The following is a 60,948-nucleotide window of genomic DNA, read 5'->3' as shown; positions in this document are numbered from 1 at the left end:
TTATGTTCCATATATTGGTTTTACTTCCACTTCTGAGCTCCTAAAAGGGCTTTCAATATGCGCTCTTCAAGTCTGCAGTTTAAGCTTGTTTTCAAAAATATTGCACTAGCCATTAACACTGGAAAACATCACAGCAGAACTGAGCATGCGGCACGATTGGTCTGTAATCTGAAGTGAAGGTTAAAAACTTTTAATTTGAAGCTTTGCGAAATGAACATTTTTATACAAAGGTTTTTACATCAGATGGATTTGCACGAGAAGGTTGCTACTTTTGTTAAGGGTGCATCTGAACCAAGTCCCTTTAAGGCAAGTCATTTCACTCGGCGGCCATCTTTAAAACACCTCAGGGCATATATTTCAGTCATGCAAGTACAGTCAGCTACTATCTCTTTGAATGGGGAAACAACGTTCTCCAAAGCTGTTCAAGTTTATGATTAAATTTCATATTTGAAGTCACCAATAAAGTCTGACATGAACTGCATCATAAATGTTTTCTTACACTCAAATGGCGTTAAGCATATATTTCCGGTTGGTCAAACCAATGCGCATGTGCAGTCCCAAGTACGAGTCTCCAGTTTCTATGGGAAACCAGAGCTTCTAACGGCAGCTAAAGTGATTGAGTGACTTTACCAACTGCTAATTGGTTCATTTATTGCAGTTTCCTTCATTCATAGGCCGGATCCGAAATCCCATACTTTGAATAAGTAATTACTCCATGACCGCTAAAAAAGTATGTTCTATATGGTATGAATGTGTGTAGCTTTAAAATAATCTGGATGTACGACATTCACCATGTTGACATTATTAGTGACCAACCAGCGTCAGTTGCGTTGCTTCAATGCCAATCACAAATCTCATGGGATACATGGGATAATAAAGTGTCCATCGTATGCACACTTCAGAATCTCACTGGAAGAAGTAGGTCATCCGGGGACTTATCTCTTGGTCTTTTAGTACTGTGAATTTGCACATACTACTTTTGTCACATACTGTTTTTAACCTACTATATAGTAGGGAAGTATGCAATTTTGGATGCAGCCACAGTATTATGAGTGAACCATCTTTGTATATCTAGTCTTTGATCTGAACACCTCCCACAGAACAAATACTTGAAATAAATATTGCCTGTTCTATGTAAGTTGCTTGAATACACCCTTAAGCATATTTCGAAGAAATATATTTTTGCTTTCTTTGGGATTTCTAATAATCACATTCTGACACCAAAGGAGGTGACAACATATATGTCAACATAGCAAATGTTAACTTTTAAAGGGAATGTCTTTTTTTTTTATGTTCGAATACTTTCTCCTGTCCTGGTCAACAAGTCAATCCACCTTTGCACTGCATACAACAGACCAGAAGTCATTAATTTCCTATGGAGAGCCACACAGAGGTTGCATAATGAGCCAATTATCTGCGTATGCTGAATTTTCGAATCCAATGTGGAAAATAAAGGTAAGCAATTAGACCGTATGATGCATCAACCAGATGTGATGCATTCAATCCAATAGGCATTACAGAATGCTTTTTTCTTTACTGTTAATTGTTTGTGATAATGTACGGTTATTGATAAAGAAGGAAATCATTATTAATTTAATATTTATACTTTATTAAGGTTGTGTCCATATGTTTTATCCAAAAGTACAGGTGGTCATTTGTCCTACAGTAAATGCTTACTATTTGTATTCGATTATTCGTTCCACCACAGTTAAGGTAAAAGCTTGTGGAGATCCAAAAAGTGAATTGCTGCTTGAGTTGTATTCAAATGCTGTGTGCAGTGAAAAGACCGTTTAGGACATTCCAGTTGATTTCCCTGAAAAGTCTAATGCAGTTCCTGCATCACAATATGCCTATTTCTCTGCTAATAGTATGCGAGAGGTAGTACATTAAATTAGTATGCAAATTTGCAGTATTCATAAAAACTAATATCCGGATGACTTGCTACTTCTGCAGAGATTTTGAAGTGTGCATAGATAGACACTTTACTATTCAATGAGGCTATGGGAGAGGATCCGTAAAGGTGAGGAAGCCACACAACTTATGTCATACATGATCACATGACAATGCCAACATGCCGGATGTAGTATGTACTAATTGTATTTATACTACACGTACTATATAGAACAGGGCCGTGCCCGAAACCGCATACTCTCAGAGTTGGTACTTTTTAAATCTGCAGTCTGTAGTTCTTTCTCTTTTCCGCCATCTCTGTTCGAAATCTGCAGCGCGGATGAAACCAATGTTTTGAGGAGAATATGCGCCGGTGTGGATACTGTCATCCGGAATCACAGATTCTATTTTTTGGAAGTATGACCAACATAAGAATTTTCACCAGAAAATGCCATCTCAACAAGTAACATCCACTTTTGTTCTGACCAACTAAGGGGAAAAAAGCATTGCAGTAAATCGCGCTGATTAAATCTAACGATCGCTTATCATATCACGTCAAACCGTGCAAATTATACTTTGTTCTCAAATTGTTAATGTTAATGTTAACAACAGTATTGCGTGACTACATTTAATGTGTACATTTAATACCTGTAGTTCAGTTTCCATTTCTGTGTAGAAATTGCACAGAATTTCTAATTGTCATACCAACAAATTAATGTTCCTTAGAACATGTAATCAGATGCATATTTAAAACTGGATTATTCCCCTTCAAAACACGGTGTTCACGCCACCTTTCAAAAGCCCTTCCCATATGTATCCTTGTTTTCGCATGGACCCGGTTGCAGTCTCTTTTTTTCTGTAGCCACTCCGAAGTCCTAAGTCTTTTGCATTTTACAGCGGGTGAATCTCCAGTCGTCACTGGTGATTGTCGTTTGAACCTTTCTGGATCCGCCATCAAATTGAAAAGTTGAATTATATCAAGTGCTGTAAGAAAAAGGCTGTAAATCTCCACCTCCAACATCCTCACACACAATATAGCCTACTAGCCGAGACTCCTTCTTTATGTGTACAGACATGACGTAATGACGCAAAGACATGCTCGAATTTCCCGCGGAAATCCACCAGTACCACTGGTATTAAAAACGTTATTACAAGCGCACCGTTTTGAATCGAGCTAAGGCAAGTTTTTGCATAGTTTTGAACACTTGCTGGTTATCTACTTGCTCAAAAGTTTATTTCGGATAATTTTTAACCCCAAAAAGTTACGGACTGCAGCTTTAAATAATTACTTTGTGACCGTTAAAAAAGTAAGTTCTGTATAGTATGAATATGTTTAGCATGCATGTAATCCAGATGCACGTCCTGATTTTGCTCTGAGTTAATTAATGTTTTGTTCATCCTGGAACAACATTCCTGTCCGAAAATTTAACCCTAACCATATCCCTAACCGCTAAACCTAACCCTACCTATAAGTTATCCCTAAAATCAGAGGGAAATGATAGGTGAATAACACTGATGTAGAAGCACCTACCTAACCCTGGTTGTAAGCCTAAACTTGACATAAACTGTTAACTTGTACCTCAAATCTGATTTGTTGATTAAAATACTGTTCCAGAATTAGCAAAGATGTTGATCCAGAAACATGTTGCACTTGATGGAATCAGGTTCTGCGGTTAGATCCATCATGTTGTCATTGTCATGGGATCTACCAGTGTTAGTTGTCGCTTCACAAATCCTCTCCTGTGGCGCCATGGGTTAGTAAAGTGTTCATCCAACACATTCTCACTCCCACCTCGTCACACATTGACACTTGGTCACTTAACACACAGGATAGCTACCCCTTTAGAGTAATTTTTTTCAAAGCACAGGGTCCCCCTTTACTTTCAATGAGAAACCTTTAGCATCTTACACGGGCGCGTTGGGCATGGGAATGTTTTCTTCATGATGAACTTATATATCGGGTTATAATTTTGCCATTATGACATGTTGGAGTGTGATTCTCAATTTAATCAGCCAACATAATTTTATTAATTCCATTATTATTATTATATTCTTTTTTAGATAAGTTTGAATACGTAACCCAACCCCACCCCTAAACCTAACCCTTTGTGTATTATGTAATATAAAACACAGGATATAACAGGCAGATGACTACAGGCACTTTTTATTCAAAAAGTACAAATATTCCAAGTGTTCTGAGGCCAAAGGATTGATTTGTGTGAAGAAAAGACCCATAAGCGATCACCGTCTCCATCAGCCGTAGATCATGCACAGATTCAAAAATTCGGATGAAACGTTACGTCAGCTTTGATTGTAAAATGGCATTGGCTCTTGTATGTCTTGTGACCAATTGCGTCATGCTAAAGAGTCGGTGTATCTTTTGAATGAGATATGACTGCATTCATTCACGGAGCGGCGGGATCATTTCAGCGATTATAGCATTAAGATCCACTCTGTTCATTTCACATAAAGATATCGCATGGCTTCAGAACACTTGGAATGCAACGAGTCAATACTTGTATACTGTTTTCGGTCAGCTTTTGCAATTAATGGTCTGTGAATGTACTTTTATTTCATTGTTACATGTTTTATATTGTTTAGAGATGGGTAGGTTTAGGGTAGAAGCTGGGTTAGTTGCTCCAGAGAAAAGATAAAAGTAGTCTATAAATATTTATAAAATAATGTCTACTTTTACAAATGCAAAGAATCATGCGTCTTGATCCCTGTGCGTTAAAAAGTGACTCCGAGAAGTGGATAAAGTTCATCAAAGTTGTCCAAAGACAAGAAGGGGTATTGTTCAAAATTCATGTATAACTTTGATGAAAGGTTTTGATCCACTTTAAATGTTGACTACTGTACTTTTCAAATACTATTGTATAAATACTGTGAATTTGGACATTTTGGACATTTTGACTACTCTTATGTGAAGTATGTGATTTCAGATGCAGATTTTGCTTTGAAACCTATGGTAGTTTGGGGGCAGGGTTATCTATTATCTGACCAATGGCAGTCGGGGAGTGTCATTATTATAGGAGTGATTAAATTTTAGTTCAAAAATTACTGTAGCCTACATGCCTCACCTTTGAATATAAATTCCCAGTGGTTAAATACGATAGGCCTCAATCAATAAACACAAATGGAACACATTTTTCAAATAATTTGGAATGCATAAATACACATTACGTAAATGGTCGCATTGACTCTCGCACTGAGGTTTTATGAACGTTTTTACACAATTTGTTTTGTTTGTGTTGAGTCAATAAGATCCAATGTGTGCAAAGCATAAAGATGCTAAAGTATGAGTGTTACAGGCCTTCCACTATTGTCAAACCTTTTGAACCCAATGGCCTTAAGCTGTGAAAAGGTAATAGTAAGCTGACTTTGCTACTGCCACTACAGCTGTGTCGTAACAGACTCTTGTTCCCAGCTGGAGGAGCCTAAACTGTCACAGGGTCGCATCCAGCCATGGCACAGGTTATCACTGGAGGCCAAGAGCTGTGCGCTGGAGGAAGCACAGTGCAGCGGGGGCGGCCGGAGGAGGAGACTATCTCTGCCGTTTGCCCGTCGAGATGTGGTTTGCATTGGGTTATGTTCAGTCTCAGAGGGTCCCAATCCCAGCGTGTGCAGGTGCATCTCGCTCTGCGTTACCTTAGACAGCGCCTGAGGGTCGTGCCAAGATGTTTGCGGTACGCTGTCTGAGACGCTGTATGCAGACTGCTGAACTCCCGGGGTCTCAACATGCGGATCCGGGACGTGTCCATTCATGCGCGACATCAGCATTCCCAAACGCTGCAAAGAGTTTTTCTTGGAGCGTGAAAAGGTCCGCACAAATGCAGAGGGGTTGGATATGTTCTTCCTCAAGCCGTTGCTTTCCAGTCTTTCTCTGGCCGGTCCCGACATGGACCTAAACAGGGCCGATACGCTGAATTGGGACTCTCGGTTACTCCTGTAACATTGGGAAAAGGACGTAGATGCTTTGGATCTGGTTGACTCTCCCTCGTCCCCACATCGGTGTCCTCCGAGCCCGTCTCCCTCCTCATCCTCTTCTTCCTCAGGCTCAGCTGTTTCGTCCTGCTGAGTGGCATCACTACTGGAAGAGTATGTGCGGCGCGGGGGTTTACGGTTGCCCAGCAGGTCTAGAACCTCGTAGCGGAAACTGGAGATGTCCTGCTTCAGTTCCTGAATGCAGAGAAACAGAATTCAATTACCAGAGCTTAACCACATCACCTAATTACAGGAAATATTCCAACGTTACGAGATTTATATTCATAACTTCTCATGCTTAAGTCCTTATGGTTTTTCTTGTGGAGTTTAGGGATATGCCATGTCTGGAGTTTGTTACCTTCCATTATCAGTCTCTTCCCAAGTGTTTGAGGTTTAATATACAAGAGGAGATGGAAGATGGCATCACAGCCAACAAAATGGATGGAAATTTGGACTTGTCGTTCTTATTGACATATCATGCCTGGTTGTGATTACACTTCGCATTTAAAGTGAAAGCTACATAAGGAAATGAAAGGAAATCATTATTTAGACTATGAAATTCATATCAAGCTAAATAGATGTTCTAAAAGGTTTGGATGAGCCATGTTTGAACATATATTGTGATTGCGCATCAACTTAATTCTATATTTATAAGTTACTGTATTGTACTGTAAACTGTGTACAGTCAGGCTAATAAACCATTTTATTAATATTAATATATTAACAATATTAATGTTAATATAATTAACAATCACAATAATTGTATATAGAACATTGATGTCTTATCGTAATACAGCTAAATTTGCTGCTGTATTTTAAAAGCAAGTACGGCTTAATTATGACTTAATTCAAGGTTAATTACTTTTTAAGTATATAAACCGTTCATGTTCCTCCAGTTTTCAAAGACGAGGCTTAAATTAGTCCCAGATTAAAATTCATGTTTGAACTGTTTTAACTGAAAGTAAATCATAAAATATATCAGTGCCATTGTTTTGTCTCAAGATGCACATCAGTAATGTTTTTTTTTTCTAAGGCAGGTTTAAAAAAGCTACTTAAATACCCTAATTAAAACTAAGGCCAAATCCTGGCTTAATCTAAGCCCTGTTTGTGAAACCAGGCCCTTTTATAATAATGTCTACTTTACTAACAGCCTGGCAAAGTTATCTCATTATTATTGCCCATGCATAAAAGGGTTTACTTTTGTGATGCTGCCAGTAGCCTATGTTGATATTGTATGTTTCAGTGTCTATCCAAATGAACACAAAAACAAATGAGATCACAATGGCTTCTATAAAATTATATAAGTGTCTAAAAAGGGAATAAGATGACAAAAAAATCCCCACACCTTGAAGTTCTCCTCGGTCAGCCCTTCGTCTGTTTTGGCGCTGCGGATCATGGCTGCAACGTATCGCTTTACCAAGTTTCTGATCACCCCCTGAAAACAGCCAGAAACAGGACGAATGACACACACATTTCTCTTGACATGTTACCTTCTGATCTACAAACAACCATGTTTTCTTCTTCAAAATGATTGACAAGGACTTTCCGCATCCCCAAATGAGGTGATGATAATCTCGGATAGGGTGAGTGTGAGGGACCAAGCAATGAATGAGGGCCATAAAAAAATAAAATAAAAAAAACAGAAATCCAAATAATCAAATCAAATGTTTAGGCCTGTAAAAGAAGTCAACAAACAAAAAGTTAATATGAAATTAAACTAAAATTATATGAATACAGAAACCATTAAAAAATATACTAAAACAATGCAGGATGAAGGAAGGAAAAGCATTGTAGTAATGGATGTGGTATGTGCTCAACATTACCACTGCATCATGAACCATCACAGGAAGATAAGGTGATGGGCTTTTGATGTGATTGGCATGCGCATATTTTGAGATCGCAGTTTAATAATGGGTGAAAATCAGTTTTGGGCATATTCATGTGTGCATTAGCTGGAGGTGAAAATCTGGACGTGCATTCATTAGCATTGATTTGCATATCCAATAAAGAGTGAGCCAAAACAAGCTTACACACAATAACAAAAATTTACAAAATACTGCAGCTCTTGATTTTTGGGAGTAACATTTGTCTGTAGCAATTATATGCAACCTTACACTCACAAAATACACTGCTTAAAGGAATAGGTCACCCAAAAATGACAACTCTGTCATTATTTATTCATCCTCATGTTGTTCCAAGTACGCTTTAATTTTTCCACAGAATATAAAAGAAAAGATTTTGAGCAATCATCACACAGCTCTTGCTATTTCACGACACAGCTGTCAAGTTCAAAAATAAAAACAACATTTTGTCTTGTAAATTCATAATGGCACATCAACATTTTTTAGGTTTTTTTTTGGTGTTTTTGTCAATTTTGGAACTTGACACACAGTTTTCACACACTCACTCTTTCAATAATGGATGTTCATTACAGTGTCGCGACCTGCACCAGGGGTTGCTGGAGTCTGTCTGGCTGTGTATTAATACATTAGCAATATCCATCCAGTGGTTATTAAATAAGAAGGAGGACAGGATGTAATGTAATTAGAGCAAGAAACGAATATTGTCAAATTACAATTATCAGTATTTCTGCATACTAGCAAGCATATATTTTAAGCATGATCATGATCAACACCTTTTAAAATCTCAGATTTGTTTCTTTGCAAGCACCTAGAACTATTATTTATGAAAAGCATGCAAATTATATGACTTGAAAAGCTCTAATAAGTCATTAATATGCATGATGCTCATCGGCTAACGTTTGTTTTCTCATTTGAATAAATTGTTTGCATTTGTTAACATACAGTATTAACAGCATGGGTCGAATCTAACAGCATGCTGAAAAATGGATTTGTGACATGGATGCCAAAATGTTATGGGTACAGTCATTACCTGGTAGTGCTGGTTCTGGATGAGGTTATCGGCATGCCTTTCCTAAACCAGATAGAGCAAAAACAGATTTCAACAATAAATGTGTGACATTATACAGATGCAAAGGTCTGAACAATCATGAAATAATTCCAGTGTTGATATACATTGATTAACTATTATAGTTTTAGTTAATATGTTCAATTAGATTTTACTTTTATATTTTCTGTTTCACTTTGACTTTAAAGTTTTAGTAATTTTTTGATAATATATTTTTCTCATTTTATTTTATTTCAGTTAACATTAATTTTGTTACAAGTATAAATACATGTTTTTCCTGGTTTTACTTAATGACAATTCATCTTGAATAGTTTATAATAGTCCCTAAAATGAAAATAGTTACAATTCTGACTATTAAAGGTGGGGTATGTGATTTTCTTTTTTGACCATTTTTTCAAAATTACTTGAAATCCTATTCCTGACCCACTTGCTGGCTGTAAATTAGAAGCACTGAAATGAAAATTAAGCAATTTAATCATCTGTGGAACGGGCAGGACTCGAAAAACTCCAATCAATCATTTTCAAGACCGTCTAGAATCATTGGACAGAGAATGCGTCACTCAAACGGTCTTACCATGTCCCATAACCCTCCCCCCACCCCCCTCGCGCGCGTGTCCCGTTCGTGTGCATACTCAAAACTTCTGACCCAGTCACAGGAAGTGCAAGTTGCCCCGGTACAGAGAGAGAAGGAGAAGGTATAGTTGCTTCCGTTTGGAGAATGTCATACAAGACACCATCACAGAAAAGGAAATCTATTTTCGAGAGAGCAATTGCGAACAAAACGGCCGAAAGAGAAAGATCTAAAACAAGGGTCATTCTAGGCGATGCTTTTCAACGTTGGCGGCAAATGAAGGACCAGGAAGGACTACCAACAGATGCGGCTGTGGCATTTTTTCTGCTTGACAGGTGAGAAGCCGATTAACTTGTTGTATTTACTACTAATCAGGGAACTGTCTTTACTGACGATATGCGCACGAGAATTGTAGCTGTTCTAACGTTATAGCCCAGCCATATGTAGAACTAGCTAGCTAAACAACCTGTTTGGGGAGGAAGCTAATGTGAGCGATTGTATCTATGTACGGGCATCTGAGTTTTCGCTCGTGCTTGATTGCACGTCCATGTTTTTCGAATGGGTGGAGTCAGAGCCAGCGTTGCAGGAGAAGTAGGTAGGACCTTATGAGTTGTGTATTTTCAAAATCTGCCGGCCGTTTTGCAAATCACATACCCCACCTTTAAATAGTTCTTGTTGGATTTTGGCAGTTTATTAGAACTTATAATAAACATTTGAATGCCTTATTCTGCATGACCATATTGTACATCCCTTAATCCTTCCCAAAACCTAAACTTAACAGCTACCTTACTAACTATTAATAAACAGCAATTAGGAGTTTATTGAGGCAAAATTCATAGTTAATAACTAGTTAATAGTGAGAATTGGACCATAATCTAAAGTGTGACCGAAAATAGTTGTCATTTGTTCACCTGTTCCAAACCTGCATGACTTCCATCCATAGAACAAAAAAATGAAGTTTTGAAGTCATTTCAATGCAATGGCAATTAAAGTGGACTAGAGCTTTGACTTCAAAAAGGATGCAAAAATATCAAATAGCTATCATAAAAAGTGGTCCATGCATCTTTATCCAAAGTCTAAAACAATACAAAAATGTGTTGTTAGCTTTAGTTTGACAGCTCCCGTTCATTATAACTGTATAGACTTTATGTGTCAGAGAAACAAGCCTGCAGCCGTCTTTAGGATTTTGCCTTTGAACTTCCTTTTCTGCGGCAGCTCCGTATATTTCGATGGCATCGCTGTCGAAGAGTAATGAGCTGGTGAAGTGGATTTACTTATTGTACTGTAGTTAATGAAAGTTATCATGAGCTTTGTAATGTTTGAAGTGGATGTCATAAATGTCAGAAGACCAGGAAGATTTTAAAGCGAGAGGTTCATTCATAAATCCGTAAGATCTTACCGTCATGCTGTGGAAATACAAACCGGAAGACAGAACGCAACAAGTGCAGCGCTGAAAAGGGGCGGGGCTACATAAGGTCTATACCAGCACATTTTCTCTTATTCCACAGAAGAAAGAAACATTAGAGTGAGTAAATGACGGAATTTTTAACTATTCCTTGAAATTTTAGAAAAGCATTTTACACGCATATTCTCCACTTAAATGCCAGCTAAAAATGAACAAATAAATGATAGCAGCCTTACATGATGATTCCTAAACCCAAAACTGTGCGCTCCATGTGCTGTGTGTGGGAGAACGTGGGCGAGTGAGTTTGCAGAAACAGTAGAGTCCACCTCACAGAGGAGAGAAGTTCAATTGATCAAAAGATGTCAGTGGAATTGATATGGTTGAAGCGAGGTTGCCTAGCAACCAAAATCGGCATAGGGCAACTTGAGGCTGGATGTCAAATAGACAAGCCCTAGTAGGTTAAATCCAAACCTTATTTAATGGCAGGACATCCTTGAAACCATTTTAAGGATTTATGTAAGGGATAATGTACATCCAGCCGGTTGTTATGAAAGAATAAACCCGGACAGGGTGATCAGGATCCCGACGCGACGCGGATGTAGATTGGATGAACATTATCCCGCTTATTACATTATTACTTATTACTTGCCACATAAATAAATAATTAGACACGAAATATTGATCTGAGTCAAAATATAGAGTTTGGATTCCTTGTCACCTCAAACTTAGTTTGGGACACTTAATATTCAACAATATTATTGATTTGACTGCATTGACACTATTGGTTTAGAACTGAACTGAGCTGGACTTTGACATCACTGTTTTCTACAGAACCGCCATATAGATGAATTGAACTCATTTCATAATTGATGTACTTTACAGGGCATCATTGAATCCTATTAATTACTGTAAAACTGCTTTGAAGCAATCTGTATTGTATATAAGGCTACATAAATGAAGGTTCCTTGACTTGACTTGAATTGAAGAAATCATAACTCTCAGTAAGAACTCGTTCACACAGAACGCGTTTTTGCTTTGAAAAACACGAGACGCAGGCAGTGGAATGGGGAATGTCCCGATATGTGATTTTTAAAAGTTGAACTGATTTTAACTTGAGCACCGTGTTTTTAGAAAGCCGTGACATGCTCCAGACACTACAAAAGACACAAGACGCGAGCACAATGGTTATACACGTCCGTCTAGTGTGTTTACAAAATAGAAAAACAATGGAAAAGTAGCGTGTTGGAATAGAAAAACGCGTTCTGTGTGAATTGCCCCTAAGGCAACTGTAGTTCTCCGATTGTATTTTTGGCACAAGCCTCGCAACACTCAATATGACAGCCGTAGAAAAGGAAGTCCCACCTTAAAGAGTGCTCACATTTAGTGAAAATTCAAAGGCGAAATCTAGGCATTTTAAAAGGAATTGTGACGTCATGTAATAACTATGAATTGAGAATGGACAATGAACCTTTTTGCTAATGTGGCCTGTTGTATAGGCTACTCTAGAATGAGCAGGTACATGAAAAGTAGTTTTTTAAGTGATATTCACAAAAGAAGCACTATTTATGATAAATCTGTTATTGTCAGATTAAATTAATTTTTTGAAATATGTAAAAGCTAGGTAATTTAATGTTTTCAGTGGCAGAACATTTTCATTCCAAGACCATTTTCCTAAAACTCCACAAACAGCATGACCAGCTTTACTAATTACTAATCAGTTTGACTTTATTTCTGTTATACTGTAACAGAGTCCACTCTGGGCGAGTTAACACAAACAAATCTTGACAAAAGACAATGATAACATGAGGGCTACACACTTGAAAGCAATGAACAATGAACCAATGACCAAACAGAACAGAGAACCACATGACCAAAACAACCAATCAGAATATGATAAACAGGGGAAGCACATGGCAAGATCACATGAGGTAAAGGGAAAATCACATTACAAATAAGAACCGTGACTATGAAAACTACAAAGTACAAGACATAAAAACATAAACTTGAAACAAAACCACAAAAAAGACGTGACGCATACAAAACCACAAAAAAGACGTGACACATACATCTATGTCCTTATTGAGAATGAACATAGAATTAGATGTTGAGGGTTAGGTCACTATTATGATGATTAGTGTTTGCTTTAGTCGGGCTCTTGACCCTTGACTTTTTAACGTTAGTTTTTCTCTGGCTGCTGTAACTGTGTGTTTATAAGACACATTCGTTTTGATGAAAAAGCCAAGAGAAAACGTGATCAGGTAGTTTGACTAGTGGCCTTGTTCACTGATCTAATTCGGTGTCTAAACTTTGATCATATGGGTGATGTATAATTAATTTTATATTTTTGATTATTGTAGCCGTCTTTCTACAGAATAAGATTCAGCAGTGTTTTAAACAGATAATCTAAAGTCTTTTGAAAACACATTGTTCTCTAAACATCTTGAACTCATGTGTCTATTAGACTCACTTAGACATCATGAATGAATGAATCTAAACAACGGTGACATGCTTCATGCTGCAGTGCATTCTGGATGCATCATACAAAACTCATCCATGGCTCCCAGAATCCACTGCAGCATGAAGAATTCCCCATGTCACTAAAAACATTACTATAACAAAACAATTTCTAGCTGGACAGTCCCTTTTTCCACCATCCTCCAGGCTAAAACAATGAGTCTGATTGATTAGAAAATGAATAGCAGAACTTTCCTCAATAAACCACATGATCTGAGGTCAAATGAGTTTCCACAGCACAAACAAAATGTAATCCTCAGGGTTAAGAGTTAACAAAGCATGAGCGATAATGAATGATAGCAATGCTTGTATTCAGCACTACTTAGTGGTTCTTCAAAAATGTCTGTTTATAACGGCAATTGCTGTTTTTGTTTACTTTATTCAAGGGCTGTGTCACATTTACTGAGTGAAAGCTATAATGTACCACGCACGCTGCATTCAGAAAGAAAGCGCATAATGCATTACCGTGAACTCTCTGAGTTTTCCATGTTTACACTCATCCTCGTGCCTTGATTCTCCGTGTCCACACAGACGGCAGTGCAGCCACACACACAGGTACCACACAGACTTTGGACTAGGTATGATGTTGAAGGGTGGCGGTAACGTCCCTCCCTCATCAAAGTAGCTCATCCACAGCTTGGTACGAGCAAACTTCCACTCAATGTCTGCGTGATCCTACAGCAGAACAACAGACAGCCAGTTGGATGGAGGACAGTGCTGAAAGTGCCAGTTGGGATTGCGTCCCAGACTGGCTTTTGTTGTGATTGGATGATGTGCGTTTAACTCTGAATTGTGTTTACTTGAATAACAGTTCCCATTATGAGACACACACAGGCGGTGAAAATGGCTCTAAATGTAGCTGGTAAGCACATAACTAACATGCTGAAAAATGTATAAACATGAGCCCATCTGACTGTCACAAAACTGCTAAAATATGATGGTCTCTTAGTATCCTAAAGATACTAATGGATTTAATATTCATTAAATGTGTGAAAACACATATAGGGAATTCACAAGCAGAAACAAAACAGGAAATTATTGTGTCAAGGTCAAAAAGTATCTTAATATCAGATACTTTGACCTTTTTATGAGATAGATAGTTGTACTGGATTAAAAATGTCAAGTGGTGCAACTTTCCCCAAACGAGCTTTTTTATTAACAATTCATGATATTTATAAAAAATACTTTTTACCTTGAAAAATATATTATAATGTTTTAGTCATTATTTTTTTTAAATGTTTTATAAATGCTTACACTTTATTATAAGGTGTCTTTGTTGCAGTGTAATTACACAAATAAGTACTAAGTAATATTAATTAACTACATGTACTTACAGTTAAGGTTAGGGCTTGTTGCTTGTAATTATGCATAATGTACTGTTATTATTATGTAATGTGTAATTGTGTAACCTAAAAATAAAGTGTTGTGCAATAAACTTTGCAATGAACATGTTTAGTGCAATATATGTATTATTAATGCAATATTTATAAATATTTGATAAGATAACTGTTTACTTTTGTACTATATGTTTAATATTTGTGTCGTATGTAATATTGTTTTGGTTTGTTGTATAATTTTTCCGGCACCAAGGGAATCACTTGCGTTGTACATGAGTATAATAACAATAAAATGTTTTTAAAAACTGTATGAAACTACATGGATGCAAAGAATACTACATACTAAGAATACTAAGAGCTTGGCACATTTCCTCTGCTTAACACAAAAGAAGATATTTTGAAGAATGTTGGTAACCAAACAGTTGATGGGTACCATTGACTTCCATAGTATCTATTTTCCTACTATAGAAGTCAATGGGGTCGTTCAACTGTCTGGTAACCTTCATTTTTCATAATATCTCATTTTGTGTTCAGCAGAAGACAGAAATTCATACAGGGTTGAAACAACTTGAGGGTGAGTAAATGATGACAGAATTTTCATTTTTAAGTGACCTATTCCTTTAATTGCACCATACATATATATGTTAGTTTTATGAAAAAGATGCAACCTATCAAATATGGCACAGTGCTATTTTAGGACATTTATAGGTTAAACTGCATTGCAGTTAATAAATACAATACAAGTTGTTGTCCTGAAAAGTGTGAATAATAATTAATTATTAAAATGGGCATTTATTAAATCTGACTTCACATACAAGATCTCTACCAGTGCTCTAGATCTCTTTACTTTCAATTACTTTCCATACTTACTTTCAATCCCAAACCATTGATGTGAGAGCAATATAGACCCTTACATTATGGACAATAATTATCAGTATGTGCTGGCACTCACAGCGATGAGCTGGTAGGAGTTGTTCATCATAGCGATGAGCATGTTCAGTAGCACTACCAGTGAGATGACGTTGTAAGTGCCGAACATGGTTGCCCCTACAAACTCGGTGAACTCATGACGAGCCTTCACATTGGTAACGTACAGATTCAACAGCCCGAACACAGACCAGAAAAGAGACTGAAGAGTTTCAAACAGCCTGAAAAGTCAAAGAGAGAGAGGGAAATAGAGAAAGAAGCAAAGCAGAAATGGTCATTTCTCCAGATTCTCTCAAACACACACACACACTGAGTGAAGCAGAACTAAATTGGGCAACTCAACTGAAAGGGTGGCATTGATGCTCTTTCAAGTCATTTTCCTGCACTATTATCAACAGCCTGCAACTTACAGCAGTATAATAAATACTGCACATACTGTTTCTTCTTAAACATAGATGATAACTTTTTATTGTCCCATATTTATATGCAGAGACAAATCTAAGAAAGACATTTGATTTACCTGAAAAATATTTGAACAGTGTAAGTGAAGTGATCACATACTTGTCATTTGAATTTGTATTGAGGAGTAAACCGGATGTAGAACTGCAATTCAAAACTGAACATAAGGAATTTGAATGGCATGATAATTAAAAATAACTTTAACTACAAAGGCAAAGTTTCTCAATATAAACTTACTAAAGCTTTGTTTGAAAGTTTTAAAGAAAAGTTTAAAAAACATTTGAAAGACAGACAGACAGACAGACAGACACACACACACACACACACACACACACACACACACACACACACACACACACACACACACACACACACACACACACACACACACACACACACTCACACCCACACAGAGAGACACATAGAAAGACAGACACAGAGAGACACAGAAAGGCAGACAGACACACACAGAGAGAGAGGGAGAGACACAGACAGACAGAAAGACGGACAGACACAGACAGACAGAAAGACGGACAGACACAGACAGACAGACAGCCACAGAAAGACAGACAGACAGACACAAACAGACAGACAGACAGACAGACAGACAGACACAGACAGAAACAGACAGAAACAGACAGACAGGCACAGACAGACAGTCACAGACAGACAGACAGACACACACAGACAGACAGACAGACAGACACAGACAGACACAGACAGACAGAGATACACAGAAAGACAGACAGACACAGACAGACAGACAGACAGACAGACAGACAGACAGACACAGACAGATAGATAGATAGATAGATAGATAGATAGATAGATAGATAGATAGATAGATAGATAGATAGATAGATAGATAGATAGATAGATAGATAGATAGATAGATAGATGGATAGATATATTGATGGATTGATTGATAGATTGAAAGGATGCTTGTGGGAAAAAAAACAGCCAAGAAAAAGTGGATAGGATGTTTTCCTGACTGTTTTTCCTGAAGAAATCAAATATTTGCCCTCTCAAGAGTAGTTCTGAAATTTATTGTTCTCATTGAAATCTCTTCCCATTTCCTAACACATTATTACTGCACAGCCTTGAGCAAAAGATTCTCATCATTAGACAAGAGTTGATGGATGAAGCGCCGCTCTGTAATTTCGTCTTCGTCCTCTGAGATCAAATGATTCTTCAAGGCTCATGCTATGATGCAAAATCTCAGGAAGATCATAATCATTTCCACTCTCGTTTCCTTTCTCATTTCTTTCTCATTTTGACCTCTGCGGGAGGTCAGCATTAACCTGCATGTGGCATCTTGGCCACATTACTTTCATTGATCAAGCCAACCAATGCTTCCTTGTGGGTTTTATAATACGTGCATCACAGTTCATTTATTTCGATTATTATCAATGCTATGAGACCTCTGTTACTGCAAAGGCAAGCTCGACTGTTGAGCTGTGTCATTATCATCTAATATCTAATGCCTTAAACACAGAGGACAAACTCCTAGTTTACTGCTTACTAATAGTTAGAAAGGTGGTTGTTAAATTTAGGTATTGGGTGGGATTAAGGGATGTAGAATATAGTCATGCAGAATAAGGCATTAATATGTGTTTTATAAGTACTAATAAAGAGCAAGTATCCTAGTAATATGCGTGGTAATAAGCAACTAGTTAATAGCAAGAATTAATCCCTAAAATAAAGTGGTACTAAAAAATCTGAGCTGGTTTTAGTTGGATTAAGGTGGTCTCCCAGACTGACTAGATGACAAAAGTGGCCAAAACTCCTCTAAAACCAGTCAACAGACCAGTCTGCTTAGGCTCACACTGGGAGACCAACTAGACTTGCTAATCTTTACTAGAAGAAAAGTGCAGAATGCCACTCCAAATGCACATTGTTGGAGAGTACCAGTTTCTTGGAGCTAAAATCAAAGGAAGATAGGAGCGAATAGCTGAAATTTCCAAGTCACAAAATTATGGAACAGGAAAATTCTATTTATTTTTCCATAATTTTGTGACTTCTATGGAAATAGACTTTTATGGAAATATTCCACTAAGATTCTTCTAAAGACAAGCTTCCTCTTCTTCTATGTGATTCCTGAAATCTCACTAGATTATTGGTCCAGAAAGCCTTGTTCTTCTGTAACGTAGTATCATTTATCTTGTGCAACATTTTATATTGCTATAAAATATCAAAATATCAAAAAGTATCAAGGTGAGTTGTTTGTTAATAAAGCTCTCTCTCTCTCTCTCTCTCTCTCTATATATATATATATATATAGCTACCAAGATTTGAATTGTTCTAAAAAAACAGTTCTAGAAAATTCCAGAAAGTTCGCAACAGTTCTAAAAAACTCAACAGTTTTAGTTCCCAACAGTACTAGAGTTCAAGATTTAGGAAGTGCTAGTTTCTTATAAGCAGTAACGTTTGTTATAGGTTCCATTTTTTTTAACTTAGAGGAATTATGCCGTTTTTCACTGTTTTTAAGCAAAAGTTAATCGATTTATGATACAGGAAATCTTTTATTTGAAAAATAGTCAAAAAGTTTTAACCAATTTTTTTTTTGCGGCTGACATTATTGAAAGTTAAAAAGTTTCCCTTTCAGAGTATTTAAATGAATCATGCAAGGTTTGCGCTCGTCAATTTACCGGTATTTGCGCCATTACTCCCCCCCCCCCCCCCCCCCCTCCCCAAAATGCCTTAAACAGACGCTAATTTGCGCAGCACTAGGTAGATTGTGTTGGTTATTATGGAAACTATCTGTGTTCTTTAGTTTGCACGTCATCTGTAGGTCACAAGCAGAACTTTCCACTTCCATCAGAGTTTTTTTTTGCAATTGCACTCTTGCGCTAATTGGCCCTGTTTAGTAAATCTGGCACTTAGTGTCCGAAAGTATAGTAATACATCAGTTCATAACTATTTCCTAATTTTTAAAGTATGCTAAAGTGTACTTCATTTGCTCAAGGGGTAACCTGGACATTCTACTAAACAACTGCACAGTGCGTTTCACTCACGTGGAGAAGGCATTGTTCTGCTTCTCACAACGGATCCCTTTGCAGTGGTTGGGCTCTTCGGACGCCTTCGTCTCGTAGTAAAAGTAGAGCTGGTTGAGGCCGTTGGCGAAAGCCAGCAGCACCAGACAGTAGATGAAAAGGAACTTGAGGATGTCCAGCAGCATGCGGCCAAGAGAAATCTGCAGTGGGCCCAAGTGAGAGTTGGCGGTGAACAGAGAGATGAGACGCAGCGAGCTGAAGATGTTGGCGATGGCGAAGAGAGCCTCGGCAATGAGCGTAGGGTGCCACATCTCCCACTCCACACGAGGACGAGAGCTATTGTACTGATGGAGAGAGAACATATGTGAGATCAATAAAGACACTGTGGTGAAAACCATATTCCTTCAACAATCATTTCATTTTAAGTCCTGCTCAAACTCTGTACAGCCTGAAACAAACTATTTTCAAGTGGTCTTCCGTAAAGGTATCTACTACAGGACTGTAGCTTGCATAAAAATTATGGTATCAACCTTGAAGTAGGCCACCATTTTAAGAGATATGGTGGCCAAGTAGAGGGAGTTCATCGCAAAATCCATCAGGTTCCACCAGTCATGGATGTACTCTGTGAAACCTCCATCCCACATCTCTTTAATCTCTGCCCAGATGAAGCCTGCAAGGATAAAAAATTACAACAATTGCAAATCCGTACGAAAAAAAGTACAGTAAAAAAAAGTTGCAGTTTGCGTACAAAGAAAAATATAATTCTAAAGTGCAAAGTATGCAGAAAAATGAACTGAACTTGGAAAAGCCCCTTTGGATTGATTGATTGATTGATTTTTCTTTTTATATTTGATGTCTTTGGTGTCCACAGCCACACACAAATGAAACAAATAAATAATATTTAGAAACCTTAAAACGAAATTCTCACCCTTCCCCAGATTCTGCAACATTTCTTGCCCCTCGAATTAATTTTTATTTTTTATTAAAATTTTTACTAAAGACCAAACAAATACTTCTTGTAATGTAACGCGATGTATATAAAATTGGACGACGGGGTATACTTCAAGGAGACAGACTTTAATAACAAATACTCATGAAACAGGTTGAACTCAGTAGAAATACACGCATACAATGATGCTATCATTAACCTTTAAGATCCACACCAAGAAAAAAGTAATGGAAATTTTTTTTGTTTGCATTTCTTATCTCCTTATGTCGCTAGTAACCACACTCAATGTATTTTTTTTCAACACATCCCATAATTTTTTTAAATAACGGCCTCTACCAAATGGTTGAGTTGTCACTTAATGGTAAAAAATGGTACCGGAATTCATACACATACTTTGCCATACATAATTTATGATCAAAACCTTTTCTAATCTTGACAAAACACATTGTCAGAAAGGTCTGAGTCTCAAGGTTCCATATTTTGTGACAGAAGTGATATTTGGACAGAAATTATTAATTTGTTACAGCATAATGTAGTGATGGGCGATACTGCAAATTTCTGTATCGATCCGATACCAAGTAAATACAGGGCCAGTATCGCCGATATCGATACCGATACCGATACTTTTTCATTTTAAAAGCATGCATTTGAACTTGTATGCACTTACAGCAGTGTGTCATGATTTATGAGGTGAATGCATCATTAATATGCTAAATCTGAACACGTTTTCATGACTACTAGGCCTAAATATTTTGTGATCTGTGCTCTCAACTCCCCTTTAATTAGTCAGTGACTTTTACAAAACTACCCAAATTATAGTACTAGCCTACTGTTCAAAAGTTTGGGGTTTTTAAGTTTTTTATTTCTCTTAGTAAAAACTGTAATATTACAATTTAACAATTTAACATAGGCTATCTGTTTTCTATGCCATAGTAAACTGTAATTTATTCATGTGATCAAAGCTAAATTTTCGGCATCATTACTCCAGTCATGATGATAATTCATTTTAATATGCTGATTTGCTGCTCAGGAAACATTTCTTATTATTATCAATGTTGAAAACAGTTTCATATTTTGTTGGAAACCATGATACATTTTATGCAGAATTATTTGATGAACAAAGTTGAAAGAACAGCATTTATATGAAGTAGATTTTTTTTTACAGTGTAAAACCCTTGACTGTCACTTTTGATCAATTTAATGTATCGATCCTTGTTGAATAAAAATATTAATTTCATTAAAAAGATCTTACTGACGTCAACATTTTAAACCATTATGTACAGTTTTGGTTTGTTTATTGCGAAATAACTCCCGATTGTTTCTCTGTCGTCTAAGCAAGGCTTCGTTTCCCAAACGCACTGAGACAGAAGCACCAGCATCGAACGCTCTCTGTGATTGATTGGTTTCGTCTTGTATACAGATGACTAGGAGAAAAGGTTCTATCCTACACAATTACCCGCTAACATTCACTTATTTTTCCACTTAGAAGCTTATTTTACGCACTGAATTGCATGCTAAATTAATAAAAAATTACTGGTAAAAAAAACACACATTTGGATCGATATTTTTGTGTGAGGATCGATCCTTTTCGATACCACGTCAGTATCGAAGTATCGATACTTCAGGATCGATCCGCCCATCACTAGCATAATGCATACAATTAAATTCAATGGAATTTATGTCATTTTTGGTATTAACTTTACGCCTAAACAAAATCTCATGGGAACTTCAATTTTTGTGATATCAACTTCAAATTTGGAACACAACTTGGTTAGATATAAGCTTTGATTTCATAGTAAAATATATTTTGTAAAATATATATTTTATATAAAAGAAAAAAATATTAAGTACAGTATATTTGATTTAATGTAAATTTAAAACTTCCATAACTTATCCATACTTATATTTTTTTAATTGCTTTTACTTCAGCAATAATCTGCGGAGTGTTTTCTGTAAAGCAAGACCAAATTTAGGACTAAATTCCTAAGCATTCTTGAATTACAACCAAGTTTTAATAGTGCATTGTAATGTCCATCCTCAAAAAGGGGGGTGACAGTTAACTGTTATCTGCCAAATCAACCGTTTGGTTGAGCATGTTTTTGAAAAATTATTAAAAACATACTTAAGTTTTTTCATGGCACCAAGTAACATAATTTTGTAAATTTAGGGCTCTTATAGTATAATATGTAAAAAAAAATATGTTTCACATGGCTGGGGTCATTTATTTGTTTCTGACATCCATGTTAGAAGAAGTGTTGTTACAAGTGCTGTTGACTGACACTGTGGCATCTAGTGGATTTTTTTGGCATAACAATATTGTGTTCATATAGTGACTCAAAATGTGCTCAACCATTTGGTTGAGAAGTCAGTTAAAGGGTTTTAACGAGAACTGACAAACATTCAAACTAAGAATGTAACACTTTTTATGCGTTTTGGGCGTTCATTTACACGACAATGGCATTTTGGGTGCCTGAAAATGCAAAGTTTTGACAACGGGTTTCAAAGTTTCAAAACGCGAATGATGTCATGCACATGCGTATTACGTGTTCAGTCTATAGTGTTTCATTGTCATCTATTGGCCTGGCAGCAGAATACACGGTTTTTAGTCGTTTTTGCGGAGCCGTGTGAATGGGGATCGCTTTAACAATGTCTACGCTTAATATAATGCTTGAATGCGTAAGGCTGTACGCGGGAAAACTCAAAGGAAAAACGTCTCTGTTTTAAGCATATTGTTTTCGTGTAAACGTACCGTAAAGGGAGAACTGAAAGCTTATAAGCATGAACAAACAAAGGAAACTAATAAGTTGATTAACAAGACACAGGTGAATAAAATGAACAATTAAACAGATTGAGGAAAACTAGGTCACAGGGTGGAACACAGAAAATACAGTACACCTATGTATGTTACACTGCTAGGCTAAAATATATATTTTTCAATGTTTCACTGCCTAGTGCTTGGCTTCTTGTTCACAGAAAAAAAGCAAACTCCTTTCTAGCAGATTTCACCTGTCCTCCAGACTGCGGATAATTCCTTTCAAGCCTCCACTTGTGTCTACTTCTGGGCTTGTGTGTACTTTGAGAGAAAACCTCAAGCCATTATGATTGAGCCCTGCTGTAATCAGTTCTGAACTGGGGCTTCAGATATGATTTCCTTTGCTTATGTCTTGAGGTCAATAAATTATTATATCAATAATTCATGAGTATTCATTTACTTCATCAGAGCGATAAAACCATAGCCGTATCTATTTCCTGTGCAGTCGACCAGTTTTACTGCTTGAGGAATGAGCCAGCTAAATGAATGTTACAGATCATCGTTTCATCATTATTTGAGCTAAATGGATATTTGAGGCTACAATTTTACACTTTCCAGCATTACAGTGTCCACCCACTTTATTTTTCTTATTCATTTTATGCATAGACATTTACAAAAGTTCTAAGCCATAAAAAGACTTTGAAATGAAGTTTGAAAAAGGTACATAACCTTGCAATGTACCCGTGAAATGTAACTGTGCAAAAGAAGTACACTTTACCATATTTTAAAAAAAAAAGAGTACTTATTATGGAAGTTACATGTAAATACTTCAAAAGAATATAGGCCTACTTACGTGCAAACTGAATGTAATGTTTTTAGACACTTAATTGCATGTTATTTACATGTAGGAAGTACGTCTTTGTTACAAAAAAATGTCTACAAAAATTGTTAAAATGCTGAATGTGCTGACAAGAATTTATGGTAAATTAAAATACACTATTGTAAATTGTATACCATGTATTCAAATATATTTGTAATTACACATCTGTAAAGGTATAGTTGCAATTCAGTGCATTTAAAATATATACATTTTAAAAGTAAATACTGAATAACACTACAGTTAAAATTATAATCAGGTACTTTACATGTGCTTTAGTATGTTAGTCAAGACATCAAAATAAGTGTATTTCTATAAAGCACAACAAAAGTTGAAAAATAATGATTTAAAATGTTTAATTTGACATTATTGCGAAGTGCACTATTTAAAGGGTAACTAAACACTAAAACAACTTTTTTTAGTTAATGATCTGTAAGAATGGAGCTTCATAAATGCTGTTCATTGATTCCAGTAAATTTTTTGACATTTGGGTTTAAAGTGTTTTAATTCTACAATATGTGGTTTAAAAACGTCTGACTGCTGCCCTCTTCAGGTTGAACGGTGAATATTGGTATATTGGTGGTTGCGGTGGTTCGTGACGCAGCGGTTGTTGGTGACGTAGGCAGGTTCCATACAGACAGATGCGTCTCAGGTGCACGCCCCCCTCCGCTGGGCTCTGCCCACTTTTCCAGCATTTTTCAAATATTGCCAGTGGGTGGAGTCAGGCTCTGACCAGGGGTTTAGTTACCCTTAAAATAGTACTTAAGTTTGTAATAGCTGTAATCTCTGTAAGTACACTGTGGCATTTTATTTAATTAATATGGTATAAACTGTACAGTAAGGGTACAATACTGTACAATAAGTACAGTTTTTTCAAATATACTTTTAAGATTTGAAGTACACCAACCTACCAATCCATCCATCCATCCATCCCACTGTTGTTAAATGTACCCAAGGAACCTTACCTAGAACCCAGGGTAAGATCAACCACTCCACAATGGTGGGTGGAGGTCCCTGTACATGCAGATCCGTTTGCACAATATGCTGCGAGGCGAGGAGGAGGAGCAAGAGGAAGGTCAGGTAGGAGGCAGTGTGGCAGATGAACTTGATGAAAGGTTTCTTGATGAAGGTTCCCAGAGTGCTCTTTGGAGCCAGAAGGTATATGAGGGAGAAGATAGGGAAGAGCAGGCCAATGATGAAGCAAGTGACGAGCTTCACTGCCCAGTGACGACGTCTCCAACCCGGGAAACCATCGTACCAAAGTGTTGCCAGGAGCTGCTGGCAGTTGGGTTGAGCTACAAACTGTCAGAATATAATAATGGTTGAAGGATCTAATAAGCCTGTGAAAATTCATGACAAATACAGATAAAAATGCAATTCATGACCTGGCATAATATTTTTGATCGCTTGAGATTAATGCATACAAATTGTTGAAAAGATCAAATAGATGTTAAATTCATGCAGATTTTTTTGTACATATTCTTGGCTACTTGGTATATGATACTATGAAAGTATATGAAAAACAAATAATTTGTTTAAGAGTATATCTCGTGAAAACGGTCAAGAAATGTCTTGCAAAAAAATAATTTTTTGAAAAAATGAAAGTTACAATTAGGCCTATATATATTGTAATATTAATTTAATAAAAAATAAGTACATTTCCAACCAAATATAAAAAAATCTCTTAGATATTATTGGTTACACTTTATTTTAATGTGTCCTAGTTACAGTTTACATGTATTTACTATGATAACTATAAATTAGGCATAATTACATGCAACTAACCCTCAACCAAACCCTCATCCTACCCTAAACCTATAGTAAGTACATGTAGATAATTAATATTACTCAGTACTTAAATGTACAATTACACTGTTACAATTACACTGACAATTAGACACATTCAAATAAAGTGTAACCAAATGATTATATAAATGTAGGGAAAAAATATATTAGTACATTTGTAAAAATTCTATATCATAGTATTATTGTTTTGTTTTCTATATCGTTGGCTCTGTGATGCAATGTTTATGTTGCTCTATTGTAATTTGCTACTAAGTTTGGTATTGTTTTGAATATTGTTGCATCTGTGACAAAGTGCTCATGTCACTCTATTGCAAGTCGTTAATGGATAAAAGCATCTGCTAAATGCATAAATGTAAATTGATATACATTACACAACAGCATAAATGTTGAAGAGGTTTTAAAGCGGGTAAACATCAGTGAGGTTTAGCATTCACGTCATTACATAATACCTTTTTCTACAGGCGTTTGAGGGGAAATCAGTTATGAAATCAACCTGTCAGACTTTGAATAAGTATTCATTTTGTATTTAGTAAAATGTACATTATGCTTGTTACAAAGTCTATTTCCCTGGAGTTACCTGGTACAACCTGCTCAAAAGCCCAATGTTGATAATGAACAAGATAACCCTTGTGAGGTTTAAACCTACAACCTTTCATCTACACTCCACTATGCCACACCACCACAACTTTTCATGACTGCACACAATTTTACAGTTAATCGAAGGTTTATATTTTTGCAGTATAAAAATAAAAAATAAAATAAAATCACAAATGCTCCAAAAATGGCTCCCTTTTACACAATGCAGGAGTAAAATGATGTGCCTGTCCATAATAATTGTATAAATAATGCTTCTCAAATCACATTTTCTCTTGCTGCCTGGCCTACATTTCTCTGAAATGTTATTACGTCTTATGAAAGGAGTCCATTCTGCTGTGGGGTCCTATTAAACAGATAAATGATTCAAAATGCAACAGCACCTTGAACTGTCACCTCTCATGAAAGCATTTAGCAATTATGCCATCAGCATGAGAAAACAACTGTTCTTTGAAAGCCATTCATCTCGAGATAACATTTCTAGGGAAATACAAAAGTTCTGATTTAGATTCTGATTCTTTTGACTGTGCTGGTTCAGTTTAATATTTTTTATTTTATTTATTTTTTTAGTTTTATTTTTTTAATTTATCAAATGTATACATTCTTTTCAGCTTGACAAGAGGTGTATTGTTGATTAATAAAAATAAAAAAAAACTAGGATTTCCTCAAAATCTAAATGTTTCTGGAGGAGAATTTCACCACTGCATTTGATGCAGAGCCAAAATATAATACACTTATTAAGGCAACATGATATAGTGAAACTTTATTTTGATGCCTGAGGACAAGAAAATTGTTTACAGGTGTAGATACGTTTAACTGACATTAAAATCTATCAAAACATTGCTTTTATTTTAGATTTATATCATAAGCTGCTTTTAAAATGCCACACGGAATATGAGCTTGTGCTATGTCTAAACCAATAGCGACTTAGGCTACTTATGCAACCCGGTTCCCTGAGATGGGGAACGAGACACTGCGTCTGATAATGACACTATGGCGTGATCGGTGTCTGAATACGTGTAACACACCAAGCAACACATTGACGGCAGACCATGATGTCACAAGCAAAGTGCCCGTGATTATAAGAGGGTGCCTGCTAGGCATGTTGTAGTACTACTAGGTATGTCAACATTTTGACAAGCCTTTTAATAAGGAGTAGCTTATTAAAGGGAGTAATTAAACTATGACATTTGATCTACCATTACTTCCAATGGGAAGAATATAGCCTTAACTTCATCAGAAGGGAAAGCAAAACAATCTTGCTATTGCAACTTAACCCCTAGGGAAACCACAGGGGAGCTTCAGCTCTGGTTAATTACCCTAGGGTCATAGGGTAGAGTGCTCAACCCTACTTGAGAAAAGTTCTTCTTCAGGAACCACTAGGAGTCTTCATGCACTCATCTGATTTTAGTGCTACCATAACAAGAAGGGAGGCCACCAGGCAAACTGACTCTATACTTGCCAGGTTCTCCAAGCATGGATCAACTAGAGAATGCAGGATACCTAGCCATAGGGGAGCATAATGTCCTACTTCAAGACCCAACCATAGTTGGGAGAGAAAAAACAAAAGTAAGGAAATTTATAAATACAGAATACAATTATGTTCACCCTGCTCTACTCTAAGGGGCATCTTAAGATCAGCTTAAGAAAGATCAGCTAAATGCAAAGTACTAAAAACTATAGTAATTGGCTTCAGGCTACAAACTTCACTATTGCTGCTCCTCTAAGAGGGAGCCTAATCCTTACTCCTACTCAGGAAAGGAGGAAGAATAAGAGCAGGAAATAAAGCTTAGGTACTATTTCGAGACCCCAATATAACTGGAAGAGAGCAGCTGAACCCTGCCTTGAAATAAGGCACTCCACCAAATACCTGTTAAAGCTAGTGCTTTTTATGATATAACATGACAGATAACAAGAACCGAACTTCCTCTACTTATTAGTAGTGTCGAACCAGGGCCATAGTCGAGCACCCATCTAAAGGGTAGTGATATCCCTGCTTCAAGATCCAGAAATAGTGGGGGAGGGAGGTAAGCAAAACATTTGGAGTTCATGAGTTGCCCAGCATAGTTCCATTCACCCTCCTCTAACCTAAGGGGTACTTGAGCAGCCTAACACAGGGAGCAAGCAAGGTGCTAAAACCCACAGTATTAGCCCTTAAGACTCCTTCGATGTTGCTGCTCCTGCAAGGGGAAGCTCACATCCGTACTTATAAATAATAATGAAATTGCGCCATTAAGGAAGTTGTCAATCTTTAGTTCAGTCCAATGCACTGGATTGCTCATAAAATGGATATAAAATGAAGGCAGGGAATAATGCATTGTGACAGTGACTCTCATCTCCCAGGCTCTAACCCCAAGGGAGCTGCAGGGGAGCTCAGACCCCTACTTAAATACCCCAATGTCATTTGGGGAGAGCAGCTCATAGCGTGTCTAGAGTAAAGGTACTCTACTCAAAACCCACTATAGCTAGCGATTCAACTTCAGTAGAACTCCCATCCAAAGGGGAGCAATACCCCATACTTCACAACCCAACAATAGTTGGGGAGGGAGGTAAACGAAGCAGAGGGAGTATTGTATTAAGTACCCATCATAATTCATTCCACTTTGCTCTACTCTAGGGGGTACTTGAGCAGCTTTCCAAAGGGAGCATGCAAAATGCTAACTTTCTAACTTCAGCATTTCAGGCTACAACCTGCAGTGTCGCCACTCTTCCACTTCTCACCTAGTTCTGAAAAGGTACCATGGCAGAGCAGCTAAACAGTGAAGGGGTCATCTCATTTTGGCCAGTGCTTCAATGAGCTGCCGCATCAACAGATTTCTGCAAACACCTTCAGAATATGAAGGGAGGGCAACTGAAAGTGAGGGGGTCGCATCATCTCACCAAGATCAGCCCTTCTAAGATATCTCTCAACAGTTTCACCAGCTGAGCTAGAGGAAGCGCAGACTAAAAGTAAAGGGGTCCCTCATATATAGGGTGTAAGCAATAAGAAGGGTTCTATTTGAGAAGCAAGCAGAATCACTAGTTTGCTTTAATCTCAAACCTGAAGAGGACAACATAGCTGTATGTATTTCACTCTGTCTGCCTGACCCAACCTCAACGTAAGCTGGAGGGGGAGCCTAGAGCAAGAGAGATATGTTTCTTCTAACTCTGCTAATATTACTCATTCAGCCCTCACAAACCCCCAAAGGGATATATCTCCTGGAAGCTGCTGATTGAGACCTCACCTCTGTAGACATCTCTACGGTCACCTTACCAGCAGCTTGAAGAAGGCCAGAGAGTGAGAATTGAGCATAAAGGAGAAAGGTTTTCTCTTTCTCCCTATCACAGATGCCTCTCCGTTGCAACTATAGCAAACCTTTGAACAGCTGATTAAAATGAGTATAGGGTGGCTAGAGACCCGAGGTATGTAATAGTGCAAGTATTTTTTTTCTGTGCAAAAATAATTTAATCTCTGATGCTCAATAAATGAAATAAGTGCACATGTATTCCTCAAGGTGGCAATGTCTTATACACAATGATGACGTGATGTTTCACTCAATTACAGCAGGTACAAAAGAATAAACAAATATCATCAGCAAAACTTGAAATGGCTCAGCAATTTACTGAATGCAATCAAATATTAGTGTCACTGTCACATGATGGTGGATCTGGCGAAGAAGCTGTCAGCGATCAAAAGATTGATATATGAGCGAGATGCTGAATGTATTGTGGATGTGAGCTCTGACGATGACAGAGATTATGGTATAAAGCATCTGCTCAAATTGAAATCTGCCAAGTTCTAAAAGGTAACAAAATATACTTTAATCTATTTTTTTCTAATTGTTATTAAAATGTCAAGAGTGTTTTATACTATTGCAGCAGTTAAAGCCATCTGTGGATATGGATCCAAAGACACGAATATGTCTTAATGATTGGTGAAACATTCTCTCAGTCTTGAATGCTCACCTCTTTCTGGTGGTACTTGATGGCTAGCTTGAGCTTGGCCAGGTCTCTGCATTCACAGGGGTCCAGCTCCTCACTGTGGTCATCTCGATGATTGAGGATGGTCTCCAGCTCACGGGAGCTACGGGCCTGATCCAGCAGGTCTTTGGCGAAAAGTTTGCACTGCTGCGATAGCTCCTCGTACTCCTGCCGGAACTCATTCTCCACCTTACTGAGCTCCTTTAGCTCCCAGCCCAGCCTGAACGCTGTGAGGATGGGATCCTCGCTGGAAAGGGCGATGAGAGAGGGGCTAGCAAGAGTTTTGTAGATGTTCAGACGTGAACGGGAGTGCCGCAGGCTGTCCACTTCGGAGCTGGATACACATTCCACGCAATCACAGCGGATCTGGTGTGGCCGCGGTATGGTGACTTTTCGTTGAACTAGGAGCTTTATTATCTCATAGTTGTTAGTGTGGGCAGCCAACATGATTGGTGTGATATCAGGTGTAAACTCCGAAAACTGTGTGTCCATCATAAGAGAAGGAACCTTAAAGAGTGCAAACAAAGAGAGCAATAAATAATAGTAAAATTGCGCTATTAAGTAAGTTTTCAATCTTTAGGGCAACAGTTCAGTCCAATGCACTGTGCATAATATTAAAGATGACCTTGAACATTTAATTTTGTGAGTTTTCATAAACAGTCCTGCCCGATCCTTTAATAATCATTGCAAAGCTTGTCTTAAATTGTGACAGACCGATAAAACATTCTGAGGATTAGACTGAAATGATCAGAGACCTTATGGACCCTTGAACATGAGACAATACATTATAAGTCACCTATTGCACCATTGGCATTTATTAATCTGTTTAAAGGGGTGACCAGTTCTTATATCACAATATGAGCCATTTTATTTCATGATATCAATATATCACAATATATTGTGATATATTGTGATATCACAATATATTTACATCATTTACATCCCCCCCCATAATTTACATCATTTACATAATTAACATGTAAATATGGACAGGCCTGTTGATGAATCCATCCGTGAGATGTCACAACATTAAAGAAGAATAAGTTGTTTGTTTTGCTGCTTGGTTTCAATAAATACTATTTTTGGACAGGAGAGGAAGTTTTCCGTTCTTAAAGTTACATTCAGTTTTTATAGTACATCAAGTTTTTTAATCTCAAAAGATCAAGAAAAATTTGATTCCTTTGAGGCATTTCATGAGAATATGTAATTTTTTTAAAATGCTAAATAGTCTGTAAAGAATAACGCTAAAACTGTACTGAACATTCAGCCAGGGAGTGTCAACAACAAATCAACAAACAACAAAGCATACAGTAAAAAGGGCAGGACCTCTGCAATAGATCTGGGTATTAACACAGATTTCGCAAATCCATTTGATTCCGAATCACAAGTTCTTGATTAATTTGGACATACAGTATATCAGTCAATTTTTCTTAAGGAAAACATTCTCTCAACTAATTCTGTAAACTATTCAGGGAACCATGTTGGTACAGTACAATAAAGGTTAAATATATAATAGGCATAATCTTTGCTCAAATAAAATGTTATATTGCACATACAGTAAAGCAGGTTTTAGGCTATATAAACTATATAATCTTTTTAAAGATATAATTATGTTTCTTATTTTATATTTCAATTCGTTAGAAAAAATCGGCTCTGTGGAGTTTTTTTTTCTAGTTTACTAACTAGATTGAATGGCTCTCCTGAGGTAAATGTAATGTTACATGACATTTTGTTCACAAGCTGTTTTATTTAGTTCTTCTAACCTATCTGGGATGCCAGCCCGATCTCACGGCAATTCGTTCGAATTTTACGAGGTGGCTAATTCGTACGAATTCATACGACCTCACTCGTACGAATTAGTAGCCTACGTTTTGACGAGATGAAACTGATCAGGAATATAATTAATAAAGTGATGTTTAGTGGCAGAAGTGATTCTAACATATTTGTAACACAGAGTCGACTTTGAAGCCTTGGCTAAATGAAGTATACACGAGACTAGATAATGATCTGAGATGTCATCACTCTGCTGTAGAATTTCAACGGCATCAACATTGATTCCATGCGATAATATAGCAGAAGTAACAAAGAACAAAGTTAATCGTGATTATTAGATAGGAGGCGTGCAACAAATAATGTTTAGTAAAGTTTTGTTCACACATCTGAAAACAGCAAAAGATCGATCTTGGTTCATGAAAATGAAGATTAATTAAAATAGAGTAGGCCTAATCAGTATTATCAACCGAGCCCTACTCTGCAACATGTCTTATTCTCCTCAAAATTAGGTAGGCTATGGCATATCAATACAGCTACATGCTATTCAGTCAGAAAAGTTGGATGTGACTCTCCCTTCAAACTAAATAAGTCAAACCCTCACACACCTGTTTCTCTCCACTGGGCTTCCTGTAGGACAGCAGTAACTCCACTGCTCCCACCACCTCCTTGCGGATGGCGTAGAGGAGTGCGTCGCCCATGAGCACGCCATGACTCAACAACAGCTCCATCACCTCCAGGTTCTCATTCTCAATAGCGATGAGGAGTCCGCTGCGGCCCAATGGGTCCAGGCAGTTCACGTTGATGTTGTAATAGATATCGGCCTCCTCAAGGGCCTGTTTAACTCCAGCGTAGTCGCCCTTCTCCACCGCCGTCAGGTAGGCTCGTTCCTTGGCAGACAACTCAACCTCCGCCCTCACGATCTGCAGGGGGATGCGATCGCGGTACGGGGAGTTACTGGCCTTGTTGTAGTACAGCTGCGCCATGGGGTTTATGTGGACTCGGTGACATAAGATGACACAAGTCCAGAAAAAGCTAAGCAGAGATTGAGCAAACAAACAGTTAGTCATTTCAAGATTTATAGCTGATATGCTAAATCAAAAAACATCTACATTGCAAAACACTTTTTACTACAGTAAATATTTCTCAGGATGGTTATTTTTGATAGTCAATATCTGTAAAGACACAAAGGTTTGATTTTAAAAATCATTAAACATTTCTAGCATAAATTCCCTTAAAAATACAGCCTATTTCCCCCACATATATTGGTGATCCTTGCTTTAAAGACTTTAAAGAAGCGAAAATTATGTAATTTACTCATTTACTAACCCCTCATGTTGTTCCAAACCTGTATGACCTTCTCATTTGTAAACCAACAGTTTTGTCAACCACTGAATCTGACAGGAGGGTGAGTACATGATGACAGAACATTCAGTCTTTAATTTTTGGGTGAACTATCCCTAATATGGTTTTAACAAAGATATGGTGATTTGTCAATTTAATTAGGAGAATATAATTCATCTGTAAATGTAGTACTGTAGATGTTTGAAAGCACAAAAGAAAAGCACAGTTAGATCTTCACATATTTAATGCTTTCAACAAAAGTTCTGTCTGACATAAAGGTACAGCATAGTAATTCATGTGGTTTTAGTATTCAGTTTCTCTCTCTTCACACAAGCACACACTCAAACAAGCAAATAAATGGCATTGTCCCTGAAGTCCCTCTTTCTTAAGAACTTATATAGCTACAACTCAAGCTTTATTCACTGATGATTCACTGAGGCTCCATGTAAGAGATGGTGGAATATATTTTATAAAATATAAAATCATCTAAAAAATACCATCTAGATTTGGACTGATGAAGTTCAAACCTCAGAACTAAAGCTTTTGTTCTTCAGATTTCTGAAGAAATATGATTAATCTAACACGCTTAATGATTAGGCCTATCTAGTCAGTACTTTCAGATTGAACTCAGAATATTATATGATATGTCCAGATGATCCCCTAAAGCTTCCAAGTGTAGCTCACAACCAAGTGTTCAAGAGATTCAGCTGGCCGAGTTTGTCAAACTGTGATATAAAGACGTTTTTTTCCTCAGTTTTTCCAGGCTTGATTGAGCCCTGATTTCCAAGGAGAGCTGTTCACTACAAGTGATTGAAACTTTCCTGAATCATTAATCTGAAGGATCTCTACATCTGGGGTCAACATATTTAGTAAGAAACTGGATGGTAACAGGGGATGTTATAATTGTTAGGCTTTATCTGTTTAGAATTATTTAGATTTGAGCCCTTTTAGCATTCTTTTAATGTGATACATATTTGCTTCTTTTAACCTGAAATGGTGTCAATTGTGCAACATAATTTGTTTTTAGTTTTTTTATAATAATTCACTCAATATTGTAATGTGTTACATTCAAAACATTTCCCAACACTGCTCAGCTTGACAAATTTGGTGGAAAAAAACAGCATACAAATGTGCAGTAATTAGGGAAAAGGAAAATATAGAAATGGAACTGAAATCACATTATTTGTCTATGTGGAAATGTTGAGAAAGAACAGAGGCCCAATGACTGAGCCCTGGGGGACACCCTGGGTAACAGTGGCAGCAAACAAGATGCTGCATGTCATTGCTGCTTTACATTCCTGAATCATATATGCAGGTGAAACCAGAATATAAATTATTGTAATGTGTTGTTTCAACCTTAAATTCCACTGTTGTTGTTGTTGTTATTTTCATATCAACAAGGTTTATGTTGGGTGTCTATCCTCTTTTCTAAGGTGAGTGTTAATTTCAGTTTAAAATTTTTTTTTTGTTGAATTATTAAGATTGTGTATACTTTTCAATATTTTGTATGATGTTTCCAAATGAAAAAGTCAAGACATTATTTTTCCTCTACAAGGGCTAAGGCTTTATTATTTCCAGGCTATCTCAGGTGGCACGCTTCATTTTTCCTTTTTCAATTTTTTGATGTGAAAGTAAACATCTTCAAACATTATCACACTCCATTACTTATCCATAACACCCCTACAATTTCTAGACATGGCAGGTAACAGATGCGTAAAATTGTGTGTGCAACTGCCAAGATATCTGGCTTTTGTTGCTTTGTTTCACCCTGAGACACTAGAGATACACACAGTCTAGGCTTTACAAATCAATCCCAATTAACAAATAATTGATGGAATTGATAAATAGAGATAAGGCGATGCACCAAGAAGAGTAATCCTTGTCCACAATTTAATGGTAAAATCGTGTAAGTCCTCACAAATTAAAAGTAAATTAATGTAAAATTTTTCAAATGACATGTAAATGTAAAATAATGTAAAACCATGAATCCATCATTTCAGAGAGTTATGATGGCCAATCCAAAAGAAATAAGAATTGTTAGTAAAGGCCTGCTATATAGGACTTTCAAAAAATGGGATACATTAATTTCTGCAAAGGCCATTTTGTTCAGTGCAGTATTTCAGCCCACCTGGCATCCATCAGGATTTGTGAACCTTGCCAAAACCAAGACAGCTATCTAGTTTTACTGTGACCTCCATCAATTTGAACCCCATTTTATTTGATGCACTTTATACTTTTTTCTGTGAGCATTTCATTATGTAAGAATAGAGGCAGTGTGTTTTTCCCATTTGCTGTAGTACTTCACACCTCACTGCTTCATAAAAGCTGAACAAGGCTTCCACAGGGAATCGACCCATGTTTTATTCAGCATAATTGTAGACCTGGATGAACATTTTAGTTCATTAGTGTGGTTTGGCAGTGAATGTGCACAGCCCCAAATATAATACGCTAATATTCATGTTTAAATGTTTCCATAAGAAAACAGCACAACTTGTTAAATAAATAACATGATTGAATATAACTATACATTTGTTTTCATTGCATTGTTTATTTTGTTTGAAATATTTAACCCCAGATGTATTTCAATTAGATTTATGTTTGTTGCTTTGATTTCAATTTCCTGTTTTGATTTTATTTAATCTCGTAATGAAGGATGTTCTTTAAAGTAAACGTTATTTGTCATCTTCCTCATCCTTCACAATGTAAAGTTATTTTTGGGAGTGGGGCATTTTTTGCCTTTGATAGCACAATGAAGAATAAAGAAGGTAAGCAATGAGAGAGGAGAAGAGTTGGAACCCCAAATGCAACCAAGATGCTAAAACTAGTCAATATATCCCCTTCAATCTAGCCCTAAAAAACAACCTGCCAGAAAAATCTGGAATTGCGTCATTCAAATTGTGCTTTGCCCCATAATGTGAACAAGTTCAGTTAAAGCAACAATGCTTTCTTTTTCACAACAACAGTGCACTAAGAGTAGTCTATGTGTTTGTGTGTGGGTTATAAAGGGAGTTAGAGATGGATGTTGTTGCTATTACTCATTTGAAACAAAAAGCAAAAGCAAAAATCTCTTGTGAGCCGTACAGACACCTGCCTCCAGCAATAAACAGAGGCTGGGCTGTCTTTAAAAGATGAACTAGCCTAGCACTTTGATTCTGACATTGATAGAATGGCAGAACTCCACAGAGAAGAGAGAGAGAGAGAGCTAGAGAGCCATGGACGGCATCATACCCTCTGCAAGCTCAAAGAAACATCCCAGAGCGACCGGAGTCATTGATTGTGTTCCATGAGCATCTGCTAGCATTTAGTGTGAACACATATTTAAGTTCACACTGATCTCCTGTGGCAGCAGTGTATCTTCCCCTCTGTTTCGTCTCTTAGTTTACTGCAGTCGATAAATGAAAAGTTTATAAATGTTAAGGCTTCTGGTTTTTCCAGCACTTGGATTTTTTTGTCCATTGGACTGAATCACTCGTGAAAATAGTTCAAAGAATGGGTATCCACAGATGTTTTTTTTTTTCTTTCACATTTTGCTTCAGATGTGGTCTAGTTCGGACATGGACATAAGATGCTTTTTTAAACAATATCAAGCTATATGACAGGAATCATCATGATTCCACAAGCACCAGAAATTATTACTTTAACTTATTAAAGTTAACTGGTAATACTTCGCAATATGGCAGTGTGAACACATGGGCTGCATCCGAAATCACACTTCTCTATATACAGTAGTAGTTGAAAAACAGTACAGTATGTGACAAAATAAGTATGTCTGAATTCACAGTAGAAGACTAGGCGAAAAGTCCCCAGATGACCTATTACTTCCACTGAGATTCTGAAGTGTGCATATGATGGACACTTTACTATCCCATGAGGCCACAGGAGAGGGTTTATGACTGGCAGTGAAGCGACGCAACTTCTCTCACATTTCCTACTTCTTTATTTATTTCATATAAATGCCTTCCCTTTCCTTCCTGCATCCACAACTCTTGCCATCTATTCTTAATTGTCTTTTAAATTAAGCCCTTCCTTTCAGCTTTCCACAGAGGGACATTAACATCTATTCTTGTATACTTTAAAGCCTTTGTTGCCAACTCATCTGCTGTTTCATTTCCCATAATGCCCACATGAGCAGGAATCCACAAAAAGACGGGGGGAAAAATACATTCTAAACAGAGTCTGAAGAGTTTTTATAAGAATATCCTGTCTGGAGTCAGATTTTCCATTTTTCAGACTTATAAGGCTTGATAAAGAATCAGAACAATTTGATGCAAATGTACCTCTTCCACCCATTGAAGGGCCAATTGAATATCAATCGATTATGAGTGAACAGATAAGAAATTAGATGTTCTTTTACCTATTTTAAAGTCCAGATGTGGAATTACTACTGCTGCAGCTGTATGCCCAGATTCAGGATATTTTGAGCCGTCAATAAAGTGCAATAATGATACTCTTGATGTAAATATAGTTTCACCAACAAATCTTTAGAAATCGTTCTCTGAGGGTTATTTATTCCTCCCAGTAAGTGTAAATCGACCAATGGCATTGGGAATAACCAATGGAGGTATAGCTGATATTGCCACTGTTGGACTAATTTCATAATCAAAAATTCCCATTCTTTGTGCCTCATTATTAGCATCCCATCTGAAACTGGCTACTTGTGAATTTTAATATTCACAGCAGTTCTTAAGAACATTTTTAACAGGGTGACTGTTCTTGTGTCCTTTTACTGATATCCGGTAAAACATTTTCAATTGTTGTCACCTATTTACCAAAGGAATTTCTCTCATTTTCACCTGTAACGCCGCTACTGGGGGTGAGTATACGATTTACACTAAGTGTAAACGTTACACAAATACTGTCTCGAATGCATCTTGCAACACTTTTATTTTGGGCTTTTTAATAATCAGATATCTAAGTATGACTAAGTGTAAATGGCCCTTTTGCAATGTGATGCAATATAAAGATCAGTTGCAATCAAGCCAGTCACTGTACTGTTTTTGTAATGTTTTACATGTAAATATCAGTTCTGTGAGGCCAGCTAAATACATATTTGTTGTATGTTATTGATATAGATTAAAACAATGTGGAGGCTAAAATTGATCTTGATATATCACAACCAATGGGTGAGATGACAAATGTTCTATTGCTGTATAACAAAATGTGAGGAACATATAGTTAATGAACCTTGACAGAGATTAGGACATCATGTACTGGATACCATTTTTTTTGTTGATACAATGTAGCATAGAGATAGGCCTACATAAGTTCGATTCTACCAAATCACAACCTTTGAATAAGGGCTGCACAGTTAATAGTTTCCAAACCATGGCCATTTCTGCAGTGAAGCAAGACTGATTGAAAATATGAGTGAGGGCTGCTGCAACGATAAGAGCAGATAATGAGAAGTGGGCCAAGACCATCAGACCAAGCAGGTTTTTCGAAATTCTATTCACATTGTTACAAAATTTGTTATACTGTCATGTATTCCCTGTGTGTTCATGAACGCTTCTCTCGCGCTTGCTTGCGTGCCAGCGATTAACCCTGCGCGTGCCAGTGTTGGCTTGGCACACGTGCTTTAGGTTGCCGATCGAGATGTCTATGGTTTTCTTCGTCAACAGCCGCTTGCACCCCCTGCTGGTGAGGTTGACTAACAGCTATGGCGCGCAATCTACTGATATTCCTGCCGTTCCCAGATGTGAAATGTAGAAGTTTCTGTCGAATTTGATATGAACCACTGAATTTGTTGAAGCGAATTTGTAAAGCGTAAAAAAAAAAAATCGACCGAAAATTGCCTGTCGAATATTATAGGTTGTATTTTTAAACAGAATGAATATTTTTGAAGTGAAATCTGAAAGGTGAATATGGATTATTGAATTTTTATTAATGAAAACGTGTGTGAAATGTTTTGAATTGAAATATTCACAGCTTGAATATACAACCATGTTGAATTTCAGCCCATAAAAATGCAAGCAGGGTTAATGCAATCCATATTTATAATATTTTATAAATATATTTATATTTTATTATATTTGATTTGTATTATATATTTTACTTCTATTTAATAAGTAGCGTAATTCAACAAGCTTTTTTGTTTCAAAAACATTTGTTTGTCATTATTTTACTTCCATACTTGCAGGGGAAAGAAAGGTAGCCACAGAAACGCAGACAGCATTAGTTTAGTTGGTATTAGGTAAAAGCTTCAGCTGGCCATAACACTGAATGGGTTTTTGAGACCGGAGCCCACACACGGCACAGACATTCAGTTCGAAACGCTAATTAGGGACAGGCAGCTGTTTACTAGAGTGTGGGGGAGCTGGTTAGCAATTCCACAGCATAGAAATCCCCCCTCCTCTGTACTGATCGCTGTTAACCCTATAGAGCCGACCTGCGTCACAATCACTGCTGTTTTTCACAGAGCATCAATGATGGTGGACGAGAGGGCCTGTCTATGTAAAACCTGAACCCTATTTTGTTAAAATGACAGACAAGACGGTTCTCACCACAGAACAGGGTCGTTAACCAGACTGGCCTTATTCAATTGGTTTAATGATATTCTGACATCAGGATGCAGCTGCTGACAGCAGGTGATGTCAGATGGTTGGTTGGAGTATTTCATCTGGGATACAATAGGATCATTTTTGGGGCCTATATATCCCTTAGCTGACACTAATATGATCCCAGGAGGCATCACAGTACCATTATTTGTCATCAGTGCCACTGTACCATAAAATTACAGAGATTTTTTCACTAATGTGACAACTACACTCAACACAAAAACAAGTGGAATGTATTCAGAATGGCATATAACTATTCTGTGTAACTGGAATACCCTGCATGAAATATTGCATACCATAATGCAATGCACTCAACTCAACCTTCCATTTCCAGTGAGATGAATGACTTTATGACCTATTTTATGAATTTTATTGAATCATTTCTTTCTATGATTATAGTGATCCCGCTTACATATATATATATATAAAAATAATATTTTTGAATGAATACTGAAATGATAACTGATCACCAGTGTTATTTGAAAACTTTATTGGAAAATGTATCTTCACATATCTTCAATGTAATGCATCTCACGGTTTAACATACACTAATATTCCATTCTAAACATAGCAACAAATAGTGATATTTGTTCAGAGCTGTCCTTTGAATTCATAGGGACCAGGGAGAAGGTTTTGGTGGGCCGGGCCCCCCTCCCCTAGTGTGCATACGGGTACACAATTTCTAGTTGTGTTAGAAATGGCTTAATCATTTTAATGCATGCACTATTAACAGTAATGATCCAATTATCAAGCACACTTTGAGTGATAATTGAGCGTTTGTGTCTGCACCCTGTTGCTGTGTTTTACAGTTTCGCGTTTATGAGATATTTATGGTAACCTTTCATAGGGAGAAGAGAACAAAAACAATGCTATTAACTCTTGAAGCAGGTCTTAGTTCAGGAATAAAATCTAAAGATGCTGACACATGATGTTATATAATAAGAGAATTGCGAACGCAGCCTAAATGTTATTTACACATAAGTTGATCGAAGCGTGAAACATGAAAATTAAGTCAAGTACATCAGAGCACACCTGTGACCAGCATGCCTGTAATCGAAATAATGCTGAACTATTTTCATGCCTGATAATATTTTCACTTTAAATTAAACCTGCAAAACAACCACTACCACTTTTTTAATGCTGTCAAGAAACCTTGATGTTTTCCTTATTGGCCTCACTGGGCCATTGTAAGGAAATTGTGCTTTGTGCCTAAAAATATTTGTTGTTGTTTTCTGATATTTTAAATCATTTTATTTAAAAATGTTGCCTACAATAATGAATCATACTTCTGAATAACAAAAAATGTCATCCTTAACAAAAAATTTTTAATTAATTAATTAAGTTATTTATTTATTTTAGTGTATTATTATTTTATATAAAATTATTATTTATGAAAATGAAATAGTTTTATTTTAATGTCAGATATATATTTATATATTTTTAAAATTAATTATTGTATGATTATTATTATTATTAAATTTTATTGGCTGATTGATACAGGGTTGAATAATATCTAATAAGTAAATAAGCAATAACTAATAACTAATAATTAAATATTTTTTGTGCTATATAGTTAAAACATTTAAAATAATAGAATACTTTTGGGTAATCCATGTCCATTTAAATGTGGAAATGTTACAATTTAACAGGTTTGAAACAAGGAATAAAGGGAAAAAACAAATTTCCAGATTTTCTCAAAAATGTGTAAAGCAAATTATTTTACAGTGCCCATAACCAAATCCTAATCCTAATGAAATTACACATAGCCTACACTCTAAAAAGTAATTCAGGGGACTTGTTAGCACAACATTAATAAATGCCTGGTTGTCTAATTTATTGTTTTAATTAAACCTTTTAAGTTGCAAACATTATTTTGTAAAGTTCTGTTGACATAATAATGTTGATCTTTAAATCAACTTAATATCGTATGTAATTTAAACTGAAATTTCTGCGTTAATTGGCTTTTTTTATTAGGTTGTAGTAACTTAATGAAATTGTCTTGATAACTTCAGAATTATAGGCAGAGGATTTCTAGTTCCCAGCATGCTTTGCATATGACTGGATAAGGAGAATAAATGTTGAAATTGAGTCTTAATTAATTTGTTTTTAGTGAAGGGAAAGACCTATTAGTGTTTAATGCTGTTATGTTTGACATTTAAAATAGTTTCTGTAATGTTGAAGTTTTTGTGGTTAACATTGTGCTAAAGAGTAGATGCATTAAGGTAAACACTATATATTGATATCTTACTTGTTCATTAAATATACATGTTAAATAAGTTATGTTAGCATGTGCTATAATAGCTGTTGATTTGAACTGAAATAGTTAAGATTAATTTGTTTCAGGGCTACTCTGGAAGTTAGAGCGACTTAATTTTTTTGAGTAATCAACTTAAAAAAAAATAGTTTTTCCTACAAATTATTAGGTTCCTCTAACTCAATGTAACTTGTTGGTTGAATATAAATTTACTCAATGTTGTCATGACTAAAAACAAATTATGCAACTAACTGTTGCGTTGTTTTTTTTGTTGACCCAACACATTCTTTTTTTTAGTGTATATAAATGTAATGGATATGAATGAGGACATGCAAACTGTCTGATATTCCCATGAAACATTTAATATATATATATATATATATATATATATATATATATATATATATATATATATATATATATATATATATATATATATATATATATGTGTGTGGCTAAGTTCAGTGTCCTGTCAATTATATCAGAAGCAAGTCATGGCGACACATGGTACCGTTTCATGAGGACAAGCCATCAAACATCGCTGTGGGAGATTCATTAAAGCCTTAATAACCTGTTGACAGTCGCAGACGGCTGCCACACTTAAACGTGTTTGTGTGCTTCGACAACACAGTGTTTTTTTCTAAGATACTGCTTAACCATTTTCTGAGTGCTACAATAGTCTTAGCTATTAGTATAGAAACCCTTTCTACAAATCAGTTTTGCATTCAATTTTCTGAAAGAGCCACTCATTGGTAACAGTTCATTCTCATCCTTTATGATAACATTTTCTTGATACATTCTGGCATCTTCCTTCTGTGTCAACCCTGTTCAAAGTCACAGATAGTGGCGAATACATTTGATGTGTAAACTGATGTTTTTTTCTCTCCACTGATCTTACCGCAGTCTCTTCAGCAACCTGTTAAAATTCTTATACTTTTCCAAATGATTCATTTTTTTTTCCACATGCAAAATTAGGAATACGCACTCACCGGGCATCATGTGGCTTACATGTTTTGTCTCTTCAATCTCACAGGCGTATTTCAAGAATAATCTGTCTTTAAGCCAGCTGGCATTGCGCCTGGTCGTTTGCTCCATAGGAGAACCATTGAGCGGTATTAAGCCCACCTCAGGGACTCCATTGATGGGTCACAGTGGAAAAGGCTCCGGCGTGTGGTTTCCAGCTGTTCGCTTTGATCCGGATTCAGCCCACCCTGATGAGCAGCAATTCAACACATCTCACCAGGTAAAAGCACAGGAAAAGAACTAATCGGTGCAGAAAAAAGGATCATTCCAGGTTTTCAGTGCCTCAGTGTGTTTTGCAGTCGTTCCCTCTGTCCATCGAGGTTCACAGCCCCCTTATCGGTGCGAGGGTACGGGGGCTTGGCATGTGCTTGCCTCCGTTGTCATGGTTGCGGGATGGAGTGTCGTCTTCAGCCCCTGCTCTACCTCAGTCTGCCTCTGTGCCGCTCTGACTAGCTGTTCTCTCTCCGTTTTTTTCCCTTTTCCATCTTACCCTCCTCATTCTGTATATCCATCCCTCCCTCCCTCTTGCAGCATCCCCCCAATTACCCTTCCCCATTCTCTCTCCCCTCCTCTTCGGCACTCAGGTTGTTTTTTGGTTGTTGTCATTTCAAATCCTGCCTATCTCCTTCTTCGCCTTGAAGAGCTACGAGTGTTTCTCTGTTTCTCCCCTGTCATTAATGTGTTGGCGTTTCTCTCCTGGGCACTTCGTTTTGCTCGCTGGGAATGACAGGACAAGTACAGGTGTATGGTTGGTGACAGCTCAGCCCACTGGAGAACCAGGCAGATTTGTGACGCTCAGCGCTGCGGTACGTTCACTCGCCCTTCTAGGCGCACACACACATCATGATTTTGTTACATTTCTCCATGACTCACATATAGTCTCAGCCTCAGATAGCACACCCAAAGTCTGTTCACTTTTGCTACTTCCGTTTCATCCCATAAAGCCATTTAGAGTTTTTTGGTAAAGGCATTTAGGCCCTGTTTACACCTGGTATTAAAGGGACACAAGGCAAGCCTGAGTGTTTTTTCTCTACGAAGCTCCCCTAGTGTCTGGTAGTAAATGCTTTCAAACACACTGTTGTAAAAATGAATTGTTGTTCCTCCCCCCTCGCCACGAGCAACCCAGCTGATCAGCTGTCAACCCAGCTGAGCATGAAGCTGCTATTTAAAAACTTCAAAACTAATTTTGTAACTTCTATATTAGCAAATAAGACGGTCACAGAAAATATTTTGAGTCTGGGCTTCATTGTAGTTGACGAGGATTTGGATCAATACAATACAGAATGCAATCGGTGAGCCATCGGCTTCTATACTATGTAGCGCACTGCAAAAAAGCTACACCGGCTCCAAATAAAAGCAAAGTAACACCTGGATGCAACGTGCAAGCTAAATTAGACACATAGAAGGGCAGCATCCATCTAGCTGGATCAAGCCAAAATCTCCGCTAGCCATTTAGACACGGGTAGGATACACCGGTGTCTTGATTTGAAGAATTTGATATCTATTTATTTGGGAACTAAGTTACACAAATAAAACCGACAGAGGAACGGCCAACTACAGAAATCAAACGTGTTTGCTAATGACTAACATCAAAGTTGTATGGTGTGCTAGATACTATAGCATCAAAGTTATAGTATCTAGCGTACTAGTAAGCCCGTAACAGACAGCGGTCATAATAAAAACCTTTACAGACAATAGCAAACATCCTGAGGTCACAATTACTTGAAATTTAAATATTAAACACAGTTTATTCCAAAGATACTTACAACTGCAACAGCAAGAAGGCCAGGTGAGCATCCGTTTTGCAGGTTTCGGTCTCTCTCAGTTCTGGCCATTCTGAAAAAGCCGGTCCTATATTTACTCGAGTCTGACTTCTTGCTCAGTCAGTCTCCCGTTTCCTCTTTCGTTGGTCCTCCGACAAAGATTTCCTAGCTTTCTGCTTTTTTTTTACAGGCTCTGCCATAACTCAATCTATCGTTGCCCTTTGCTTATAGCTAGCCGGTGCTTGAATGGGGGCGTGTATGTGTGCAGTGCCGTCAAGCAATTCGTTACATCGCGAGACCTGATATCACGCGATACTTCCTGACGGCGAGCCCGGCGGCCCGCCGACCCAAAGTTACAAGTGAGTTTTTTCCGCTCTCGGGCACCATGGGGGGTGCGAAACCACCACCATTCAACCCGAAATAAGTAATATAACCATTCCACTGACTCCGAAGCTGTTCAGTTAAGGTAAAAAAGTTACCTGGTGTGCCTTTAAGATGCGATTTGTCGATCGATTTCAACACAAGTGGACGACACTAAGTACAGGTCTAAACGGGTCTAAAAAGTTTTGAGCTTGTCCACTTTCGACCACTTGCAGAGGGAGTTGAAAACGCATTTGACTGAATAGCTTTCGAAGTGTAAATGTTCATGTGGTCGAATACGTTTAAACAGCCACAAAAGACCGCCTTCTCTCCGCCCACTGACGTTGACATTATGGGAAGCGTGCTAGCCAGAATGGATTTGAACTTTTCAGCTGAAGACCCAAGTATTTTTGAACAAACCAAGCACAATGTTCTCTTACCATTCCTGATTTCTAACACTCACTCACAGTGTTCAGTGTGGTCTAGTGGCTGTCAGAGCAGAAACGAAAGCTGATGCTCTCCGTATGTTTTTCCGTCGTCCGTGCGTTCATATGTAAATTGCTCAAGCTTATTTCGTCCATTAGATCAAAAGATCTGAAAAACCCATACATTTAACCACCAATTCCCTTCCCTCGAAGGGAATCCCTCGAAGAAATCAGGACAGAAGTGGTTAAAAAGTGGACAAAGAGACAGATTAAAACACAAGGTGTAAATGGGAATGTGTCTCCTTAGTGTCTCCAAACTATTCAATCCTGTTTCTACCATCCTTTAAGGTCATGACACCAAACCAATTGTCAGCTCTCAGTCAAAGTTGGGCCATCGTTGAGTATCTGTAAGCTCAGTTTTGCAGCACTAAAAGGAGCCCATTGGCAGATTTTTGGCCAATTGGGCTTGTTAAAGGGATAGTAGTTCACACCAAAATTTTGTCATTACTTACTCAGTTGACAGTAGCCATTGACTTCCATAGTAGGAAAAGAAAATACTATGGAAATCAATGACTACCATCAACATTCTTCAAAATATATATATTTTTTGTGTTCAGCAGTAGAAAGAAACTCATACAGGTTTGGAGCAACTTGAGGGTGAGTAAATTATGACAGAATTGTGGACAGTGCAGTCAGTCCTCTGATGTTGGTTCGTGTGTCACAGGCTTAAAAAAAGAATACATGAATTTCACATTTGCTAATTAACAAATACCAAATAAGGCCCATTCACACCAAGAACACAACACAACTTTTGTCCAGATTTTTGCAGTCTAGACAGGTTGACGCTAGTTGCCGAAAGTCAGAAAAGCTAGTCTGCAGAAATTTGGCAGTCAGATGATGGGCACAGACTACATAGCTTCAGACTATGATTCCATCAAGTCAGAAGATATCAAACATGATTTGATATTTTGAGCTCATTTTAGATAATATTATTTTCATTTGTCATGGGTTTCTTAGCAACAATGTTAATTTTTTCTGCATGAGTTTGTTGTGTTCTGAACGACTTAAAAGTCTGGTATTTTGTTATGCTGCTTTAAATGTGGATCTTTAATGTGGATTCTGATTGGTCGATCATTTAATCGTTCATCAGCTGTAAAAAAAAAAATGTCATTCTGAAAGTGTATTCAAACATTTCTCATCCACTTCATGAGTTGAGTTATGATGATTCATTAAAACTCTACACTTTTACACAAATTGTTTCATTTGTGTGTAATTGTATTTTAGGAAAATGAATTTTAGGAGAAATGAAAAGCTTAAACTTTAATTAAACAAAAAATAACTTTAATGATTCCCATTCAGTCTGGACTGCATTTATGATTTAGTTGTATGACTGATGGAAGAGCCTGAGGAACCCTGTTAGATCAGCACACTAATCAGTTTATTTGGTTTAATAGTGCACCTCTAATAACAAGGCTTGCATAATGAACATTTCAGAATGAATTTCTTTTCATTGACTAATACAGTATAATTATGTAATGCTTCCATTGTCCAGATATCTTATCAAACTTATTTTCAAGAAATCAGTAGCAATGACCTTTAGTAATCTCTGGTGGGTTATACATCATGTCTAGTGTGGCTGTGGGCTATGGCATGTATAATGTATGGCTCCTCTGCGCTGAGATTTTAACAGCCGTAACCAGTCCTTCACATGCAATAATTACAAGACAGCACTATATTGATGATATCATAGCATTTCTTGTTATTCTCCACATTTTTCTACAATTAGCTCAGCTTGATCTCCAGTGATGATGTCATTGTAAAATCTGCTGTAGTCTGTAGAAAACACAAAAAAGGTATTGATAATTTTCTGCCAGAATATTATACAGACATTTCCTTTAACCATAATAGCCAATACAATGGAATGCGTAATTCAAAATATGGGTAAAACTTCTGTGAAAATCAATATGGAAAATTCCTTCATATTAACACAATACAAATTGGGCTCTATTTTTACAGACATTTCTTAGATTGCATACTGAATTGCTATACATCAGGGATTTATTTGTACACTACTGTTTCAAATGTTTGGAGCTGTAAAAAGATTTTTTTTTTATTGTTACAAGGCTACATTTATTTGATCAAATATATAGTAAAGGCAAACATTATTGCCTTAATAAAATAACTGTTTACCATGTTAATACATTTTACAATGTAATTTATTGTGATGGCAAAGCTGAATTTTCAGCAACATTACTTTAGTATTCAGTCATACATGATCCTTCATAAATCATTATAACATGCTGATTTGCTGCTCAAGAAACATTTCCTATTATTATCAATGTTGAAAACCGTTGTGCTGCTTCATATTTTTGTGAGAACAGTGATGCTTTTATCTCAAGATCATTTGATGAATAGAAAGTAAGTAAACAGTAAATAACAGCTTTAATTTGAAATAGAATTTTTTTGTAAATCTTAGTGACCCCAAGCATTTGAACAGTCAGGTGCTCTTCTGAAAACGCCTAGCTGCAGGGCAGGCACTTCGGCAGCGGCGCTGAGATTGGGAAAAAAGTGACAGTGATGAACGCTGCATTTTTGTTACGTTGTGGTTCAATCACACAAAGGAGAAAATTAAATTCCAATAATTCATCTTTAATAATAAATCAAAACAGAAACAGAAAACCACACTTACTGCTGAACCGACAAGAGACTAAACTAAACAGGCGGTATATATACACACACACAGGACTAAACCAGTAAGTTAACAATTGGCAGGTGGACACAATAGGTTACTATGGTAACATATAGGCACACACCAGGAAACTAGCTCATCTAAGGATGACAGGAAATGAACACAGGAACTGGGAGCACAAAACTAATCCAAAACAGAACATAACCATGACAGTTTTACCCAAAGTTGAACATTTCTTTACTCTCTACGACCAGGTAAAATGCATTTCCGTGCTCAGCGGAAAATAGATTCACAGTGCTTTGTCACGCAGCTACTGTTTTTAAATATGCAGCGCTTGAATTGAAAACACTGAAAAAAAAATGCTGGCCTCAGGAAAAAAATATGCTTTGGTGGACACATGGGTCTAATGCATATATTAACCCACCAGCACTCATAAGTGAAAGTTCAAAATTGTACAAATAACGTCTAGGTTACCTATTGTAACCCCCTGTTCCCTGAAGGAGGGAACGGAGACGTTACGTCAGTGATTGACGAGAGCCCTATCACCTTCGAGTGTTAACAGAAACAGAAGCACTTTGAGTGAGATTTGCATCGGGAACCAAACCCCCTGCTGCGGGTATATAGGAAATGTGCAGAGAGACACTCACTCAAGTTTTCGCTAAAGAGCTGAGCAGTGCCCGGTCGCTCATCTGTGAGCCCAGGGGTTGTGGTGACGGGACGTAACTTCGGGGAACTTCGGGGAACGGGTGTTACAATAGATGTTCCCATTCAGTCAGTCACTACGTGTTACTTAAGTGACTGATGAATTGGGATCCTTAAAAAAACCCCGCCACAAACGCTGTGCCTTCACCCGTGTAAGCCGCCTGATCCCCCCCGCACCACTGGGGTGGAAGAAGGACAGGGCTTTACACAGAGAAAATCAATCACTGCTGTTCCTACTTACCCATACAGTGAGAATATTGGATAACACTGGGAAAGCGTGCCTATTCCAACCGAAAAGGGATGCTACGGATGCCACACTGCCCTCTGGGGAGTGGAGTTACACATATGGACTGGCCAGAGGGCAATGCTAAGTTACATATGGAAGGTCCATGCGGAGGATCAAACCTAGCCAGGGACAAATTTGTGTTTTTGTAATGTAGGCGATAATGATATAGTTTTCAAAAAGTTGCACTTTGAATGCAGTTTTCTTTGAAACTCGATTTTCAAACTCCCAAAACGCCATTCAATCCCTCCAGAAATACGCGATTATGCGATCGTATAATTCAATACATAATCAGCCAAAGTCCGGATATTTATGCGGGGGCCACATTTTTTCAAATACGCAGCACTTTCACCGCATAAATTGCAGATTTCCGCGCAAAATATGCGGGGCTTGCATGATTTCATAATCCCCGCATTTTCGTTGCAAAAAAGTCACATATATCTTAGCAGAAAGTTGAAAAATGTTGCGTTTACTTCACACAACAGCAGCCATTTTCCCCTGTTGCCATGGGAACGTTATGAAGTGGCGTAATTACGCGACCTGAACATCATCAAAAAGCTGCAAAACAGGAAGCACACATTTTATTTTTTTATATTTTATTTATTCATTTTTACAAAAAATTTTGTATATTCCTTTTGTAAAGCTACAGAACTTGTTTGACTCATCAATGTTTTGTAAGTTTGAGCCATGTATTTGTTAAGATCTGAAATAAAACATGATTCCCAGCATTTTCTGTGATTATTGCTTATCATAGGAAGTAATAAGAAATGACTCTTGACATTAGGTAGTAGCCAAGTGAGAACAGGGTGTTGGGGAATCACTTTTTTTCTCCTTTTCATCAAACTGCAGTTTTTGCAAGTTCCCGCAATTTTTGCATGTTACCGCATTTCGTTGCATAAAATTACAAAAATGTCCTGCATATTCCATCACATTTTTTAAGAAAACGTGCCACATAATCAAGGATTTTTGCCCGCAACAATCACAAAAAAACTTTTTTTCTGGAAGAACTGGCCACTGTTATGTAAATGAATGGCCAAAACGCATAAAAAGTTTTCCATTTTAGTTGAAAACAGAGTTGTGTACACAGAAGGCAGCATATACAGCACTTCATGTAGGAAGCATGTCTATTATGCTCTAAGCTGCTGCCTAGCCAGCTCACTAGACTTTGGATCATAGCTGCAAACGTTGACTCTCATAATTCACAGTTGAAAACTAGATATGTGCCAAGTGATGACAACAGCAAAGTAATTCAATTAAAATGTATTTGTATGGTACTTTACACAATATAAATCTTGCCGAAGAAGCTTTAAGAAGAATAGAATAGCGCCTCACAAAAACTCTCACCAAACAACCCAAAGCCGACTCTAGCAGGAAAAACTTTAAGATCTTGAAGCCTATACAACATAAGCTTACCTAAGCTGAAACTTTAACACTACTCTCTCGCTGCCATGCACATTGCGATGAAGCAAAACTATCAATTGAAGTTTAAATAGCGAGAGATTACCTGCGAGAGGGAAGAATAAAGACAGGAGTGGCTGCATCCAGCTGCGACAGAGCTGGAATTCAGAGTGATTTGACACAGGGCACACATGGGGACAATCGGCTTAGTCTGTTACAGACACTTGGGGAAATCTTTTACTTTTGCAGTGGAGGACTTGTCGCATTGTGGAAAATCAAGCTGCCACTGACACAGAAAGCTCAGCAGCCAAGAGACCGACAGAAGAAAAGGAAATGACAGGGGAACTGTGACAGAATGCTGGAACGCTTGTCTGTGCTGTGCAAAAACGGTTTGTGTGCCAGAACTGTTTTTTGTCATTGGTTATATATATATATATATATATAAACAATAAATATATATATATATATACTGTATTTATATATATATATATATATATATATATATATATATATGTATGTATATATATATATATATATATATATATATATATATATATATATACAAAACACTCACCTAAAGGATTATTAGGAACACCTGTTCAATTTCTCATTAATGCAATTATCTAATCAACCAATCACATGGCAGTTGCTTCAATGCATTTAGGGGTGTGGTCCTGGTGAAGAAAATCTCCTGAACTCCAAACTGAATGTCAGAATGGAAAAGAAAGGGGATTTAAGCAATTTTGAGCGTGGTATGGTTGCTGGTGCCAGATGGGCCGGTCTGAGTATTTCACAATCTGCTCAGTTACTGGGATTTTCACCCACAACCATTTCAGGGTTTACAAAGAATGGTGTGAAAAGGGAAAAACATCCAGTATGCGGCAGTCCTGTGGGCGAAAATGTCTTGTTGATGCTAGAGGTCAGAGCAGAATTGGCCGACTGATTCAAGCTGATAGAAGAGCAACTTTGACTGAAATAACCACTCGTTACAACCGAGTTATGCAGCAAAGCATTTGTGAAGCCACAACATGCACAACCTTGAGGCGGATGGGCTACAACAGCAGAAGACATCACCGGGTACCACTCATCTCCACTACAAAGAGGAAAAAGAGGCTACAATTTGCAAGAGCTCATCAAAATTGGACAGTTGAAGACTGGAAAAATGTTGCCTGGTCTGATGAGTCTCGATTTCTGTTGAGATATTCAGATGGTAGAGTCAGAATTTGGCGTAAACAGAATGAGAACATGGATCCATCATGCCTTGTTACCACTGTACAGGCTGGTGGTGGTGTAATGGTGTGGGGATGTTTTCTTGGCACACTTTAGGCCCCTTAGTGCCAATTGGGCATCAAATTAAGTGCCACGGCCAACCTGAGCATTGTTTCTGACCATGTCCATCCCTTTATGGCCACCATGTACCCATCCTCTGATGGCTACTTCCAGCAGGATAATGCACCATGTCACAAAGCTCAAATCATTTCAAATTGGTTTCTTGAACATGACAATGAGTTCACTGTACTAAAATGGCCCCCACAGTCACCAGATCTCAACCCAATAGAGCATCTTTGGGATCTGGTGGAACGGGAGCTTCGTGCCCTGGATGTGCATCCCACAAATCTCCATCAACTGCAAGATGCTATCCTATAAATATGGGCCAACATTTCTAAAGAATGCTTTCAGCACCTTGTTGAATCAATGCCACGTAGAATTAAGGCAGTTCTGAAGGTGAAAGGGGGTCAAACACAGAATTAGTATGTCGTTCCTAATAATCCTTTAGGTGAGTGTATATATATAAACAATAAATATATATACTGTGTGTATATATATATATATATTACATTTATAATAATAATAATCATTTTACAAATGTTATCAAACTCACACAAAGACATTAAACACAGTAAATACTTGTTTTTTAAAGAAATAAATCACATAAACATGAAAATTCTGTCATCTATAAACTTGACGATAAACTATTCCAAACCTCTATGCCTTTTTTTATTTTATTCTGTGGAACCCAAAATAAGATATTTTGAAATTCTTCTCTTCTTCTTTTTTTTGTCCCTGTTGTGGTAATTGAAGTTCATGGTATGCAAAAAACATTTATGCTAATTTCTAGAAAAGTTTCAATGTGTCTTACATATTGGTCGCACCACATCGATTTGACATTAACTTTCATTGTATGGACAAAAAACATCAATTCAAAATGTTTGTGTTCTACTGAAGAAAGAAAGGTTTTGAATGACATGAGCGTGAGTAAATGATGACTCAAAGATCTTCATCTTTAGGTGAACACTTCCTTTATAGATGGCTGCACTGGAATCTACATTCATATACATTAAAATAGAGCAATTTTACCATGCTTTTACCATGCTCAGCCAGCTGTCAAATAGGTTTGGCATGCAACTGACGAACATACATGGCTCTCTCAGGTGGAACTGCTCTCCTTTAACTTACAGAAACCTATAAGAACAGAAGTGACACATATCAGGACAAAAATATTCTGTTTTGAAAAACAATCTGAATGAATGGCAGGTGCATCTGTCACAGAAACTGCAGTTTTGACAGGGTAAAAAAACATTTACATTTAATCATTTAAAGGGACACTGTGTGAGAAATACCCCCATCCAGTGGTGAAATATTATTTTGCATTCAAACGAATTTTGCTCTCCAGCGCCTCGCTTTTTCAAGTGCGTATTGCATCTACAGTTGCCGTTATGTACCAAAAATGCTATGACAGGATGTCTTGTAGTAACACTTCATCGAGTTTTTCAACAGATGAACAGGTTTGTAACTTAAAAAAAACAGCAACTTGACACAACGAACAAACGATTGTTACAGTATGAGTTGCTGACACTGAAAAACATGAACTGTTGTAATTAGTAGTAATGCCGCCTTTATTCGTTATATTTTCTAAATTACGTGATTGTTAGATATCATCATCGGATGATTCGGCAGTAGGGAGAGGAAGAGGGAGAGGGAGAGGTAGAGGGAGAGGACAGAGAAGCAGTGGATCAGTGGGATCTAGGCGAGGAGATGGACGACGAGGAGCGCGAGAGTCAACACAACGACGGCAAAGATGCCCGGCCGCTACAAGAGACGATCTAAATAGAATTGAAAGTTTCCAAAGGCAGCGAAGAGAAACGACCGAGGTTTGTACTTACCTGTCGAGGAGAAAGCAGGCAACTTCAGCGTCTCTTCTGAAATCTTTCTGCTGCATTAGCTCTTTCCACCTTGAAAACGCTATCCCGATATTTACTCTTGTTTTATGCAATCTCCGGTCACGTTTCCTTTTTCGTTCAAGTCTGGCCTTTTTTTGGGACGAGGATGTCTTCTCCTGTGGCTCGGCATATGTATGATCCGCCATTACAAATAATAAAGCAATCAGCAATCATAGGAGTGCAATACAGCCGTTTAAACTTGCCGCCGGGAACGCGCCTCTCACTGCTCTCCTCCTCCGTTTCTGCTGCTTTCAGTCACGTGACGCTTGCTCTGAGTCTGAACGAAAACGCGTTGTGGAAATGCGTTTGGTTGGTACTTTTTGACCCTCTCAGCTATTATAGTTTTTCAAGATGGCGGAACGACATGGAAGCCTCCGTGAACCTACCCGTCCCATGTACATAAAGATAATAAATTCTTCATTTACGAGGATAAGTCAGATAATTTGCAGAGGTATTTGTACACCATTGAGGACATATTTATGAATAAAAATATTGATTTCAGATAATAAAATACGTAAAAACCTACACAGTGTCCCTTTAACAGACCTTTTATTTAATCATTAAACGACTTAAAAATGAAAATAGCAATAAAATTAACAATAGGTCAACAATATGTAAGTGCTGTGACAAGTTCCAGTTAGTCTAGCAAAGTACATGTACCAAGTTTTTTTTTAATGTTGTTTAAGTAATACAAATAGAATAGAATAGTAAGGCTACATTTACACTAGTGTGTTTTCGTTTTAAAACTCATTTAACTTTTGCTACCGTTTCGCCTAGCATGAGTAATGTCCACACTACTCAAGTTTTTGACCCTTGAAAGACTTTAGGAAATGCTGCAGACCCTGTTTTAGTTTGAAAACTCTGGGGTTGAATTTCAGTGTAGATGGACCAAAAGGCTGAGATCAACTACCGTTGGATCCTCTGGTTGGAATGAGAGGTAGAGTTGTGTGTCATCAGCATAGCAGTGATAGGAAAAGCCATGTTTCTGAATGACAGATCCTAATGATATGAAGATGGAGAAGAGAAGTGGTCTTAGCACTGAGCCCTGAGGCACCCCAGTAGCTAGATGTTGCGACTTGGACACCTCAACTCTCCACGAAACTCTGAAAGACCTACCTGAGAGACTTGAACCACTTGAGTGCAGTTCCTGAGATGCTCATTGTCATGAGGGTGTACAGGAGGATCTGGTGGTTAACTGTGTCAAAAGCAGCAGACAGATCCAGCAAGAGGAGTACTTATGATTTTTAGCTGCTCTTGCCAGTCTCAGAGCTTCAATACCCGAGAGCAAGGCAGTCTCAGTTGAGTGTCCACTTTTGAAGCCAGACTGGTTGTTGTCCAGGAAGTTGTTCTGTGTGAAAAATGTAGAGACTTGGTTGAACACGACTTGCTCAAGTGTATTATTAATGTTGTTTTCTAAAAGTGTTGGATTTAGAGTGGGTTTCTTAGGCAGTGGGGTTATCCAAAGCCTGCTTAAATACTGTGGGAAAGTCACCAGTGTGCAGAGAGGTGTTGATTCTGTGAGTGAGTGCAGGTACAACTGAAAATGAAATGGCTTCATAGAAATGGCTTCATAGGGGATAGGATCAAGAGGTGGTCAGGTGGTGATTGGAATACATGAGTTTGGAGATTTCTGCCTCCGAGAACGGAGAGAAGGAGGGGAGAGTGTGTTTGTTTGCTGTTAAGATTTGTTTGTCAGTTTGTAGTGTGGAGAATTGGCTGCTGATGGTTGTTGATTTATTTATGAAGAATGTGGCAAATTCATCCGCTGTTATATACACTGCCTAGCCAAAAGAAAAAGTCGCTATTTGGATTAAAAATAGGCAAATGCTTAAGACTCTATGATTGGATAATTATTGCTGTGATTATTATGTTTCTAGCATGTTATATGTTTGCCAACAGTTCTTCTAACCCTAATTGATGGAGTGTGTAGCTTTTCATTTCATAAACAATCATGTAGGAAGACACATCATGGTCATACTCAAGGATTACAATGTCAAGATTCATCAGGCTCAAATTGTGGTTGGGAGGAGCATGAAGAATCATTTTCACACATGAATCGGCACCTCTGAGTCCAGACCTTAAATTCATTGAAAGTCTTTGGGATGTGCTGGAGGAGACTTTACAGAGTGCTCGACTCTTGCATTGTCAATACAAGATCTTGACCAAAAATGAATGCACCTCTTGATGGAAATAAATGTTGTGATGTTATATATATATATATATATATATATATATATATATATATATTTATACACAGAGAGATAAATGGTCGCTATCATGTTCTCACTGATATCACATGAGTACTATTTTCACACCAGTTCAGTGATCCACTCTCAAAAAAATTATGTCTGCTGCTGTGAATATCACATGTGTAACGTGTGTTCAAGAGGGAAGCAAAGATTATTTTACAGATTGTCTGGCCATAGAAGGAGAAAGAGACTTGGGAAATCATTATGAATGGCTTACCAGGCGACCCACGGGAGCTTTTCACAGTCATAAGCCCTATTTGCACTGGATAAGTATTACCTGGTGACCTCTAGTCATTTGTAATAATTGCGGTGGTTGTCTGTGATCTTAATCCCGCGCGAATTGGCCACGTCTGTAATTTGTAAAGTACAAATTCCCCCGCAAATGACCTACCATCTTTCGCCGAACACCGAGGTCCTGTGATAATATTAGTCCCGTGCGAATCACCATCTCTGTGATTTGGAGGGTTTGTTTATGATTTTTTCAAGGTTTTTGTTTCCTGTGTGCTTTTTTATCCATATTTCGTGAAGAATGATGTTAGTCATGATGAAGTTGGAGTGTTTTGATAGTATTTTGGGTGCTGGGTCATATCGCTAAACACCATACAACTATACAATTTGCAGAAAGAGAAAGCTGAAAACCATCAGAAGAGCAAAAACAAAAATAATGATTAAATGGAGATGGATGACATGTATAGCAGCATGCCATAAAGGAACATTCTTCTGTTTATGATATATCAATTCAGCTAGACCTATAATAACTATAAGACATTTCCAAGCAATAGCCTATTAACATCATACCTGGGAGATAAGTCAATAAATTTGAGTAAAATCACCGTCTTCGCTTATCCTGTGCGAATGCGCCACACGAAATTCAGATGTGGGTGGGTAATTTCTACATCACACGAGATCCCCAGATAATACTAATCCAGTGCGAATAGTGCTATACTCAGTTCAAGTTAGGCTCTTGGCTTGTTAGTTGTAGATCTTTGTTATTTTTCAATTAATTTGTCAATTAATGATCTCAAGTCTAGATATCCATGAAAGTCATTTCTCCCACTGGATGGTCTCTTAATTACCCTTTAAATACCTGAAACGATCGCATACGCAATGTATAGTGAGTCATGATAATCAATGCGGCTAGAAATGTTTTTCTCTGTATGGCATCATATGTCCAGAGGGATTACAACATTAACTCAGTTATTAAAACACAATGCCAAGTTCTTATATGGTTTTGACTTTTATGCTATTTTAATAATCACGTCAATAACCAGTAAATTCATTTTCATTACACCTATTATACATGTGAGTGTATCTTTTGTATCATTTTTTTTTTTAAATTAGAATTTTTAAAATGATTACAATTATAAAGTTTTTAAAGAGTTCCATCCCATATTTTAAAACCTTTGCATGTTGTAACAGTCAAGATATCTGATATTTTAAGTGACTTATTGACCGTGACGCACAGGTTTCTACATCTTGATTGCATCACATTTTGCTAACAAAGGTGTGATAGAAACAATAAAAAGTGAAGCATTAAAAAAAAAAATATATATATTATATATATATATATATATATATATATATATATATATATATATGTATATATATATACATATATACTATTTTCCTTTTTTTAATAAATAACAAAAGATTCTGCCAAACTACCGAAGGATGTCTTTCTCAATATTTTTTTAAATCATTTTCAATAATTTTCTTTTCTTCATTATATCTAGACAATTGTACCACCTTAACTTAATGACACCAAATACATTTTAATACACACATGCTCCAAAACAAGTCATTGTATGTATGTGAATTGCATTTTAATATATTTTGAAATAAATTCATAGATATAGGATAAAACATTAGAATCACGTAATGACCCACAAACTGGACTGTTTGTGTGAGTGAGAGCATTATCAAAACTAGAAGAAAAGAAAGCAGCATTTATCTCCCTTCACCGTAGACTTATACAGAGCCCCTAAGGGAACATAGTGAAGAAAAAAATTTGAGATGAGAGGAAAAATAAGTCAATGCTTTTCTTTCTCTCTCAAATGTTTTGCGTTCCCCCAAGAAACTTTGCGTTCGCTTGCAAAACTTGTGTTCTTTGCGAATGAACGCAAAGTATTTTCGGGAACGCAAAACATTTGTGAGAATACGGAGCCCCTAAAGGGACATGGTGAAGGAAAAAAATATGAGATGGAGGAAAAATAATTAGACAATGATTTTGCGTTCGCTCGCAAATGTTTTGTGTTCCACCCAGAAACTTTGCGTTCCTTCACAAAAACAAAAACTTTGCTTTCACTAGCAAAGAGCTCAAAAGGTTTTGCGAGCGAACACAAAGTTTCTCGAGGGAACGCAAAACATTTTCGAGAGAACACAAAAGCATTGACTTATTTAAGAGATAATCAGCCCAGGCTCATTAGAAAAACGTACCTGTGGCAATATTTTTGCAAAACGTTTCGTGACAGTTTCAAAGTAAAATTTCCAGTGATTGGCGCTAAATGCGGGTTTCGTTTTTTCCGGAACAGATGAACATGAATATGGCAACATTTTACTACGGTTGTGTTTGTACATATCACCGCAGTTCTGAATTGAAATTTAGGTGAGTGGCGCTAAACTTAATGCTCCATCACGTTTTAAAATAACGTACACCTACACTAAACCCTAAACCTACCCGATAGTGTTAACGAAATCAAATGTGACATAAAAACTCAATTGTAACCGTGCCATTTTAGCTTGTTGTTTGAACTCTTGTAGTTGAGCTCTTTTACCGTGACTCGTCTTTCACAGGATTTGTACCCGAGCTTTCCGCATTGCAGGTACAATTCTGTACCAGCTGAGCTACCGAGGGTTTACAAATCATGCACTATGGTAAGAACTGTGTTGCGGTCATAACATAATATTGTGCAAGTAGCTGCTTGAAAACAAGTCTTTATTAATCCATAATCTGCCCCTTAATCATAATTGTGCATGAAAACGATTAAAAGTGCTTGCTGTTTCTGTTGGAAACTGCAGTGATATGTACGTATTTTGCATTTTGCAAAAATGTTGCCACTGCTAGCCTACGTTTTTCCAATGAGCCTGTGTTGTTTATTTTTCTGTTTGGGGTGGGTGCAGGACGCATCGCCTCAGTTTCAATTGATCTCCAGCACTGACAGAGCATCATTAACCCGCACTGCAGGCAAGCAAATACTGAAGCACATGAAGCTCCAGCAGAAGGACTGCAGTTTAACGTACGCTTACTAAAATGCCAATGCGTATCATAGGATGATCAAATCATAGTACAGTCTTAAAATATGAAAAATAGGATGTGTATTAGTGGATTAATTTCGTATAATAATGTCTGCACATTATTTCTCAGTATCAGGCCTACATACCCTCTTGAAAATAAAGGTTCTTTATTGGCATATGGTTCCGTGAAGAACCTTTAACGTCTATGGAAACTTTGCATTGCACAAAAGGTTCTTTATAGTGGACAGAAGATCCTTCAGATTATTAAAATGCACTTTACAATAAGGAAAAAAAAATGTATTTAAGAACTTTTCACTGAGAGGTTATTTGGCGAACCCACAATGGTTGTTCTATGGCATCACTGCAAAAAAAAAAAAACCTTTTGGAACCTTTATTTTTCTGGTTACACCCTGGTGATTCTGCCTATATGTGCAGGGCAGCTGCAAAGCCTCTTGGGAATGAATGGATGAGTCCAGAGGCAATCAGACGAGGTGACGACAGGGGCACGGGTCTTCCGGTCAATAAAGCCATTAAACACCCAGCCAGAGCACAGTACACATTACACAATGCACATATCAGCTGCACCAGAGCAACAGTGTGAGTTATGCTTTTTATTTCAGATTTTGTCGCGAGTCACATCAATTTTTTCTCTTCAAATCTGTCTGACTAAAAAATGCAGCCTGGAGTGACATGCTATTAATAAGTTCTTCTGAGCAGGCTAATATACTTTTAAGTAAAGGATTCTACAACGTATCTTTCAGGGCATTAAATCTAATCCATATATGAGCCTGCCAGACAATAATGAAGTGAAAATGAGCTTTCGACAAATAATTGGTCATGTGCTAGCTTACTTTATTACTCCAATCCATTTATTATGTGGCAGCTTTGATACACTGAATTACAATGGGAGTCAGGAAGGGGTTGGACATGCTGGAGGATGAGAGATGGGAAATTTAGGAAAGCCCAAATCCATGGCAACAACATACAAACCGCTCCTTTATGCAGATTATAACAATACACCCTTACGTCATTAGTGTTAGCATGTAGCTTCATGATCTGATACAAATGGGGCTTGATAATGTGATATTTGAGTTTGTGTTTATTCCTAACCTTCGTGATGGAGAATGTTCCAGATTTATTTGTTGCAATTTAAATAACCACTGACACTATTCAGATTATATATTTTTTAAATGGAAGAATTGATTGCACCTTTAGACACAAAGTATTCTAAAAATCTAAAAGTTTGTATTTTTTTTTTATAATTGGGGGGGTTATGAAATTATGATAGCTTGTGAGATTTTTGTAGCAGTATAGCAGACTACAGTTGTCACTCAATATCTGCCAATAATATGTCTATTTAATATTAATATTAAGCACAGTGTATATATATATATATATATATATATATATATATATAGAGAGAGAGAGAGAGATTTTTTTTGATTTTTCAAAAAAACATTTATTACAGAAATATTTTAAAATAAAAAAGCATTAAAATTTAAATCACATAATATTTATAGAAATTGAGAAAAGTAAATTTCATTTTCCATAACAGAACACAACGCCCCTCTATGACACCATATATTTTCAAACGCTTCTAGACAGTTTTATAAAAATAAAAATCAATTAGATCTAGATTTAATCATAGCTGCAAACATCAACATTATAATCACCTTTTTGTTCAACTTTTTTCTTTCTGCTAACATATATTGCCTATTTTGCCTTCCCTACAA

General features: G+C 37.1%; 1 protein-coding gene across 1 annotated transcript; it reads right to left on the bottom strand.

Annotated features, from left to right (window-relative positions):
- Positions 1–4,476: 4,476 nt before the first annotated feature.
- trpc5b (transient receptor potential cation channel, subfamily C, member 5b) lies at positions 4,477–32,725 on the bottom strand. Its single transcript, XM_077196338.1, has 10 exons — positions 32,325–32,725; positions 29,932–30,453; positions 24,552–24,888; positions 19,539–19,678; positions 19,030–19,352; positions 15,582–15,777; positions 13,758–13,967; positions 8,767–8,808; positions 7,220–7,309; positions 4,477–6,069 (listed from the first exon to the last, which is right to left on the bottom strand). The coding sequence occupies exons 1-10, from the start codon at positions 32,700–32,702 to the stop codon at positions 5,284–5,286; spliced, it is 3,024 nt and encodes a 1,007-aa protein (XP_077052453.1). The 5' UTR covers positions 32,703–32,725; the 3' UTR covers positions 4,477–5,283.
- Between the last annotated feature and the right edge of the window lie 28,223 nt (positions 32,726–60,948).

The sequence above is a fragment of the Siphateles boraxobius genome, unplaced genomic scaffold, assembly GCF_051911475.1.
Source record: "Siphateles boraxobius isolate OS27281-9 unplaced genomic scaffold, OSU_SipBor_1 11, whole genome shotgun sequence".
Classification (NCBI taxonomy): Eukaryota; Metazoa; Chordata; class Actinopteri; order Cypriniformes; family Leuciscidae; genus Siphateles; species Siphateles boraxobius.
This window is presented reverse-complemented; position numbering and strand designations above follow the sequence as displayed.

Coding starts and splice junctions, on each gene's coding strand:
- trpc5b (XM_077196338.1), bottom strand. CDS start 32,702: ATGGCGCAGCTGTACTACAACAAGGCCAGTAACTCCCCGTACCGCGAT. Junction 19,353..19,538: donor AAATGGTGGCCTACTTCAAG/GTTGATACCATA, acceptor TCTCTCCATCAG/TACAATAGCTCTCGTCCTCG. Junction 8,809..13,757: donor GAAAACTCAGAGAGTTCACG/GTAATGCATTAT, acceptor TATCTGGTTTAG/GAAAGGCATGCCGATAACCT.